General features: G+C 36.3%; 2 protein-coding genes, 1 long non-coding RNA gene and 1 pseudogene across 3 annotated transcripts; 2 read left to right on the top strand and 2 right to left on the bottom strand.

Annotated features, from left to right (window-relative positions):
• Window positions 1-11,952: 11,952 nt before the first annotated feature.
• On the top strand, window positions 11,953-18,432 carry LOC149837952 (T-complex protein 1 subunit epsilon-like; annotated as a pseudogene).
• A 14,396-nt stretch (window positions 18,433-32,828) lies between these two features.
• LOC149837951 (uncharacterized) lies at window positions 32,829-34,046 on the bottom strand. The gene is made up of 2 exons (XM_090007543.1): window positions 33,791-34,046; window positions 32,829-32,968 (listed from the first exon to the last, which is right to left on the bottom strand). The coding sequence occupies exons 1-2, from the start codon at window positions 34,010-34,012 to the stop codon at window positions 32,882-32,884; spliced, it is 309 nt and encodes a 102-aa protein (XP_089863669.1). The 5' UTR covers window positions 34,013-34,046; the 3' UTR covers window positions 32,829-32,881.
• A 14,589-nt stretch (window positions 34,047-48,635) lies between these two features.
• On the top strand, window positions 48,636-51,847 carry LOC149837950 (uncharacterized). Its single transcript, XR_016432143.1, has 2 exons — window positions 48,636-48,776; window positions 51,522-51,847. It is a non-coding gene; the product is annotated as an uncharacterized LOC149837950 (long non-coding RNA).
• A 9,371-nt stretch (window positions 51,848-61,218) lies between these two features.
• Window positions 61,219-62,118, bottom strand: LOC149837949 (uncharacterized). The gene has a single exon (XM_090008159.1). The coding sequence runs from the start codon at window positions 62,116-62,118 to the stop codon at window positions 61,531-61,533; it is 588 nt and encodes a 195-aa protein (XP_089864285.1). The 3' UTR covers window positions 61,219-61,530.
• Window positions 62,119-71,758: the final 9,640 nt, after the last annotated feature.

Raw genomic sequence — 71,758 nt, 5'->3', positions numbered from 1 at the left:
AAGCGGTACCAAATATGGCATATTTGTCATGAAGTATATCAAAGTAGATAGAACATATCTATCTTCGGTTATCAGGATCACCCCCCGTCTATCATGCACAGGTAGACAGAACAAAGAAGAAGAAGAAAAAAGATGAAGAAAAAAAAGAACGACATGAGAAGAAGAAGAATAAAGAAGAAGAAGAAGAGGTATATGTGCATAAAACCCTAATCTATGTAAAAACTTAATATAGATCTCTATACAACCCTATTCTATGTAAAACCCTAACCGACCCTACCCGACCCATTGTCCAGGTCTAAAACCCTAATCTATTTAACCTTTCTTCCTCTTTTTTGTAGCAACGCAACCTATTTTTCTTCTTCTTTCTCCTCCGCTTTCGTCTTCTTCTTTCTTGTATTTCTCTTTCTTCCTTTGTTCTTTTGTGTTCCTTCTACCTGTGCTTGATAAATGGGATTCAAAGCTTACGCAAAATATAACAACAATATTCATCCTCAATCTTTGCCGCCATACTGAAGCAAGCACAAATATTTTACCTAATTTGCCAAATCTTTGATATACTTCAAGACAAGTATGCTATAGTGGTGAGGGCTCCATACTTCTCTCTAAAGTAGTATGGAAATGTCCTCCCATAAATAGCTTTTCACACCTTGATTGCATTAGAAACACATCACTATTTAGACGTGATTTTCATACTGGTGATAATTGTCTTCTTTGATAATGATGGTCATGTATTGTATCTAAGCTAAACCATTGATCATGATGTATTGTAACTAAATTCTAATATTTTTTATAAATGAATGTGGTTGTAAATCATATGAATTTGTAGTTATGAAGTTACTGCGTCAACGATATGTCTTTGTTTGCCTTTGTGAATGAAATCAATTTGTATTTAAGAAGTTAACTAGATTTGTATCGTTAAAGTTATCTTGATTTATACTTTACTAATTCTAAATGGGACATCAATTTGTACCGTTGAATCAATCATTGCATAAATCGCTATAGAACATATAGTATAAATTGCTATAGCACATAGCCTTTATACATATAAATTGTTTCAACCTTTTATCAATTTTTATGAAAATCACAACTCGATGATTGCAAAAGCAAATCATAATTTCCACTGTACACAATGCTAATCACTTTTATGATTTTCATTTACAGAGGGTGAACATAATAACGATTTATTCACATAGACAAAGCTTATACAAAGAAATCACGATAGGACAAATACTGTTATTCGATGAAACTTAAAGAATATTGGTTGTAAGTTGATTTGTATTTATCAAGTTAGCTAGATTTGTAGTTCACCAATAAACATCGTGTCGATTAGTTTTCTTTTATCTTTTTCGCCTTTTATCAGTAATTGTGTAAATCGCGATAAGGCAAATCCTTGTACATATACTGTATTAGAATTGTTATACAAGACAATGTCCTATAGCGATTTATAAAATTACGTCTATGTCAGAGACAATGATTTGCCTTTGCTACAAATAGCAGTCCAACTTATTGGCGTGTTTAGTAAAATTAAAATTTTATTTCAACCTAGAGAGATTTACATAATTTGTATACACAATCTTATAAAATTTGTATAAAAAATTGTATATACAGTCTACAAAATCTGTTAGAAGTCTCTGTACATCATATTACTTATGGCGGGGTCGCGTTGTTCATTGCCTTCCTATTCTTGCCAGTTGAGTTTTTTTTCTTCCATAATTAGAAATTTCATCAATTTTTTATATAGTTTTGTGCAGAATCCAGGTATATCATCCTGCAAAAAAAAAGGTAATGTGACACCAATATATAACTTGAGTCTCTAATAATAGAGGATAATAAAACATGTTTAAGTGTAGAGTATACAACATCAAAATCAGGTTCCCATCCATTGTATATTGCTTTAATATACTTCATTAAAAATATGCCATAATCGACATTATTATTTTGTAAAGGAGCATTGTGTGCTCACCAATGTCGACACCCAAAATGTCTTTGACGAATCCCTCTTGTGGTTAATGCAGAAGCAAGTAAATTCTGGGCCACCGTATAAGATACTATACACTTATAGATGAAAACTTACCAATTGCATAATGTCACATTGTACACCAGTGTGAAAGTCCAATGAGTTGTATCGCCATAGTTGTTTTTTCCATAAATCCATCACGTATAAGACTCAATGATGAGAGGTTTGCCAGAGTGTAGGAATCAATATCTGCAAATCGATAAAATATCTTATAAATTGATAGTATAAATAGTGTTAAGACTGTTATGCCTAAACCTTGGACAAAAGGTTTCTTCACTTACCTTTTCATTTGAACAAAAGTCTCTACAATGATCATCGTTACCCCAACATGATAGTCCACCCTGAAATCCAATAAAGTATGGCATTCAACAGACGAAACTTTGTTGAACAAAATAATGATAATACTAAGGTTAAAACACGATGCAACAAGAGTAAATAAAAAAAAAACAAACATATAAGAGAACCGATATACCGTGAAATAAGGGGTGATGACACGTATAGTATTGATTGTTGCATTGCTTTGAATATACATGACAAAATCAGATATAGTCTATTTAAAACAAATATGCATGTGTTAACATACATACCCATGACATACGTAAATATACAACTGATAGTGGTTTCATATGTACAAAATTACTCATAGTGTTTCCTTCTGCAAATTCATCTTGCAGCCAGTTGATGTTATCTTGGAGCTCTTTGCTGAGTTTTGGGGTACCATTTTTTATGGATGTTCTACTGACATTAGCAGAATATTCAATAAATGATATTGAAATACCTTTCTACAGTACACAACACAAATCAAATATACGCCATAAAAAAGATAAATTTTGAAGAAACTCTTCATGAGGTTTAGAAAATATACGTCTGCTTCCCCATAGCTGGTCGTGTAGCTGTCGTTGTCTCCTTCCTCGCCATCGCTGGCCGTGTAGATATCGTTGTCTCCTTCCTCACCATCGCTAGTCGTGTAGTTGTCATCGTCACCTTTCTCAACATCGATACCCCCATGAAGCAGGTTATATGTTTGATTCACTAACACATCGTTTATAAAGAAAATGTTGGTGTGTCTGTTCTTTAATCACGAAGCAAAGTGAAGCGACACCCTCCTGAAGTTGTGTGATATGTCATTTATATATAAAGAAAATGTCATTTCACCTACTGTATGTTTTCAAAAACCGCATGCAAATAAATTGCATTGCACATTAATTAAATTAAAAAATGTTGTTTCATATGCCTTTTACAAAACAAGTCAATGCAATAGGACATATCAAGCAAATCATGATAGCACGTATCGTTACACTAAATCTCGATTTGTAGTTTACTAAGTTTAAACATTGTGTCAATTTGTTTATTGTTTTTCTATTTTTTATATTTTAGCAGTCATTGTGTAAAATCACGATAGGACAAATTGTTATAATAGACACATCTTGTCAACGCAAATTGTGATAGGACAAATCATTGCAGTGAAATCAATTTGCAACTTTTACTTAAATCAGAAGCAAGTTGTAAATCAATTTTTATTTATGAAGTTACCTTGATTTTTACTTTATCTAGTCTAAACATCGCCTCGATTTGTTTATTGTTTTTCATTTCTGCCTTTTATGAATCAGTCATTGTGTAAAATCAATCATTGTGTAAATCACGATAGGATATATCGTTCACATAGACAAAGCTCATCAACGTAAATCCTGATTGTATGAAGGGTTTAGGTGGAGGGTGATTGGATTGGGGTGGTTGTAAGACCCATTTGGCTCTCATGAAATCCAAACTCAATCTAAACCCTAAAACCCTAAACTATAAATCCTAAACCCCTAAATCCTAAACCCTAATTTTTAAACCCTAATCGTGATATGACATATCATTCACATAGACAAGGCTCAAATATGCAAATCGCAATAGGATATTCAAACAAATTTGGTGGGATGTGATGCATTCGATTGAATTGATGGATTTAGGTGGGGGTGTGATTGGATTGGGTTGGTTGTGAGACCCATTTAGCTCTCATCAAATCCAAACATAATCTAAACTACTATATATATATATAAAGTAGGATCCATTTGGAATTTAGATAGATCCAAAACTGAATCCCTAAACTCTGAACCCTAAACCAGACGCTTAAACTATAAACCCTAAACCCTTAACCGCAAACCCGAAACCCTGAACCTAAACCCTAAATCCTAAGCTATAAACCCTTAACCGCAAACCCCAAACCCTGAACCTAAACCCTAAATCCTAAACTATAAACCCTATACCCGAAACTCGAAACCCTAAACGATATGTCTTTGTTTGTCTTTGTGAACGATATCGATATGTAATATAGCGATTTACTCATCGATTTACAACTATTACTGTGACAATGATATATCTTTGTTTGTATTTATGAATGATATCGATATGTAATATTGCGATTTACTCATATCGATTTGCATCTATTACTAAAATAATGTGAACAAAATGGTGAAAACAAATTATAATTTTTACTTAAATAAGTCTCAAGTTGTAAATCGATTTGTATTTATGAAGTTACCTCGATTTGTATTTACTAAGTCTAAACATCGTGTCAGTTTGTGTACACGTGCATAAAACCCGAGTATATGTAAAACCCTAATATAGATATGTGTAAAATCCTATTCTTTGTAAAACCCTACCCGACCTGATCCGACCCGTGGTCCATGTATAAAATCTTAATCTATTAACAATTCTTCCTCTTTTCTACGGCAACACAACTTCTTCTTCTCCTTCTTTTTCTTCTTTTTTCTCTATCGCCTCCATCTTCCTTCTTCTTCTTCCTTGTATATTGGAGCAAACACATATATTCTGCATGATAAACAAGGAGTGATGCAGATGACCATCTATTTGATCTATTCCTACTATCGTACCCTTCATCGTTCATAAATCATCCTTCGCAGTTAAAAAAATATCTGCACAATCTTCGATATACTTCATGACAAATATGCTATAGTCGTGCAAGCTTCATCTTCTCTATTGGTTCACATAGAAAAGGAAGCTAACAATTGAAATTATCACTATGTGCTGAAAAAAAAACTTGCAAAGAGATAAAGACCTCCATTGGTAGATATATTTGTCTTCTATCATTCCCAGTGACTAGCGAAGGCCATTCAGTAAACTGATGGTGCTTTCCATACTTCTCTCTAAGGTGACTACCATTTTTCACAGTTGGAAAAATATCTACCTAATCTTCGATATACTTCATGACAAATATGCTAGTCATGCGAGTTGCATCTTCTCTACCTGTTGCAATTCATACCTTCGATATACTTCAGTTCTCCCTCGAAGTTTTTTGCACTAGCAAGTTGGATTTCATGCCCACCTAGATTGCAATCGAAGCACATCACTATTTGGACGTGGGGTTGATGTTGATGATGATGGTCATGTATTGTATCTAAACCAAACCATTAGTCATGATGTATTGTAACTAAATACTCATATATTTTGTAAATGAATATGATTGTAAATCATGTCGATTTGTAGTTATGAAGTTACTCTGACAACGATATGTCTTGGTTTGTCTTTATTAAAAGATGTCGATTTGTATTTATGAAGTTACATCGATTTGCATTTATGAAGTTACCTCAATTTATAGTTTACTAAGTCTAAACATCATGTCGATTTATTTATTGTTTTTCCTTTCTGCGTTTTATGAATCAGTCATTGTGTAAATCGTGATACGATATATCGTTCACATAGACAATGCTCATAAAAGAAAAATCATGATAGGACAACAAACCCTAAAATCTAAACCCTAAATCCTAAACCCTAATCACTACAACATAAAACCCTAAAACCTAAATCCTAAACCCTAAACCCCTAAAGCACTAAACCCTAAATTCTAAAACCCTAAACCCTATATTCTATAAAAAATGGGTTTATTGATCATGATAGAACACCTTCTATAAAAAATAAATTGAGTTCTCTTATAGAATTGGTTGCAAGCTAAACTATATCAAGCAAATCACGATAGCATGTAATCTTTATACGTACAGATTGTTTCAGCCTTTTATCAATGCTTGTGCAAATCGTTTGAACCATTTATCAATCAATGTGTAAATCGCGATAGGAACATAGCTCATAAAAGCAAATCATAATTTTCATAGTACAAAACGCTAAACGCTTGTTCAATTCTTATTTACAAAGGCCAATTATTACAATAATTTGTTCAGTGGCATTTGTGTGCTACACTTATTAAAATAAATTTATACACTTATAGATTGTCACGTTATAGAAAAGAATTATAGAATTACAATAAAGAATTATAGAATCCCAACAAATAATTATCAGGACGTCGATTTGTATTTATGAAGTTACTGCGACAATGGTATAACTTTTTTTGTCTTTGTGAACGATATCGATATGTTTATAAAACCCTGATATAGATCTGTGTAAAACCCTATTCTATGCAAAACCTTACCCGACTCGACCCATTGTCCAGGTCTAAAACCCTAATCTATTTAACCTATTTTTATTTTTTCTGTGGCAGCGCAACTTCTTCTTTTTCTTCTTTTTTCTCCTCCGCCTTCTTCTTCTTCCTTGTATTTTTCTTTCCTTTTTGTTCTTTTGTGTTCCTTCTACATGTGCTTGATGGATGGGGTTTGATGTTGATACCGTAGTTGTTTTACGATGTGAGAAAAGATATGTATAATCTTTGATGTTGATTATGGTGGTTATCTTCTGTGTATACATCGATATATTTATGACACATACGACTATGGCATATTTATCGTGATGTATATCGAAGCTTACACAGAATATAACGACCATAATCATCCTCAATCGTTGCCGCCATACCGGAGCAAGCATAAATATTCTACATGATAGACAGGGGGTGATGTTGATGACCATCTATTTGATCTATTTCTACTGCCGGACCCTCCATTGTTCGCAACCCATCCTTCGCAGTTGAAAAAATATATGCCTAATCTTCGATATATTTCAAGACAAATATGCTACAGTCGTGCAGGCTCCATCTTCTTTGTTTGTTGGAATCCATACCATATGCAACTTCGTCAGCTCTGCCACTACCAAGCTGAATTTCATGCACACCTGGATTGCATTTGAAGCACATCACTATTTGGACATGGGGGTGATGCTAATGATGATAATGGTCATGTATTATATCTAAGTCAAACCACTGGTCATGATATATCGTTGAAGTTACCTTAAATTGTACTTTATTAAGTCTAAACATCATGTCGATTTATTTATTATTTTTTATTTTCGCCTTTTATGAATCAGTCATTGTGTAAATCGCGAAAGAACATATTATTCACATAGACAAAGCTTATAAAAGTAATTCATGATAGGATATTCGGTATCAAGCAAATCGCGATAGCACGTATCGTTACTGTGAGATCAATTTGTAACTAAGTCTCGATTTGTAGTTTACTAAGTCTAAACATCGTGTCGATTTGTTTAATGTTTTTTTTCCCTTTTATGAATAAGTCATTGTGTAAATTGTGATAGGACATATCATTCACAAAGACATAGCTCGTAAAAGCAAATCATGTTAAAAAAATATAATTATATTATGAAACTTAAAGAATTATGGTTCTAAGTCGATTTGTATTTATCAAGTTAACTAGATTTGTACTTCACCAATAAACATCGTGTCGATTTATTTTTTCTTTCTACTTTTCGCCTTTTATCAGACATTGTGTAAATCACGATAAGATAAATTGTTGTACATATAATGTATCTGAATTGTTATACCAGATATTGTCCTTGAGCGATTTATATAATGATGTATGTATCATTGAAGTTAACTTGATTTATTCTTTACTAAGTCTAAACATCGTGTCAATTTGTTTATTTTTCTTTTTCGCCATTTATGAACCAGTCATTGTGTAAATCACGATAGAACATATCATTCACTTAGACAGAGCTCATAAAGGCAAATCACAATAGAATATTTAAATGAATTTGGTTCGATTATTTGATGGGTTTTGGTGGGATGGCTGTACAGATCGCGATGGAACACCTTCTATAAAAAATAAATCATGATCTCTTAAAGAACTGGTTGCAAGGCAATCGAAATCAAGCAAATTGGAATAGTACGTAGTCTTTATACGTACAAATCGTTAGCCACATTTTATCAATGTTTGTGTAAATTGCGATATGAAGACAACTCATAAAAGCAATTCATAATTTGTGCAATGCACAACGCTAAACACTTTTTTTTTATGAAGGCTGAATATTACAATGATTTGTTCGGTGACACTTGTGTGTTACACTTATTAAAAAAAGAATTATATATTTATAGAATATCGCATTACAAAAAAGAATTATAGAATTACAACAAAGAATTATAGAATTATAATAAATAAATATCGAGATAAAAAAATTATATAATGTTTATTCAGTGACACTTGATGATTCAGATGGACTATGACATGCAAATCGTCTCTTTCTTTTTCTTGGTGGACTGTCTTTCCTCAGTGGCCTCTTTGTTTTCTTGATCTTATTATAAACACTGGTCATCATCTCTACCAGTGTATCATATTGTCTCCCCAAATTCCTTACCTAGTTCCGTAACTCTTTATTCTCTCTCTCCAACATCTCCAACCTTGTGACAACGACTATCTTTTTTGTGAGCTGTGTTTGCTCCTCATCATTTACTGCAACTGAGGGAATCATTGTTGTAGCCAGAGGGACACGATGTATGTGTTTTCTATGCTGGGAGATGACATGATGAGGGACATGTGGAATGCATCGGTTACCAACATTTTCACGTTGCTTATTCTCAATTTCCAGATTTTGACGCATAGGTTCTTAATATTTTTTGAAATAGTTGGGGTCATATTGTCGTTCTTTATAATCATATGCTATGACACGAATACCTTTTTTGTTTCAGCTATCCAATTATTCTCTGAAGCGTTCGTGCCAATTCATGTTTCTGACCCTACCACTTTTCATCTTCCTTTTCACTTCCACAGGCTACTTTGGGGTAGATTGTCCCAAGCCAGCTTGTCGAAGAACTTGACTATCATGCTACAACTCAGCTTCATAATCGCTAAACAACCAATTATCACATCCAAATAGTCTTGCAGCCTCAACAACAACCTCTTAGTCCTCATCCTCCTCATCTCTATACGGTCTCCACACAACCTGTATATTGGAGATTATGGTTTAGGTATAGACATAATTATTCATGCTAATGAATGCTAAATATTAAAATGATTTATAATAACGAGTGCTAAATATATTACAACTATTGTTACTAATGAGAGCTTTGTATTAAAATGATTTACAATAATGAATGCTACATATTACAACGGTTTATAATAACGAATGTTGAATGCTAAATGCTAAAATGATAACACTTTGTGCTAACAAAGAAAAAATCTTGCAACAATCATTACTTAAGAATGCTAACAATTACAACGATTTAAACATGATAACGATTTGTACTAAGGAATACAAAACCCTGTAACGATCATTATTTAAGAATGTTAAACATTAGAACGATTTGTACTGACATAGATGCGATTTATACTAATGAATGATAAATGCTGAAACAATTTTAAATGATTTTAAACCATTTACCTCATTTAATTGCAGACCATCTAAAATGAGCTTAGGATTATCTTCCTTGACATTTATTTTAGCCCACCAACTGATCTTTGAAAAACCATAAATCGCAGAGCCACACTGAGGACGCAAGGCGACAATATACTCTCACAACTAGGCCTACAAAATCAATATATTAGTAAGACTATAACCTTCAACAATCTTAGTCTACAACTACAAAATATATAATAAATAATTACCTGAACAAATGTCCAAAACCCTGCGACAATTTTTGTATCATTACTCGCACGATAAAGTTGATTGTACAAGTGTGTGAGCATAGCAGCACCATATGTATAGTTGTCGACTTCATCTAAGTCTTCCAAGAATTGCAGCCACAGGTAACTTATCCTTGAACCAGACAAATCAGAAAATAAAGTAAGACCAAAAAAATAAAGAAGGAAGCCATACAACTGTTGGTCAGCTCTTTCAGATGCACATGTAGCGGACCAACCTTCCCATTTATTATGAAAAGAATAAACTTACATCGATGTAGAATTGCTTCCATCAGAAATACATTGTGTCCAGTCCTCCATCGATATTCTTAGAAAGGTCGTGCACTTATCCCTTGCAGTATAGTTTGAATCCTGTAATAGGACAACACTTTCATAATACTCAAGACCCGTAATCTGCGCCACATCTTCTAGGGTCATGGTGATATCAAAAGAATCAAATTAGAATGTGTTTGTCTTATTATTCCACTTATTCATTAGGTGGGTCATGGTGTTTCAACACGTTTCAAAAGAATGCTGGTCCAGAAGGCTGCCAAAGTGCATATTTCATAATCGATCCTTCTGATATTCACTCAATTGTTCATACCACGACAGAATTACAAGACACTGACACTGCCCTCTGAGCTTTTCACCTCGTGATCTACTTCTCTTGTGATCTTCCTGTAACACAAAATAGCATATTATTAGTATCAAATCAAAATTAGTCTCATTTGTACTTTTATATGTCGTTGTACACAATAATCACTATAAATAATAATCGTTGTATACTCACTATCACAGTAATCGCTATACATAGTAATCACTATCACAGTAATCGCTATACATAATCATACATATAACAATAAATCGTTCACAGTAATCGTTATCACAATAATCGCTATACAAAGTAATCACTATCACAGTAATCGCTATACATAGTAATCGCCATCACATTAATCGTTATACATGATAATCGCTATTAGAGTAATTGCTATACATAATAATACCTATCACAGTAAATTATGACATACAAGATCGCTTTACGTACCTTGATCACAGTTTTCTCCTCTTCATCCCCTCCCTCCATCCTTTGCATTTCTTCTTCCTTCCTTGGCTTCTTCGTCTTCCTTTGCTTTTCAATTTCTTCCTTCCTTTCCATTTTTTTCTCTTCCCCCTCTTGCTTTTTTCTTTCTATTTCTGTCTCTTCCTCCTCGTGTTTCTTCCTTTCCCTTTCCTTCCCTTCCTCCTATTTTTTTCTTTTCTTTTTCTTCTCTTTCTCCTCCTGCTTCTTCCTTTCTCTTTCTTTGTCATCCTCGTCATCCTTCTCTTTCCTTTGCCTTTCCTTCTCTTCCTTGTCCTCCTTCTCCTTCCTTCGCCTTTCTTTCTCTTCCTCATCTTGATACTTCTTTCTTTGCCTCTCCTCTTCCATCTTCATCATTTGTCTTTCCTTCTCTTCCTCCTCCTTCTTCATTAACTGCCTTTCCTTCTCTTCCTCCTCCTCCTTATTCTTTCTTTAACTTTCCCTCTCCTTCTCCACCTTCTTCCTTTGCTTTTCATTCTCCTCCTCTTTCTTCCTTTGCCTTTCCCTCTCCTCGTCCTCCTTTTCCTTTCCTTCTCTTCCTTGTTCTCCTTCTCCTTCATTCTTTTCCTCATTCTGATGTTTTTTCCTTTGCCTTTCCTCTTCCATCTTCATCATTTGCCTTTCCTTCTCTTCCTCTTCCTTCTTCTTCTTCAATTGTCTTTCCTTCTCTTCCTCCTCCTTATTCTTTCTTTTCCTTTCACTCTCCTCCTCCTCCTTCTTTCTTTGCTTTTCATTCTCCATCTTCGTCTTTATTTGCCTTTCCCCCTCCTTCGCCTTCTTCCTTTGCCTTTCCCTCTCCTCCTCCTCATTCTTCTTCTTCAATTGCCTTTCATTCTCTTCCTCATCCTCCTTATTCTTTCTTTGCCTTTCCCTCTCCTCCCCCTTCTTCCTTTGCTTTTTATTCTCCTCCTCCTGTTTCCTTTGCCTTTCCCTCTCCTCCTCCTCCTCCTTCTTCATTTGCCTTTTCTTCATTTGCTTTTTCTTCTCTTCATCATTTTTTTTCTTCTTCATCTTTAGTTCTTACTCATGTTTCCTTTGCTCTTCAGCCTCAATATCTGATGAATAAAGCTCTGCATTATACAATTTCAATGCTTTGTCCCTATCTTTATCATTTTTAATCTTCATTGTATTTTGGTACCTTTCATAAAGATCATATAGATGGGACTGATGGATAATTTCTGTAATAGTCATCCCATCAAACGACAGGGGATTTCTTGTCTGATAAGCTTTAGACATTGCTAACCTGCACAATACATAAATTTAATAGCATCATTATATGTTACAACTGCCTCCCCAAGTATATAACAATACAAATTATCTTATTCGTTAAACAATCACCAACATTACAAATCATCGTAATATTTGGCTTCATAAGTAAACATCATTGTAAGATTTAGCAAACTTAAGTACAAATTGAGGTAACTTCATAAATACACATTGTTACTGCTTTAAATGTATAAATCGTTGTTGTTTCAAACTTACAAATCGTTGTAAAAATTGTAAGCTTCATAAGTACATATCATTGTAACATTTAAGATTCATACGTAAACATTGACGTACGATTTATCAAACTTAAGTACAAATCGCGGTAATTTTATTAAATCGTTACTGCTTCAAACGTATAAATCATTGTTTCTTCACAAGAACAAATCGTGCTAACTATTTTTCGATGCCCAAAAGGTGGATAGGTATAAATCAATTTATTTCAGTATGAATATAGGAATTATTTAGCATGAATAGTACAACCAGTTGTAAGATTTAACATTCAGATTTACAGATCGTTTTGTTTGTATAACAAAACCTTATACGAAACTCACCAAAACGATACAAGTTTTGGTAATCCGACAGTGGAGGAAAAATACCCAGAAGGTAGACGCAGCCGATGGTGGCAACGATGCTACTACTGCACAAATGACAACAAAGAATGTTTCGACGGCAACAGACGGCGATAAAGGTTTCCCAAGGACAGTAGACGACGACAAAAGGTGCTTTGGCAGTAGCAGACCACGACAAAAGGGTGCGTTGTCAAAGGGAGCTCCTATTACAACAGATGGTGCAAAAGTTTACTGCTTAGGGTGAAAATGGAACTTTGGACTTTGAAGAGTTAACAACATCCTCAACTTTCTATAAGGAGAACATTTTTATCATTTTTTCGAACCGTTGTTTCCCTTTTTTGAATGAAGGACATTTTTGTCCTTTTCTCGAACCGTCGTTTCATGGCGAGAATGGCGGGAAGGGGTACTTAAGTCTTTGCAATCACACCAGACTCTGATGCTAAGTGATGCTGACACACGCGGAGATACGAGCCCCACGTGCTTATATATGTGGCGCTCATTCAGACCCCCAAACACACACTGTAGCAAACAATGCATCTTGGGGGGGGGGGGGTATAACATATAACCTGCTTCACCATTTCACCATGCCTTAAAAAAAAACAATCATCTCCACAATGTTTTTTTCATTATGTGTCACCACTATTCATCTTACCACTACCGCTACCATCCACCTCTCAAAAAATAACATTGAATAAACTCAACTGCCACCTATGATGATCTTTCAGCACCATTTATCACACCACCACCCACCTTCCCAAAAACCGCCCTCCCTACTATGAATCACCAACATCCATCATCACCCACATCTTAAAAAACAACATTGGAGAAGCACCACCTCACGATGATTTTCACCATCATCCACCTCCTCAAAAACCACACCAAAGAAGCTCGGTCACCACTCCCTCCTCTTCACTCATTTTTTAAGATTTTTATTTTATTTTTCTCATGCTATCCAAAGAAGTGAAAATTTTTCATTTTAGAAAAACTATTACTTCAAAATTTCTCTTAGGCATTTTTTTTTCTCATGAAAGTTTTTCTTGCTTTCAAACCTTCTTATGGGTCAACTAATCATAATAAAAAAAATCTAGTGCAATTGGATCTGGTTCCGTTGATTCAGCAACCATAATCCAGTGTTTTATTCTGGGATATGAATCCTAGTGTAAGATTCAAATGTATAATCAGAATTTGGATTTGAATATGAAAAAAAAGGAGAAAGGAACGATTTATATGAAGGCCAATGCAACTAGAAGAATGACCTACCTTTTACCCAATTTAGGCAAACACACGCTTAAGTACTGAATAAATGCATCTGGATTTTTTTTTAAAACTTGCCCCAAATATTTGAAAGCATTTACCATATGCAACTGAAACTGATATTTTGTATATTAAAATTGTAATGATAAAATCAATATTACTATAGTTTTCTGAAACGCTACAAGAAAATTGTTAATTAGCGATGAAAATTTATGACAGATTTTTTTCATCGCAAATTTGTGATGGATTAACTATAGAAAACTAGTCGTCGCAAAAATTGGAATTTGCAACTGAATTTTTTCATCGCAAAATCCATCGCTAATTAGCGACAGAAAAATTCTGACTCAAACTCCGTTGCAACTTCGTGATGAATAAGCAACAAAATTTGTTGGTCTCTGTTGCTAATTAACGATGAATTTTGAGATAAAAGGTTTCCGTCGCTAATCCTTACCTAATTTTCGATTTAAACCACAATTTTTTTCATCCCCTTCGCACTTTTCCCCCTTTCACTGCACGCAGCCGCCCCTCCGAGCCTTTCTTTTCTTCTGCTTTCTCCTTGGCTGAGCCCCATCCACTCTCTGATCCAGGCGACATAGGTGACCTTGGCGGAAGATGGGAACTTGGTCTTCCGCCGAACCTCAAGCTCGTTCTCGGCGACCGCCCGCCGGTCCGTGGCTTCCCAAGTCCTGTCGCAGTTCAATTTCCCCAAGAGGGGAAGCCCCACGACCACAGCTCCATGAGCGCCAGGAGCACGTCCCTGCCGCTTTATCTCTCCGAGAGACCCCTTGAGCGCGCCCTAGATACCCACCCTCTTCCACCCGTCACCGAAGTGTGGCTCCAGGCGGTCGAACCAAGAGCAGACCTCCTGCAAGAGCTTGGCGACGCCGGGCTGCCTGAACCTCGGTGCCCATTTGGCCCTCCCGATCTTGAGCTCGTCTTTGAGGAGCGGCATCGGCGTCAAAACCGTGCCTCCTCCTTCGAGCTCCGGCACGGTGGGCAGCAGCAGCTTGGCTTCGTCCTCTCGAACCTCAACCACCGCTTTGAGCTTCGCGTCGATGGCGGCCATGGTCGTGCTCACAGCCATCACGCACGAGTCCATCTTGGGCTTGGGCTCTGTGAGCGGGTGAGGGTTCGCCATTGCTCTTCTAAAATGCCTATTCAACTGGCAATTTCTTACGATCGATGCTTCTTGTTGGCAGCAAATGATGAGGCAACAATCTTGGAGCAGATGGATGTTGTCAATCAAATAGCTAAGCTAATGGTTGAACTGTCGAGGAGTCAAGATTATGAGATTGGTGATGGAACCACCGGTGTGGTTGTAATGGCAGGTGCACTTCTGGAGCAGGCTGAACGTTTATTAAATCGTGGTATTCATCCCATACGGATAACGGAGGGCTTTGAGATGGCTTCCAGAATTTCTGTAGAGCATTTGGAGCATATTTCTCACAAGTTTGACTTCAGATCCACCAACATTGAGCCACTGGTGCAGACTTGCATGACTACATTATCTTCAAAGATGTGAGTCATGTTATTCTTCTTTGACCTCAATGATGGTTCTTTAATGGACTTGTTAAAATGTCTACCTTTTATATCTCGAGATGAATTAGACACCTTCTGCTCCAAAATCTTTGGGTTTTGTCATTGAATAGTTTCTTGCATATATTTGCCTGTTTTTACTTTGTGTTTTTCCGGTGAATGTGGAAACTTTTCATCAAATATATCTAAACCATCTTCCTTTGTTCTTGGCAAATTTCTCACTTTTTATTACTTAATTTATATATGCTTTGTGGGTTCTTTTCTATGCCTCTCTCCTATGTGTGTGCGTGACTGTTTGCATCCGTCTATATCTGAAAAATGTGCGTCGCCTTTTGGCTTTCCATGAATCTGTCCTCTTTTCAATCATCCATATTCATTATCTTTCATGTGTTGCTTCTCTAAATTATGCTTGTATCTGTGATGTGACATTTTTAAAGCCAACATAGGATGAGGTGTTAACTTTTTGACATGTTTCCTTTGGCAGAGTTAATCGTTGCAAGCGTTCACTGGCTGAGATTGCTGTGAAAGCAGTATTTGCTGTTGTAGATTTAGAAATGATGTCAATTTGGATTTGATTAAAGTTGAGGGAAAAGTTGGAGGGAAATTAGAGGATACTGAGCTTATCAATGGAATAGTGGTTGACAAGGACATGAGCCATCCGCAGATGCCTAAGCGCATAGAAAATGCTAAAATTGCTATATTAACTTGCCCATTTGAGCCACCAAAGCCAAAAACTAAGCATAAGGTGGACATTGACACTGTTGATAAGTTCCAAGCCTTGCGGAAACAGGAGCAGCAATATTTTGATGAGATGGTTCAGAAATGCAAAGTGAGCTAGGTTATGTCTGCACTTGCATAATTACTTATGCTTATCTGATGCTTCAGCATTGCTTTATTGTGTCATGAGAGATTCCTGATTGAATGTCGATAGCTCTCCATATTATTGTTTTATTTTGCAAGAAATGCACGCATGCATGCACACAGACATATTATTTTGCAAAAGATGTGTTGCATCCATATATTATTGTTCCATGCCTGTTTATAATACTTAGTTTTGCAAACTATGGAATTGTTTTAAGATATTTGTTGTATATGTTATACACATGCTCCTTCTAAGTGTAACTGTATGGCAAGTGTTTGTGTAACAATTTTATCGTGGTATAATTTGGTGACTTTAGGACATAGGCTCTACGCTGGTTACTTGCCAGTGGGGATTTGATGATGAAGCAAATCACTTGTTGATGCATCATGGACTGCCTGCAGTTAGATGGGTTGGTGGTGTGGAATTGGAGTTGATTGCAATTGCTACAGGTTTATATTAGTTTCGTAGTTTAATTATCTTGACAATTAACTGCTTTTGCTACAAAAAGAATGGATTGTAATGGTGACAATATTGTCTTTTTAGGTGGAAGGATTGTGCCAAGATTTCAGGAATTGACACCAGAGAAGCTGGGGAAGGTACTTCTATGCCAGTTAGTCTTGTACAAGATTCACAATAACAGTGTGCAACTAGGTCAAATTTCTTTCTGATATTTTGGAGTCATCTGACTTTGTCAATCATGATAGGGTGATCTATCATGATCACATGTTTCATGAGAATAACCTCTTTTCACCGACACCATCTTGTAGAGGTTGTTTAGTGTATATATCGTGCATAAATTGGCTTACAAACCAATTGTGATAGAGTATTTACTTATTATATGGTCGATTTTTTTCCATCCTCTATATTATTAGCATTCATTTGTTGTTCATCTGCTATATATTACAAACCATTCTTGATTACATAATTTCCCTCTTATTTTTTCATTCTATGCAGCGAAACTTATTTGTTATTGAATTTTTCAGGTTGGATTAGTTCGAGAAAAATCATTCGGGACTACAAAAGATAGAATGCTTTATATTGAGCAGTGTGCAAACTCAAGGGCAGTCACAATCTTCATTCGTGGTGGTGGGTTATTTTGTCTCTTAGTAGGGGTCAAGATGCATGCTCAAAAACATTTGCAGTTAACGCTACATCTATGTAGATGACAATACAGTAACACACACATGCTTAGCTTTGAAGAGCTTATCAGAGTTTATCATGTGTTCATGCTTTTTTGGTTATACCTTATTCTGAGGTAAAGTCTACAGTGCTGCAGATGATATGAGGGTGTCATATGGACATGATTTACCCTGATAGTGGTACTGTTTAGATGATGATGGTAATCTGTAGTGTTATTGATGGTTTTGTCGACTCAAACGTATTTTCCACATTGTAGTTGCGCATTGTGAATTTGTGATTGTGTATAGTTTTAGGTTTTCACTGAAATATAAAAAGCTTTTTCACCTATCTTTGTTGCAAATAGGTTTGCCATCATTGTTCTGTGAGTATTCTTCTTTTGATTTGGTTCATTGGTTTGCAACAGGTGGCAACTCGAATCATTGCAGTCTGAAGGTAGGTCTGGATAATTTGATGATACATTGTTCACTCTATTGTGAAATTCAAATGTTGTGCTCAGTAATTGGCTACAACAGGTTCATTGGTTTGCAACAGGTGTTTCTTTTTTCTTTTTTATTCATATGTACAAAATATCTTAATTTGGCTACAACAAAAATCAAGTTGTTGTTTTATGTTCCCATAACTAATGAATATTGTGGAGAAATAATGGTTAGTATAATAATCTATCATTGACTTTTATAACCTTTCTTTGCTAGATACGTCAATGGAAACATTGGGAAGATTCAATTGCAAATGATAAGTACAATATGGAAGAGGGTTTGTGCCAGCATCTTCAAATTTTTGTTTCTTTACATGAAAGTTTTTTTTATGCAATTAAGAATCAAGGAATATCTGCCTACTCCAATTTCTTATATGTTGTTTAAGTGGAAGCTGATGAGTTCTGGAGCCTGATTCAGTGTTTTTGCCCTTACTAGAGTGGGGGTGGGGAGGGTGGGTCCAGGAGTTCCACTCGGCGCGGGTCCCGCTCCAGAAGATTTTTTTTTCGGGCTAATGTTTGGTACATATGAATAATATCTGGAAACTTCGTCTGCATTCAACATGAGCTCTGGTGCCCGTCAGGTATGAATGATTGAAACACTATGAATTTTTATTGCTAGCATTAGAACACATGTATGCATGATTGAATCACTATAAAAAAAATTTGACTGCCTTAAAAACACATATATGCATGATTGAATCACTATAAATTTTTATTGCTGGCATTAGAATACATGTATGCATGATTTCATCACTAAGAAAGTTTTTTGACTGTCTTATAACACATATGTGCATGATTGAATCACTATGAAAGTTTTTTTGACAACCTTAGAGTACATATATGCATGCTTGAATCACTATGACATTCTTTTGACAACCTTAGAACACATAACTGCATGATTGAATCACTATGAATTTTTTTGGTCAGCCTTCATTAGAACAAATATATAAATGATTGAATCAATATGAATTTTTTTGACTGCTTTATAACACATATATGCATTATTGAATAACTATGAAAGTCTTTTGACAACCTTAAAACACATATGAGCATGATTTCATTACTATGAAAGTTTTTTGAAATCACTATGAAAGTTTTTTGACAACCTTAGAACACATAACACATATAAGCATGATTTCATCACTTTGATTTTTTTTGACTGCCTTATAACACATATATGCATGATTGAATCACTATGAAAGGTTTTTGACAACCTTAGAATACATATAAACATGATTTTATCACTATGAAAGTTTTTTGACTGCTTTATAACAGATATATGCATGATTGAATAACTATGAAAGTTTTTTGACAACCTCAGAATACATATAAGCATGATTTCATCATTATGAAAGTTTTTTGACTGCCTTATAACACATATAGGCATAATTTCATCACTATGAATTTTTTTTGACTGCCTTATAACACATATATGCATGATTGAATAATTATGAAAGTTTTTTGACAACCTTAGAACACATATAAGCATGATTTCATCACTATGAAAGTTTTTTGACTGCCTTATAACACATATAAGCATGATTTCATCACTCTGAAAGTTTTTTGACAACCTTAGAACACATATATAAGCATGATTTCATCAGTATGAAAGTTTTTTGACAGCCTTATAAACCATATATGCATGATTGAATCACTATAAAAGTTTTTTGACAACCTTAAAACACATATAAGCATGATTTCATCACTATTAATATTTTTGACTTCCTTATAACACATATATGCATGATTGAATCACTATGAAAGTTTTTTGACAACCTTAGAACACATATACGCATGATTTCATCACTATAAATTTTTTTTGACTGCCTTATAACACATATATGCATGATTGAATCACTATGAAAGTTTTTTGACAACCTTAGAACACATATATAAGCATGATTTCATCACTATGAAAGTTTTTTCACTATTTTATAACACATGTATGCATGATTAAATCACTATGAAAGTTTTTTGACAACCTTAGAACACATATAAGCATAATTTTATCACTATGAAAGTTTTTTTATTGTCTTATAACACATATATGCATGATTGAATCAATATGATTTTTTTTTTGATTGCCTTATAACACATATATGCATGATTGAATCACTATGAAAGTTTTTTGACAACCTTAGAACACATATAAGCATGATTTCATCACTATGGAAGTTTTTTGACTGTCTTATAACACATATATGCATGATTGAATCACTATAAAAGTTTTTTGACAACCTTACAACACATATAAGAATTATTTCATCACTATGAATTTTATTTGACTGTCTTATAACACATATATGATGAATGAATCACTATAAAAGTTTTTTGACAACTTTAGAACACATATATAAGCATGATTTTATCACTATGAAAGTTTTTTGACCGCCTTATAACACATATATGCATGATTGAATCAATATGAAAGTTTTTTGACAATCTTAGAACACATATATAAGCATGATTTCATCACTATGAAAGTTTTTTTAATTGCCTTATAACACATATATACATGATTGAATCACTATGAAAGTTTTTTGACAACCTTAGAACACATATAAGCATGATTTCATCACTATGAAAGTTTTTTGACTGCCTTATAACACATATATGCTTGATTGAATCACCATGAAAGTTTTTTGACAACCTTAGAACACATATAAGCATGATTTTACCACTATGAAAGTTTTTTGACTGCCTTATAACACATATATGCATGATTGAATCACTATGAAAGTTTTTTGACAACCTTAAAACACATTTATAAGCATGATTTCATCACCATGAAAGTTTTTTGACAACCTTATAACACATATTTGCATGATTGAATCACTATGAAAGTTTTTTGGCAACCTTAGAACACATATTTAAGCATGATTTCGTCACTATGAAAGTTTTTTGACTGCCTTATAACACATATATGCATGATTGAATCACTACGTAAGTTTTTTGACAACCTTAGACGACATGTAAGCATGATTTCATCACTATGAAAGTTTTTTGACTGCCTTATAACACATATATGCACGATTGAATCACTATGAAAGTTTTTTGACAATCTTAGAACACAATAAACATGATTTCATCACTATGAAAGTTTTTTGACTGCCTTATAACACATATATGCACGATTGAATCAATATGAAAGTTTTTTGACAACCTTAGAACACATATAAGCATGATTTCATAACTCTGAAAGTCTTTTGATTGCCTTATAACACATATATGTATGATTGAATTACGATGAAAGTTTTTTGACAACCTTAGAACACATATATAAGCATGATTTTATCACTATGAAAGTTTTTTGACTGCCTTATAACACATATATGGATGATTGAATCACTATGAAAGTTTTTTGACAACCTTAGAACACATATTTAAGCATCATTTAATCACTATGAAAGTTTTTTGACTGCTTTATAACATATATATGCATGATTGAATCACTATGAAAGTTTTTTGGCAACCTTAGAACACATATTTACTCATGATTTTATCACTATGAAAGTTTTTTACTGTCTTATAATACATATATGCATGATATATGCATGATTGAATCACTATAAAAGTTTTTTGACAATCTTAGAACACATATAAGCATGATTTCATCACTATTAAAGTTTTTTGACTGCCTTATAACACATATATGCATGATTGAATCACTATGAAAGTTTTTTAACGACCTTAGAAGACATATAAGCATGATTTCATCACTATAAATTTTTTTTTGACTGCCTTATAACATATATATGTATGATTGAATCACTATGAAAGTTTTTTGACAACCTTAAAACACATATAAGCATGATTTCATCACTATGAATTTTTTTTGATTGCCTTATAACATATATATGCATGATTGAATCACTATGAAATTTTTTTGACTGCCTTATAATACATATATGCATGATTGAATCACTATGAAAGTTTTTTGACAACCTTAGAACACATATAAGCATGATTGTGATACATAACACATTTAATTATTTGACAACCTTATAAACCATATATGCATGCTTGAATGACTGACATTTTTTTGACAACCTTAGAACACATATCTGCATGATTGAATCACTATGATTTTTTTTTGTCAGCCTTAGAACACATCTTAATTCTGTTAATGTCCTTCACTTTATTGCTAGTCTATGTGTCATTCAGCCATGTTACTTTGATTGTCTTAGATTAGGTGCATTGCATATAATTTATTTCATTATATTTTGTTTATCAATACTAACATTTCGGTTCTCTTGTAGGATGCTGGAGATGATTAGCGTAGAGGAGCTGATGGAGGCATGGATGGAGGGGCAAATCGAGACAATGAAGATGATGATGATCTGAATCTTGGCGAGGATTAGCTTCATCTGTTGAATTTGTTTTAAACGAAACTCTTTGTATATGTTCACTTGTAACAAATTAGAACTTGACGAGGATTATACTGGGTTGTTAATTTTGTTTCACTTATAACTTGTGTTAAATTTGCTTCACCTACTTTGTATTTATATTTTTTATGTGTACTTTGTTTTTTATACACATGATTTATAAATTGTATAATGGAATTTTTTTCTCCATATTTATATGTCAAACAATTTTTTTTTAAATTTTGCGATGGATAATATCCGTCGCTAATTAGTGTAGGCCTCTAATTTAGCGACGGATTAGGGATGAATATTTATCCGTCGTGAAATTGAATCGGTCGAGGATTTGCGATGGATTGTAATCTGTCACAAATTCATCGCTACAATAGCGACAAATTATATTTCACCGCACAACTAAATTCGTGCTTATTTAGCAACGAATTTGCGATGGATCATGTCTGTCGCTAATCCATCACAAATTAGCGATGAAAGTAGCGACAAATCTGTTTTATCGCTACTTAGCGACGCAGATTATGTGACAGACGCTATCCGTCTCTAATCCATCGCTAAACAAATTAACGATGGATAATATCCATCGCTAATCCGCATTTTTCTTGTACTGAAAGTTAACTTGAGATTATGATTGTCTTCATTTTGTGGTTATAACAACAATATATAGATGCTAATAATTAAATAAAAAATGACCTTTCACTACTTAGGAAATATGAGTGTATACTTTAAAAGCTTGTTAATAATAAAATATTCTACGAGGTGCAGACAACTTTCCGTTTTGGATTTTTTCTAATGAATCAAACCTTTAAGTATGTGATTTATGTGTGTATATGTCATGCTACCACCGCGCTTGACCGATCAAGCCAAGTAGGAATTGACTTTTGGATTATCCGATTAAACAGGTTTTCAAATCACTTTAAAATCAATAGTGCAACAATGTACCCAACTTTAGCTACCCAAACAATCATGTTTGTGTATAACTTGTAATGGATCTAGCCATTCAGGTATATTTAGCATGACCCATTTACTGTGTAAATCAAAAGTGTACCTTCATAATTTATGGTGGCCCATAAACTCTCTCTCTCTCTATATCTCTTTCTTTTTGTTAGTATACATTTATATACATAAATCTACTATTCAAAAGGAAAATGTTACTTTCGATTATGCTTAGCATGTTCAATTTAATATTTTGATATCTTAAAGTGGACACCAATACGACAACCCTTTTCATGAATTGGGAACTATTGATTTATCACCATTTAAAAAATAAAAAAGTTCTAGTGTATTAAACGATAAAACCGCCTAAATCCTGACATAGTAAATCAACCATGTCAAATGCATCTTAATTAGGGGTGTCAACGGGTCTGGACTTGGGCCCAGTTTTCGAGTATGGCATTGGGTTTGGACCCGAGTCTAATCAGATCTACTATAAAAAAAAAACTATATCCACACCTGATAAGAACTACATAAACCATACTAGGTAAAACCATATTTTGTTATCATTTTTACATTGAAAATTTGTGGGTCTTAATGGGAACCTGATTCAGATTTAAAATTTCACAAACTATACCCAGGTACATGTATTAATCAAACCTTCGGGTCCGGACTCGGATTTTAATCGGGTCTTATTATTTATCACCATACCTAGAACCTATAGGGTTTAGTTTGGGTCGGGTCCGGGTAAACCAGGCCAGTTGACACCCCTAATATTAATTGTTAGACACACAATTTGGTAGCCATATACCAAACACTAGTCTGGACCCCATATGGAATAATGGTACAGAACCACTGTATATTCTCTCTCTCTCTCCATGCTTTTCATATTTTTTAAGTTTTATTTGTAGATTGAACCTTATAGACGTGATCTAGAAAGTTTGTTTAGTATAAAATGAGTTTTGAATGATGTGATTGTAACATGTACGCAAGTTTTTTAAAGGGTTAAAAAATCAACGGCTCACAATGCATCAAAATTTTATAATTTTAAACCACAATAACACTATTATTCTTAGCAAACAATCCATGTAAGCTTGAAAATCTATAGTTTTGTACCTCAATAGCACCAAATATTAACTATATATATATATATATATATATATATATATATATATATATATATATATATATATATATATATATATGGAGAGAGAGAGAGAGAGAGAGAGAGAGTTAAAAAACTCCATAAGAAAGACCTGAAATTAACAGCATTTGATTTTCAATGGGGAGGCCAATTCTCACCATTGGGCAAAATCCGGAAATTGTGTAGGTTAGAGGTGGGCCATGTAAGGCAAGGTGGTGGTGGTGGGTCCCCACCCGAGTTTTTTCTCACTTTTGTGAGGGTTCTTCCTCATCATCATAATAATAATTATGGTGGAGCCCATATAAGGCAATGTGGTTGGGGTTTGAACCAACAAAACACCATCTTATGGTTTAAACTTTAAATTAATGAGCCATGTATGTGTCTTTTTTCTCCCAGTAGCGGACGAGTGGTTAGGTTTGGTTCCATTTTGTGCCGGACTGATCATGGGTTGGCATGTCCTATCTGGGTCCGTCCAGGTGGGCTTGGGAAGTATACTGCTCAAACACAGTATGGTCTTACCCGGTTGGGCCAAAATGTAGGCTCGGGTCATTGTTTAACCCTCTAGTTTGCTCTTGCTTCTAGGGTGCGCCTACCCAATGTATCCATGGGTCACATCAATTCAACAGTTATTTTTTTTATCAGAGACTGTCTTTTTTTATGACGAAGGAACCATCACCAAGAACTGGGTTCACTAGTGAGCCCGCCTCCTGCAAGGTAAAACTCTGGATTGAGGACACAATACCTTACGTGCCTCAACCGTGTAAAAGCAACAGCAGCCGCATGTGACAGCAGGGTTCGATCCTGGGCCTTCAATTTGACAGAGGACCCGCTTACCACATGGGATACCACCTAGGTGGTTTCACAGAAATTGAACAGTGTATTGATGCAACGAAGAAACCAAATTATTTTTGTACAATAGCCGATCAGGTCAGAGGCACCTCAGATGGTAAGCTGTCAGTGGTGCCTCTGATACCGTTCATCCATGCAACGGTGTTCTGCTTTATTTTCAGCCGTCCGTTGTGTACACTCTGGATGCCCATCATCTACAGCGCCAATGACTCTGAAAATCTTTTGAGACCCATCAAGGTAGCAGATAATCGATCCATGGTGCTTCTGATGCCATTCATCTCATGGATGAACGGCATCAGAGGCACATCTGGCGGCTTACCATTGATTCTCTCTCTCTCTCTTTCTTTTTTAGCGAGAAAACCTGTTTAAAATGTCAGATTCTTTTAGATGGGTTTGAAACTCATGTGGACTGGCCTCTTAAATTAGGGTTTTCTATAGATCGGGTTTGTATGGGTACCCAATTCAACCCAAGCCAGAGTTCTCGGGTATGGACATAAAAAGTGCCACCCCGAGCAATATGCAGGTCAGGTTTGTGTTATGATTTTTGCTGAATACCTGACCCAACCAGAATGTGTAAACTTCTGAAATTATATATATATATATATATCTGGGTTTGGGATTTCATTTTTGTACTCAAAACCCAATACTTTTTTATTTGGGTGAGTTCGGATTAGGGGTGTTAACGGGTTGGGTTTGACCCGGACCTACCCATACTAAACCCTATAGGGTCAAGGTTTGGTGATAAATAAGACCCGATTAGAATCTGGATTGGACCCAAAGGGTCTGATTAATACGTGGAGCTGGGTATGGTTTGTGAAATTTTATACCAGGCCCGACCCGAGTTCCGATTAAGATCTGTAATTTTTCAATATAAAAATGATAAAAAAATATTATTTTACCGGGTCTTGTTCATGCAATCCTTATAGGATCTGGGTATGGTTTCTCTTATATTGGGTCTGATTAAACTCGAGTCCAGACCCGATACCGTGATCTTAAATCTGGTTTGAGTCTGGTTCCACCTGGGTTAGAACCAAACCCGACCTGTTGACACCCCTAGTTCGGATACATAATTGATGAGTCAGGTACCTGACCCGTCGACAGCTGTCTTAATTAGTAAAACTCTGGGATCACTTCCTTGTCCACTGTAGAAAATACTCTCTGCATTTTAACAAGGGTATGCACACAAAAAATCGATAATGGGATGTTTGGATAAGAATAATTAATCATGCATTCTTACATTTTCTACACTTATACCATAGTGACAAATATTGTGAGAAATTGCCTAAAAGTTTAAAACGGCAATTTCTTGTGAGATTTCCAAAATATCTCAAGATTTATGAAAAAACAAAAATACTATGATTTAAACGAGATATTTAAGTTTTAAACCGCTATTTATCATGAAAAAACCATGTATTTTATTTTTTAATAAATTTTATTAATATTTTCTTATAAAAAATATTTTTAGTTTTTTAATTTTTTTTATTACCACGATTTTCCCCCCAAAAATGTGAGATTTATGATTTTTTTCAAATTTCTCGCAAGTTTTTGAAAAATGATATTTTGCCCAAAAAAATGTTTAGCACTATGACTTATACTAGTAAAAAAAAGTATGAACGCACATTACTATGGGTTTCTTTTGGCAACCATGTGTACCCAACAATTTCATGTCAAATTATTGGTCATTTTTTATCCTAGTTGCTTTATACGAACAAGCTTTTGATATTTACACGGAGAAACATTTTCCGGATTCGAGACCTAGCCGCGCTAGCTTTGCCTGCCTTACGATCATTCTAGCAACGGAAAACTCCATGGTCATAACCTTTGCCCCCAAAGAGTCGTCATGCTTCTGCTTGCACAAGGAGTGACACCCATGCATTAACTTAATAAGCATAATTGCAAAGTCAATATTCATTAATAAGCTAGCTACAACCAGGTCCAAAAATTATGGGTCCTAAACATGTTTTGACTTGGCTTGCTTGATCAAAGTTGCTTTAGACCGACTAGCTTAGTTCAGTTTAGGCCAAAGATTGAGCGTCATAAACTTGATTTGTGTAGTTTCCCGAGCTTCCTAACTATTAACCCAAAATTGACCAAGATATTGGCTTAGCTTGAACCCCCTAAACTTATTCTTTAAATTTGTCATGTTGCATGTGCTTAAAACCTAATTTATACTAAGCAGTCAACGAGTCAGGCTACGCTAAGCTCACCCACGCTCAGATCTCGAAAACTCTACCTGGTTCTACCAACCCGTTGAACAACAATTCTTGGCAATGCTCACTGGATCAAGCTAGAGCTTTCCCTAGGCTCAAGTCAAAATGGGTCAGTGTGGGATTGACTCCTTGGTCAGTGGGTCTTAATGTAGTGGTTGGTTATACCTTTTGAGAGGATGTTGGATAGAATAGATTAAGGATTAAATCAGAATAATTTTATCTCACCAATGTTTTACCTCCCCTCAAAAAAAGTGGCAATCCATACATGCATGAACTGGCAAAAACTTACCAAGTTACAGACATGGTAAATTCTTTTTTCTGGATGAAACATGGTAAATTCTGTGTATGTTTTATCTAAAGTTCATTTCAGTGGTCCAACCAAACCGTCCCTAGTTTACTGAAGTGCACAAAGTAATAATGTAGCTTGGATGATTCATTTTGGGCACGTTCGGAAGAAAGAAAAATTCTCATAGAAAAAAATAATTGCTTACGAGAAGTTTTGATATGCTATATTTTTCTAAAATAAAAAAATGCAATTGTTTTGAGAGCATGACAAAAAATACAATGAAAAAACTTTAAAAAAAAATGAGAGTGAGGAAGAGGGGGGTGGCAGTGGAGCTTCTCTGACGTGGTTTTTTGGAAGGTGGGTGATGTGGTGGTGAAAAATCTTCATGAGGTGGTGTTGGAGCTTCTTTGGCATCATTTTTTGGGAGGTGATAGATTGTGGTGATGAAGGGTAGTTTTTCAGGAAATGGGTGATGATGAAAAATCATGGTGGTGGTGGTGGAGCTTTTTCAGTGCGGTTTTTTGGGAGGTGGGTGATGGTGAGTAGTAGTGAGATGAATGGTAGTGATGGATGAAAAAAAATATGAAGATGATGGTTTTTCATGAGGTGGGTGGTAGTGAGAATGATAGCAATGTGTACGTATTTTTTTAGCAAATGTTTTGAATAAATTTATAATACATTTTCAAATGAAAATAGCATATAAACTCGAAATGTGAATCAAATCGATTTCTATGAATCAGTTATACTTAAGATATTCGTATCTTCGCGAATATATGCTCAAATAGTCAGAGAGCCATAACTTTCTTTCTGAGTAAAATTAAGAGATTTATACGAGTCAACTTTCTTAGTTACGTCGATACGAAGAGAACGACATACTCAAATTTTGTTGAAAAAAAAAATCGTCGAAAGCCTAAAATTTTTGTGGAACACACAAAAATTTTGGTGAGACCCACGAAAATATTTTTCAAGAAATATCTAATGAGACCCACAAAATATCTCATGAAATATTTTATGTGGGCCCCACTTAAAAGAAACCTTCAATCCTAATCTGAAAAGCCAAGGGCAAATCGGAAAAAAGAAAACTTGGAGACCAAGTTTTCTTAGCTATAAATAGACCTCCTCTCTCTCTCTCTTTCCATAAATTTAAGCCCTCCTCTCTCCTCTTTCTCTCTCTAAAACCTCCCTTACCTAGCCTACTTGATCTGAGCCTACCTGACCTGGTTTAAGCTTGCCTAACCTAGTCCGAGCCTACCTAACCTAGTCTAAACCTACCTAACCTGGTTTAAACCTAGTTGACTTGACTTGAACCCAGTTGGGTCTAGTCAAAGTCAAAGTCCCTTTTGGTCTCAAACCCATGTTTGAATCACTTGACCCAAACCTAGCTTACTTGGGCTAAATCTGAACCTGCTTGACCTAGTTGACTTGGACTGAACCCAGTTTTGTCGAAACCACTTGGGTTTAGCAGCTTGACCTGCTCTTCCTCTTTCTCAACTAAGTCGAACTCATCTGACCTAGTTTGACCTCCCGAAAGAAGGTTCAAACCCAGTTCAAAATAGACAGAACGTTTAGGGATGGCAATGAACCAAGGTGGGGGTGGAGGACAGGGTCTCCGCCCACGCCCCGTCTCAAGATTAGAACCTCCATCTTCGCCTCCATCCCCGCACGAGGATGAATTTTAACCTCCACCCCCGTTTCATGTTCAAACAAGGATGAGGTGGGGGCGGGGGCCCGTTTCCTCGTAATCTATTGCTATTCTTTAGAAGAACTGGGGATGGGGCGTGGCAAGGCGAGGCGGGGCGGGGAAAAGTGTAAGTCCATCCCCGAACAGGGATGGATTTTAACCTTCGTCCCCACCTCTATCCCTGGTCCAAACGGGGTGAGGCGGGGCTCCGCTTTCCCCCGGTCCACTACCATCCCTAAGAGCATTCCAAAGTCATTCTTTATCAATCAGAATGTAAGTGCATTTCGCTGATCACTCACTCTCAAGTATTTGATGATTTGTGATGTGATATATATTGTATACGTTTTGAAGTAGTATCTAACCTTTGGTTTATGCCCTCTAGGATACTTCGGTATTCACGTGCATGCCTTGCGACTATCATCGAATATGTATGTTGAATACACAGTAGATGCGTTCTTAAAAGTAGTATCTTATCTTAGTCCTTAGTTTATACTCTCTACAACACTTCAGCGTTCACGTGCATGCTTTGCAACTATTATCGGATATGTATGTTGAATACACAATATATGCAATATTAAAAAATGGCATCTTGCCCTAGTCCTTGGTTTATGCTCTTTAGGTCACTTCGATGTTCACGCGCATGCCTTGAGGCTATCGTTGGATATTGGTTCCCATGTATATATGTATTTAAGATTATCGTCGCATTGAACAATGCCAATACCTCTGCTTTCTATAATTTAAATTACGTATTTATGATTGTTATTGCGTCGAACGATGCTAAAGTTCCTGCTTTCTGCAATTTACATTACGTGTTTAAGATTGTCATTTAAATTATGTATTTAAGATTGCCGTCGCATAGAATGATGCCAAGGCTCTTGCTTTCTGTAAATATACATGTATTTGCTTTTTGCAAGTTATTTAGTTCAGTTTCTCCCGTCGAACATTAAATATGCACTCATTTATGTCGCTGCATTATAAAGCACATACTTCTGCTTATATTCCATATAGCTGCACACAAATGAGCGTTCAAATGAAAATCAACTCCAAATCACCAATGTGATTCTCTTACCACACCTCGATCAAGATTCTGCTTGACGAAAAAAGCCCCTGTTAGAAAGGATTTGCTTTTGCGCAAAACCGTTTTTTCATAAAAACCTAAGTCACTTGCGCATGGCCTAGTTATGGCCCAAGGTTCCAATGAACCTCGATGGATGCAAAGTACACACAATAGTGTGTATCCATCATCGAGTTAAGCGTAACAATTTTCTCGTCAAAGAGAAGAAATGTTGTTGAATTTTTTGAAAAGATGTCCACCGAGCTTAAAAGAAACGCACGCTTTCTCTGTCAAATAAAGAAAGTGCTGCTGAAATTTTTGAAAAATCTCAACAAGCTCAGAAAGTGCGTAGCATGTTACTCTGTCATACAGAGGAGGTGCTGCCCAAATTCTGTCAAGTACTTTCTACAATGTAGAAATGGTCATCACACTTCTACCGTCAAATCAAGGGAAGTTCTGTTGAAATGGTTGGCAAAAGAATTACATAAACTAGTTGAATGCTACAAGAATGCCCTATTGTCGGAACGCTGCCAGAATAGGCCATTCCCATGTTTGCATGTAAAGGCACTTTACTCGTAAGGGCCAAATAGCCAAAGTAGTTGTTGCGCATTGACTAGGCTAGGTGTTCGTTGCGGTAATATACGCCGATCGTGTCATATGCTCATTGAGATAATGTTACACAACTAGACTCGTAAGGGACAGAGAGCCGAAGTACGCTGTCCACTAGAAAGATGTGAGGTGCTCGTGATGGCCATGAATGCCGAGAGTAGAGTTAAGCATGCATATGAATAAAACTTAAGCTCACAGACCCCACTATTTTGGCCGCACTGAGGAATACTAAATGAGGTTGGGTACATATCTCTCCAGTGTGGGAGACACTATGTAAGACCCATAATTTTTTAGATAATTTCTGAAGACATTCACGAGACATTTACCGGTAAAAATAACATTTTTTCTCAGAATGCAAAATGAACTGATTCCTGCGAGCCAGATATACTTAGGAGATTCGTATCTTTGCGAATATATGCTCAAACACTTTGGAGGTCATAACTTCCTACCTGGACGAAATCAAGAGATTTTTATGAGCCAACTTTCTTAGTTACGTCAATACGAAAGGAATGGTGTACTCAAAATTTTTCAAAAAAAAATCACCGAAAACTCAATTTTTTTGCTGGACCCGCGAAAATATTTGTGGGACTCAAAAAAATATTTCTCAGAAAATATTCTAGAATATTCCAGAGCCTTCCAGGACCTTTCAGCACCTTTTAGGGAATATTCCATAGAATATTCCTTCTGAATAAGATCAATCAGTCAGATGGATAATATCAAACTAGATTTCTGAAAAAGTCAAAGGACATTTTGGTCAAATAGGTTGCTTAGCCCTTAAGCAATCTTGGCTATAAATAGAGAAAGACCCCCCTTTGAAAAAATTGTCCCCCCCTCTTTCTCTCCTCCTTTTCCAAACCTCTCCTACCTAGCCTAGCTTACCTGAGCCTACCTGACCTGGTCCTAGCTCACCTGACCTGGTCTGAACCCACTTGACCTGATCCAAACCTAGTTGACTTGACTTGAACCTAGTTGAGTTTGAAGTCAAAGTTAAAGTCCTTTTTCGTCCCAGATTCTGGTTTGGATTTTTCTGAACCCAGATCTAGTCGGACCTCTCGAAGGAAGGATCGAACCTCGTTCGAAGCATTGGAGCATTCCGAAGTTGTTTCTTCCACAATTTGAAGTAAGTTCGCTTCGTTAATCCATCTCTCTTAAGTATTTGCTTGTTTGTATATATGTATATCACTACAACAGAGCAGTAGATTAGCGACGACCACCTTTCGTCGCTAATCCGTCGCTAATCCGTCGCTAACCATGTTAGCGACGGATTAGCGACAACGCGGCGACAGTATGCTTACGTCGCGAATATTTCGACGCTAACTGGCGACGGAATTATTCCGTCGCCAAGTCCGTCGCTAATTGCGACGGAATAACGAGCGCTATATTCCGTCGCCAATCCGCCGGTACTAAACGGCGACCACGGCGTGGCGACGGATTTAATTCCGTCGCTAAGCCGTCGCTAGATTAATATGAATAGCGACGGAATCATCCGTCGCTAATCCGTCGCAAAAACGAAAAAAAATCAAAAAAAATTTATTTAAAAATTAATTACGGAGAACTGTACAATTTATATTTCCTGTACAATTTATATTTCCTGTAAATAAAAAACAAACCACACAAAAAAATTCATATAACAAGTATCTATAATAATTAATCGTTCCACCTTAAAACTAAAAAGTTTAATTATTTATAATTCAACAATTACAATTAGGAAAAATAAAAAAAATAGAACTTCTTCAACACAGTCCTCTAATCATCGCCAAGATTTTGTGCGTCTTCTTGTTCATTGTCTTTATCTGTCCCTTCAGCTCCACTACCCTGATTATCGCTAGCAGCCTACACAAGAAAAGAACAGTCAGTATTGATAAACAAAATATAATGAAATAAATTACACACTATATGTGATTCTATCATGTGCTCATGTGTGATCTAAGGCAATAAAAAAACTCTATATGTGATTCTATCATGCTCATATGTGTGCTAAGGCAGTCAAAAAATTGAATATGTGATTATAGCATGTTCATATGTGTTCTAAGGCATATAAAAAAACTCTATATGTGATTCTACCATGCTCAGATGTGCTTTAAGGCAAGCAAAAAACTATATATGTGATTCGATCATGCTCGTATGTGTGCTAAGGCAGTAAAAAAATTGAATATGTGAATATAGCATGCTCATATGTGCTCTAAGGCAGGCAAAGCCAAAAATTTTATATGTGATTCTATCATAAATGATATATAACATGTTCATATGTGTTCTAAGGCAGTTAAAAAACTCTATATGTTATTATAGCATGTTCATATGTGTGCTAAGGCAGTCAAAAAACAGAATATGTGATTATAATATGCTCATATGTGTTCTTAGGCAGTAAAAAAACTGAATATGTGATTATAGCATGCTTATGTGTTCTAATGCAATCAAAAAAACTTTATATGTGATTCTATCATGCTCATATGTGCTCTAAGACAGACAAAAAGTTAAATATATATATATGTGATTCTATCATGCTCATATGTGTGCTAAGGCAGTAAAAAAATTGAATATGTGATTATAGCATGTTCATATGTGTTCTAAGGCATCTAGAAAAACTCTATATGTGATTCTACCATGCTCAGATGTGCTTTAAGATAGTCAAAAAAACTATATATGTGATTATACCTGAGAGGGACCTGGAATCGAAGATCCCCTATCCTGAACAGCGGCCTTGATCTCATTTCGGAGAAAGGGGGCGACGGTGTATTGGAAGTAGTTATTCAGTGATTCATTAATGATCTCGCGTACATCATCACCGGAAAGAATAGTCGGCTGCTTGGAGCTTATGTCGGCGCAAGAAGTTGGTGAGCCGTAACTGGAAGAACCAATAACTGGTGAAGTGTTCATATTACTCCCAAACCCGAACACGCGACCTTTTTTGGGTTCACCTGCTGCAGTCACCCATGCTGTAGGATCAAATGATGGATGCTGAGTAGCGTCTTCACCATATCGCTCTACCATTTGTTGCTCATATGCCTCCTACAAAATAATGTTTAAAGTATTCATTAATAATTAATGATAACATTATGATGACTTGCATATATATTGCAATGATTATTAATAGAATTAATACATACCGTTGTCGTTCTCGCCTTCTCTGATACGAAGACTCCCGTGGTCTTCCGTTTATGTGTTTCTACAAACACATCCTTATATGGTACACTGCCTCCTTTTTCTGCTTCCTGCGAAGTTAAATGACAAAAGATTTAGTACACAAATTTGCAACTATACTTATAAAATTAATATTATATATTGATGAGTTACCATTTTCTTTAGGTGGCTCCCAAATGTCTTAGATCCACCTGTGTGTAGATGGGCTTCGGGCATCTTCGATCGATTTTGTGAAGCCTTCGCAGAGCGATTTTTAAATGCATCTCCCGCCCACATATCGCACATTTCATCCCAGTAATCTCTCCTGATAGTAATAGGACCATGGCCCTTCCACAGTAATGGATCATCTACTACGCCAGATGCTTTTTTTGCTGCAGTCTTCATAGTGTGCAGCATGTCTGCAAATCGATTGACAGCCACCTTCTGCCACACCTTCCTTGCATCATTTTCTTCCACCGTAGTTGCAAAGCGATTCGAAGCCTACAAATATTTTCAGAAAGTTAGTAGACATTGCTTAAATAAATTAAATATGAAACACATTAACTATGAGGAACAACTGTATACCATGAATGAGGACCACAATCTGTCTAATACCTCCTTTGGGTACTCTTTCCATTGAGCAACTGGTCCTGGTAGATGTTGAAGAAGTGAATTCCTAATCTCCCGTACTACTTCTTGTGGCTCAAACCTCGTGCTGCACATGAATTGTTACACAGTAAATATCAATATAAAATATTTAAAAGATATGCAATAATTGAAAACAAAATACTTACGGTCGATTATCGATATACACTATTCGAATGAGTCTTCTTATGCCAGCCTGTGAAGACCCTGTTTCCTGTGTTGGCTGTTGACTTGTGCGATCAACTGGTGTAGGTGGGTCGTATACAGGCGCAACATCATCTGTAAAAAAATACACACCAAGTTCTCAGAATGTGCATTTGAACTAATCAAGCATCTAATTAGTTATATGATATACCTATCACAGGAGCCCGTGAAGATGAAGGTTGAGCCTGGCTACTACTGGATGAGCGACCACTATAACCTCCACGAACCATATTCTAACAAATAACATATGTCATACAATACATTCAAATAATTCACATCAAGTATTACAATGCATTCAAGTCATTCACATCAAGCATTGCAATGCATTCAAATAATTCAAATCATTGACATCAAGTATTGCACTAATTCAAATCATTCGTTAATTGCATAAATTATAATACATTCAGATAAATTACAATGCATTCGAATCATTCGTATCAAGTATTACAATACATTGAAATAAAATTTTTAATCATTCACACCAAGTATTGCAATACAACTCACATCAAGTATTACAATGCATTTAAATAGAGGTTTGTAGTATAAGATTTTTTTCACTAGCTTGAGAATTCTTCCTCGTCACTAGTTTGACTTTCTTCTTCTTCTTCTTCTTCTTCTTCTTCTTCATTGTTTGCCCATCCACTTGGTACATCATTTGGATCACATTCCTCTATGAATGTTTCATCAGCCAATGGAGATATGACATGCATATCATGCGCAACATCGTGACCATAAGCGAAGTCACAGACATCATCTGATTGATAGTAATCACTGTCTTCAGCTAACTCATCTTCTTGTAACTGATCATACTCGGGGTATAGTTTGGATTTCACCTTGCAATTGCAACTCCAGATCAAATCGTCTGCAAACCACAAATACTTATATTACCGAGCCATGTATCCACATATAGAACATAAAAGGATTTATAATTGAGTTGCATATACATATACTTACTCGATGTATGGGTCGATCGCTGAACAATTAAAAAGAATATAGATGTGTGCTGCATCTTGCTCTCGATCTGTCAATAGCCTTGATCGGCAACTACCAAATGCATGCCCAAGTCGTTGAAATATCGACAGCTTGTCAGCTACAGTTACTTGTTCTCCATCATCGTTACGGGGCGGGCATGTGTAACGTGTTGAAATATGAGGTTCGAAGTACATAGATGAGAAATTTGAAATCTCTTCTAAAGTGTACGCCTCACAAATAGAGCCTTCTACTCTTGCTTTATTACGAACCTTTTTTTTTAGGTCGAACATGCATCTGACAAGAATATACATTTCAAATTTTAAATATCTGTCATTAAAGAGACAAATATAAAAAAACATATACCTTTCAAATGGGTACATCCATCGATATTGCACAGGGCCACCAACCCTTAGTTCATATGGCAGATGTATGATCAAATGTTCCATAACATCGAAAAATGCTGGCGTAAATATCTTTTCTAACAGACAAACAGTGGTGATGACAGAGTCCTCGAGATTCTTTACATCTGATACAATGACCTCCGATGCGCACAATGTTCTGAAAAATCCGCTCAACTCAGACAATACCCCCCATATAGGTTTGTCTAACATATCATGGAATGCTAGGGGTATCAATCGTTGCATAAAGATATGACAATCATGGCTCTTCAACCCATATAACTGTCCATCGTCAATCTTCACAGCCCGAGCAATGTTAGAGACATATCCATCTGGAAATCTCAGTTGTCTCAACCATTGACATACATGTTTTATTTGATCAGGTCCGAGCACGTACTTCGCCTTTGGTTTCAGTACTTTGCCATTATACTCTTTGAGTTCCAATTCTGGTCTTTTACATATTAATTTTAAATCCATACGGGCCTTCGGATTATCCTTTGTTTTTCCTTTAATATTCATTACTGTATTGAACACATTATCAAACACATTTTTCTCTACATGCATCACATCCAAATTATGTCGTATCAATAGGGTCGGCCAATACGGTAGTTCCCAAAAAATAGATTTTTTCGTCCAATTGTGTTCCTTCCCAAATCCACGGAAGGGTGTAGGACTGCGGGCATCTGTTAATACATCTGGAAAGTATCGCAATCTTCTTAAAATCTCTATGCCAGACAATCTTGAGGATGGACCTTCCATTTCAGTTGTGCCTGCTGTAAATGCATTCTTTTGACGTCGGAACGGATGATCGCTGGGTAGAAATCGACGATGGCAATCAAACCAGCAAGGCTTCCTTCCATGCCTCAATCTAAAAGCTTTGGAATCCTCCATGCAGTACGGACAAGCCAACCTCCCATGTGTGCTCCAACCAGATAACATACCATATGCAGGGAAGTCACTGATTGTCCATAGAACAACGGCCTTCATGTTGAAATTTTGTTTTTTGTGGGCATCATACGTGGTAACACCGTCATCCCACAGTACTTTTAATTCATCAATCAATGGCCTTAGATATACATCAAGATTTTGGCCAGGTGAGGTCGGACCAGGGATCAACAGAGACAAGAAAAGATTTGGACGTTTCATACACAAGCTTGGTGGAAGGTTGTATGGAGTTACAAATACTGGCCAGCATGAGTATGGAGTTGATCTACCCCCAAATGGATTAAATCCATCTGTACATAGACCGAGTCTAACATTTCGCACTTCCATTGCGAAGTTCTGATGAGTACGATCAAAGTGCTTCCAAGCTTCAGCGTCAACAGGATGCGTGATCTTGTTTTCATCGTGTCGAACTTTATTTGCATGCCATCTCATGTGTTTAGCTGTCTTTGAAGACATATACAATCGCTGCAATCTAGGAGTGATAGGAAAGTAGCGGAGCGACTTGTATGAAACTTCCTTTGATCTCGTGCTACCATTGCCTCTTGTCTTTGGCTTGAACCGAGGATGCCCACATGACGGGCATGATATGTCGTTTTCCTGCTCCTTGAAATACAACATGCAGTGATTTGGACAAGCATCAATCTTTTTGTAACCCATACCTAGAGCGTTGACCATAACTTTCGCACGATAGAAATTTTGTGGCAATTTCTCATCTTTAGGCAACATACTCTTCACAATCATGCACAAACGGTCAAAACATGATTGACTCAAATTATACTCGGACTTCAAATTCATTAGTTGAAGAACTGCAGACAAGATAGTGTGACTCTCACAACCGTTCCAAAGTGGCTCATCAGCATCTCTAAGTAAATCATAAAATCTACTAGCTGCATCGTTTGGTGATTCTTCATCTACGACAGTTCTTACATCACTAGAACTCATAGCAGAACCCAGTTCTGTTCCTGCAGCATCAAATATCAAATTCGTATATGGATTATCGTGCACCACATTCACCCGTGCATCAAAATCGTTTCTAAATTCTTCTCCATGAAACGTCCAGTTCTGATAATCACTCACAAAACCCTTCCTGTATAGGTGATGTCTAACGCCATGAGGTTCTACAAATCGATTATTCTTACAAATCTTGCAGGGACACCTAATCCGACCTGTGGGATCTACCGTACTGACACTTGCCGTTGCAAATTCAATAAAACTGTCGACACCATCCATATATTCATGCGATAACTCATTGTCTACTATCCTACGGTACATCCATTCACGGTTTGCAGTCATTCTGTCGTATGATGTTACGAATAGTATCCTAACCAGTTAAAAGAGAATCATCAGAATACTATGATGAAGAAAATATCAAATTTATCATGCAATATATGATGTCATACAATCACAAGAATTATGATGCATGCATTGATAACTTAATATTTTCATGTGCAAACTATTCATGACACGATACATTCATTTGAAGCATGCTTTCAGTATACAATTTCACATGGAAGACATAATCAAATTGAAAGTAACTACATGTAAGCATGGATACAATCACATCAAACATTGCAATACATCGAAATAATTCATATCAAACAAATATCAAACATGTACCTACAGCAAACACACTTCAATATCCCACTAACTACTACCATGCATAGCATGGACTCCGTACTCCAAAAATAAGAACACTTCCATATTCATACATTAAAATCATGCTCAGCATGATCTCCGAACTCCAACAAAGTAGTCATAGATATCAACAACTAAGTGAGTGTGTGAACAATAAAGTGTTATATTCAATAAATTAAATAACATGTGATGCGCTTGCATCACTTACTCACCACGGGTATTTACCCGATTTGCATTGTTTTTGTCACTTACTTACCACGGGTGGCGGGGCACAAGCAAGTTCTGTTGAGAAATCTGCAAAAAAAAATGATGTTTTAAAATGAAGTCACCATGAAATTATTCGACCATATTAAATCATAAAACCTTAAAATACAAGAAAATAAATTATAAATAAACCAAAACATCATAAACTATAAGAAAAATAAACCATAAAATTAAATAAAAAAGCCACAATTTAAACCTTAATCAAACAAGGAAAAAACCTGCCAAAATCAAATACAAAAAAATCCTTCATCAAATTAACTAAAAAGTATTAATTAAAAAAATGTGATTTAAATCCCTAATTATAGAAAATAAAAATAAAAACTCTAAATAAATAAAAAAAACCTAATCAAATTAACTATAAAAGCCTTAATTAAAAAATTTTGATTTAAAGTCCTAACCAAATTAACTAAAAATCCTTAATTAAAAAAATTATGATTCAAATCCCTAATCATAGAAAATAAAAATAAAAGCTCTAATCAAATCCAAGAAAACCCTAATCAAATTAACTATAAAATGCCCTAATTTTTAAATTTTGATTCAAAGCCCTAATAAAACAAAATCAAATAAAAAACCCTAATTAAATTAACTACAAATAGCCTTAATTTAAGAAATTTGATTCAATTGCTTAATAAATGAAAATCAAAATAAAAAATCCTAATCAATGAAAATCAAAGAAAACTAAACAATAAAAATAAAATAAAAACCCTAATTTCTGAAAAAAGAAAAAAAAGAGCAAGAAACCAGGGGGTCGACCCCCGGCCGGACACGGCAGGGGGTCGACCCCCGGCCGGACATCAAAAGGGGTTGACCCCCTGCCGGACAAGGCAGGGGGTTGACCCCTGGCCGGAGACGGCAAGGGGGTCGACCCCGGCCGGACAAGGCAGGGGGTTGACCCCCTGCCGGACATCAAAAGGGGTTGACCCCCTGCCGGGGTTGACCCCCTGCCGGACACGGCGGGGGGTCGACCCCCGGCCGGACATGGCCCCCCCCCCGGCCGGACACGGCAGGGGGTCGACCCCCTACCAGGGTTGACCCCCGGCCGGACACGGCAGAGGGTCGACCACCTACCGGGGTCGACCGCCTGGCAGAGTCGACCCCCTGCCGAAAAACGCAGGGGGTCGACCGCCTGGCAGAGTCGACCCCCTGCCGGAAAACGCAGGGGGTCGACCGCCTGGCAGAGTCGACCCCCTGCCGGAAAAAGCAGGGGGTCGACCTCCAATCCATTTACGTACCTGCGGTTGCTCCGGGCAGCGACGGCGGCAGCGGAAGGTTGACGGAAGGAAGAGGGCGGCAGGAGGGAGAGGGCGGCGGGCGGGAGCAGCGAAAGGAGAAAGGAAAAAGAGGGCTGGGATTAGGGGTAATGCGACATATAGCGACGGCTTAGCGACGGATTAATTCCGTCGCTAAGCCATCGTAATTCAAAAAACAAAAAAGGCGACAGAAAATATTTCGTCGCCTAGGCCGTCGCTATGTTGCGACGGAATCTTAGCCGTCGCAATTCCGTCGCTAACTGTCGTATTTATTGCGACAAAACATTCTCTCGCAAAATCCGTCGCTACTTAGCGACGGATTTTGCGAGGGAATGTTTTCTGTCGCTAGTTTCGTAAAATTCTACAAATATAGCGATGGATTCATTTCTCTCGTTAATCTGTCGCTAAGTAGCGACGATATAACTCCGTCGCTAAATTCCGTCGCTAATCAACTATTTTTTTGTAGTGTATCTTCTGAAGTAGTATCTTGCTTTAGTTCTTGATTGAGCCCTCTAAGAAACTTTGGTGTTCACCCGCTCATCTCGTAACTATCGTCAGATATATATGTTCGAGTGCGCAGTATATGTGTTCTTCAAAATAGTATCTCGCCTTAGTTCTTGGTTGAGTCCTCTAGGACACTTCGGTGTTCACTCGCTCGCCTCGTAACTTTCGTTGGATACAGATCTAGGTGTATATCTGTTGATACTGTTGGTGCATCTTATATCACATAGGCTATGTAATTTACCTTTGTCGTCGCGTCGTATGATGCCAAAACTCCCTGCTTTCTGTAATTTTCGATTAATGCACTTCCGATTATGCATTTACTTATGCCGTTGCATTTAAAGATGCCAAGGCTTCTGCTTTCTGCAAATATATATGTAGAATATTTTATTCAATTACACACCCTGAACAGTAGTATATGCATTTTCTTTATGCCACCACTGTATAAAGCACATACTTCTGCTTATACTACATATAGGATGCATAAATGAGCATTCAAATGAAAATCAACTCCAAATCGCCAATGTGATTCCTTTACCGCTCCTTGTTCAAGATTCTGCTTGACGAATGAAGCCCATATTGGAAAGGCTTCACTTTTTGGTAAAATGCTATTTTCGTAAAGACTAAGTCAATTACGTATGACTTGGCTATGACCAAGGGTTTCCAACAACCTTGATGGATGTAAGGTACGTACAACGGTGCACATTCATTTCCTGAGTTAAGCGTAGCGATTTTCCGCCAAAGAGGGAAGATGCCGCTGAAATGGATAAAAGAAACACAAATTTTTCCGTTAAAGAGATGAAGTGCTGTTAAAATTTCTGAAGAAGTTAAGAATAACTCAGAAAGAACGTAGCAGGATACTCTATCATATAGCGGAGTGCTATTCAGTTCATGGAATGCCTTCTACGATGTAGAAAGGTTCGTCGCACCACTGTCGATAGAGCAGAAGAGGTACTGACAAAATGGTTGGTAGGAGAGCTGTCGGAACCAGTTAAGTGGCACAACGATGCCGTTTGTTGGAACGATGTTAGAATGACTCATCTTTCTGATTTTTGTAAGGACACCGTACTTGTAAGAGTCGTTGCGCCGAAGTAGTAGTAGCGCCTTGACGAGGTCCTTAGCTCGTTGCATAAAAATACGCCGAGTAGCCGATTTATAGAGATAGAGTCATGTGCATGCTCATTGAGAATTCGTACACAACTAAGACTCGTAAGAGTCACTGAGCCAGAGTGTGTTGTTTTTCACCTAAAAGAGGTGAGGTGCTCGACAGGGCCGAAGTGTCGAGAACAGAGTTAAGTATGCATATGAATAAAATCTTTGTTCCACGGTGAAAGCCGTGTGGGTGATTGGGTCGGGTACATACTTCTCAAAGGCTGCCCTATAGGCACACAATGTTCGTCAAGTAATTGTAAGACTGGCATACCCCTTCAAAATTTCTCACCGAGGAAGATGGTGATGACGCAACCTTGAGTGCCATATATTTCACCCGAACCTGATAGAGTTCATTGATGACCTCCGTCACTCAGAGGTATGGAGGTCATGGTTATCGTTAAATATCTAAGGATTGAACCCAACTACTGCAGTAGCAGGATGCATCCGACTATCTAGTAAGGATCTCTTCTGGTATGTTGTACCATCTTACTAGTAGGATGGGGTCAACATGCCTCTGGGGTATCTAAAATATATAGAATAATCAACCCCCAGATCATCGCGTTGTCGCCCAGATATGAGTCCCCTAAGCCCAGAGGGAGGTGAAATTATCGAAACAAAGCATTAGCTTAGGTACAATGATATTTTGAATATATGAGTGAATGAACGTTGTTGAATCAGTCCTGCATAACCTTTGAGAATGTGTCATAATCGATATACGACTGGACCGACTGGGCAAAGACTCGTGTTGTATCCGCACGACTAAGCGAAGCTCGATGAGCTGTCCTTAGATACGTGGGATACAGATGTGCCAAGTATGGAGACTTGAGCTAGACATCCCTTTGAGACTTAGAAGAGGTCAAGGCTAAGTCATGGAGACTTGAGCTGATGTTCAACTCATAGCCCTGAGGAGACCCTTGCGATATACGCTAAGTCGTGGAGACTTGAGCGTCGTTATTGCGAACTGCGACCCTGAGCGGTCAACGCACTTACTTGAGTTGAATGGATGTATGACTGCTTGCTTACTAGACCATCAGTGGTTCTGACCTCGTTTTATGGGGATTTCAGGTGTTGAACCTACGTTGCGATATGCGGAGCAAGGCGACATCAAGATCCAGGGTTTCTCTAGACAGAGTTGTAATGCTTCCTTTTATTGAACCTATACTGCTTTTCTCAAGCAGTGATGTTGTAATAAACAAGTGGTTTTGATAGATGAAACACTTTGGTGGTCAATGAGTTTCTTGACTACATACCTGCAATGTGCTCAGAGTTTTCTAAAACTGACGACTCATTATCGTCTGATTCCGCTGCTAAAAGCTTTTCTAAGTTCCGCTGCAAAGAGAAAAAAAAATCATTAAAATTTTAACTTAGATTTGTTTTGGAAATCCGAGGCGTTATACACTAGCTTGCACGAATGACATGCGAATATCCGACAAGTAACAGTTAGAGCGACAGACTCCTTCAGAACTATTGTTCATGTGGTATACGGTGATGGTACAACTGCGAGTGACATGTATTGATGATAAACCTGATAGAGTTCAAGGGACATCCCATCACTCATAAGGTATGGATGTAGTGGTTATCCTTAAATATCTAAGGATTGAACCTGACTACTGCAAAAGAGGATGCATCTGAACCAGCCTGATAGGGTTATCTCAGTATGAGTTCTACTGCCCTATCATGGATGGGATCAACAAGCCTCTGAGGTATTTAAAATACATGGAATAATCAACCCACAGAACGCCGCGTTGATGTCTGGACAAGACTTCTCCCATGTACCAGAGGGTAAACCGCTAATATCAAAACAATGCATTAGCTTTAGGTTCAACGATGTATGAGTGAATGAACGTTGTTCTGTCAAGTCCTACATAACCTTAAGAAATGTGTCATGATCGTTATACTACTAAACCGATAAAGCAATGACCCATGTTGTATCTGCATGTTTAAGCAAAGATCGAGGAGCTCACGCTTGGATTCGTGGGATACAGATGTGTTAAGTATTGGAGACTTGAGTTTGACATCCTAAATGAGGTCCTGAAGAAGACTACGCTAAGTCATGAAGACTTGAGCGAGAAGTTCAATCATAGCCCTGATGAAGCTCTCACGATATACACTAAGTCATGGAGACTTAAGTGTCGTTGTTGCGAACTGTGACCCTGAGTGGTCTGTGCGTTTACATATGATTGTTTGAATGTGTAAATGAATGCTTGCTTACCAGACCAACAATGGTTCTGACCCCATTTAATGGAGATTTCAGGTGTTGAACTTGCAATGCAATATACGGATCAAGGCGGCATCGAGTTCCAGAGTTTTTTTATACAGTGTTATACTGCTTTCTTTTATAAAACTAAATACTGCTTTTCCAAGCAGTGATGTTTGTAATAAACAAGTAGTCTTTATAAATGAAACACCTTGGTGGTCAATGAGTACTTGGCCACATATCTGTGACTTGTCTGGAGTAATCTAAAATCGACGACTCATTATCATTCATTTTCGCTGCTAAAACCTTTTCTAAGTACCGCTGCAAAGAAAAAAAAATTCATGAAATTTCTAACTTAGCCTTGTTTTGAAAATTCGGGGCATTACACAATGAGTGGTGGAAAGAGGACCCACAAAATTTTCTTGTAAACATTCCTCCATTCTCTGATAGAATAATGTTTTTTATCAAAAAATATAATTTTTTAGAAAAAGTCTCTCTCGTTTGGAAGAGTTGAAAAATCTATATGATTTTTCTGACATTTTCAAACGAGAGAAATTTTTTCTAAAAAAGTTTTTCTAAAAAATATACTTTTTTATAAGAAGCATTTCTATGGAAGGAAGGTGGAAAAATATTTTCTCCCAAGATAAAATGGTGAGGTCCATTCCCCACCACTTATCTCACCATATCTCTCATGCGCCTAATGGGTGGGCCGAGGATTTTTTTAATGAACTTGTAAAACCTACAAATTTTAAATATTATTAATAAATAAATAAATCATCTTAATTTTTTAGTTAAAAATATGTTTCTATCATTTAAATTTCATTTATTATTGTTTAAATGCTCAATTACTCATTTCAGGCTAAAGGGTGTAACTGGTAAATTTAAAATTATTTTAGATATTTAACAATCAATTATATTACTTCTGATCAAAAATATGTTTTTAAGAGTTTTATAAAATATTGGTGTGATATCATTGAATTTTGAAATTTACTAGATGAATTTAACAAATTTAAAATCTTAATTTTTAATCAAAGGACATTTTAGTTATTTTAATAAAAAATACTATTTAAAACATTTAATATATATTTTACAGTAACTAAATTTGGTGAGATGAAGATATTGATGTATGCAACATTTTCTGCTCAGTAGTTTATATTGATTGGTGGTTTACCATATTATTCTAAATTTTTAGAGATTTCATATTTTTAGAGCTTTTGGCATTTTCAAGCGTGCACCAAGAGTTCAGTGTATCATTGCTTGAGTGATCTTTGCGAATTTTAAAACCTATTAGTCTTTTGAGTTTCGATTTATTGTTCTTCACATTATTAAAGTAAGTTTCTTTAACTGAGAGCATATTTAGGCACTAATTGCGTAAGCATGATATTGTGCTAAACACTTCACTGAATTGCCAATACAAGTTATGCGTATACACCGTACGTAGTTATGGATATCTAGGAGTTTTATGGTTGTCTATATATTTTACTGATTTGAGTGCATGATATACTTAAAATGTGATACTTATGCTAAGTATCAAAACAAATATAACTCAATGTGCATTGAATGCAATGCAAAATTCAATTCGGGTAAATGTCCATGGTAAGTACGTGGTGCAAATCTATCACCAAATAAATTTATTTTTATTATATGCAACACTTTTCTGCTCACACACGTTACTTAGTTGTGGATATCTATGATTGTTGTGATTGTAGTTCGAAGATCATGCTGAGCATGATTTGAATGTATGAGAATAGAAGTGATTTTTCTATCGTAGTTCAGAGATCATATTCGTCATGATTTTAGATAGTAGAATATGAAGTGTGTTTGTTGCAGGTACATGTTTGAGCATGTATTTGTGTGAATGAATGTTGCATAAATTGATGTGTTTGACATGACCATATTGAATGCTAGTGTGAAATAATAATTGTGTAATCATGCACGAAAACATGAACGATAGAATCATGTTCATGATATGAATATGCAAATATTGTTATGCATGGACTGATACATCTTGTGCTCTCATGAACGAAATATGATTGGTGTGAATGCTATATATATATACTATGTGTGAAATATATTATGCATGAAATGCTTGCTTTGCATATTGATTCATGTAGTGAAACAATGCACATATGACTTGAATCTTGTTTGCATAACTCGAATTACGCAGGAGTTACGTATGTTGAGGTTTAGTTACTTCATATTCTGAAATGTACATATTTACGCATGCATGCATAAAACTCATGTTTTGTTTACACATGATTCGAGATTTAATTTACAAAATGCATTCTTCCTTGGGGTGATGATATGATGCGTAGGATAATCTGCTTCTGTATGATATGATTTAAATGCTACGTGATATGAAATTATGAATGCATGCGATAAATGTTTAAGTTCAATAGTGAATTATGGTTCATGAAACCATATTGTTTAAATGTGTGATTTTATTATTTAAGTATCATATGAAGTGATGTATGATGTGATGCATATTGATTGTATACATGCTTGTGCATGTATTGGTGGCTATCGACACTGAGAATGGTCAATTGTATTGATGCATGCATCACAATAGTTTTCACTAGATATAGTACATGTTGAGGAGTTGTTTCCAATGGATTCTCTGTGAATGTGTGCATGACCAGATTTGGTAATCCAGATAGAGTGATAAGTCTCTGTGATAAAGTACATTGTCCAAGAGCGAACAGCCCGCGAAGATGGTATATTCATGTGAGAAAGTGCATTATCTAAGACCAAGCAGACCATCCATCTACAACGGTAACTCCTTGTGAGATTATACATTTTTCAGACCAGGCGATCCGACGTGAATCTTGTGAATATTTATATGATTAAATGAAATGTTATTATGAATTGTGATAATTTTCTGAGTTGATTGAGATAGTCAGTTATGAATATATAGATTTGACTTTTCTGTTGTAGCATGATTATATACTGAATTTAGATATAAGAATCAGTTTTTTATTGATTTTTGAACTTGATAGGAGGTTATAATTGTGACGCTTATGTTAGCATATAGGTGAATGACACATCACACCTATAAATGGCTAGTTTTGACTTATTAGGTGAATGATACATCACGCCTACATAGTTTCATTGTAAATGATTGCAATATAATTGTCTGAATGAATATATCACACTTATGTATCATGATTGATATGTATCATGAATATCTAACAAAATTACTTAGAAAGTATGTGCATGTATTTTATGCTAGATGGTCAAATATGATTTGATGTGTTGTTTATAAAAATTATGAATGCATATAAAAATGATACAATGACATGAATGTCTTAGATGCATATATATATATATATTCAAGCGATGACTTGTATGTTTTGAATGCATATGAATTATGCTCTATGAGGTGAGTTCATGTTGAATGAAATATTAAGTGATATAATTGTTTTAAATGCCTTATGTTTGAATGCTTGAATGAATGATTTATGTGATGTTGTTCTCTTGTCTCTCATTTGATGATTGATTAATAATAGATTATATTTTTATCTTTGGATGCTTGACATATTTTCTTTAAGTTTGAGTTTGGATTGCTTTACTAGACTTTAGCTAGTCTGACTTCGTTTTATGAGAGACAAGTAATGCAGGTAAAATATGATGAGTTGTTGGAGCGAATGATTGGTTGAGCTGTATCTTCGACGATCCATTCTTACCTTTTGATCTTGGTAGACATGATATTTTCATTTTAAGTACTTAATCATATAGAGATTGAACTATTATTTTTATATTTAGATTTGAAATAAAATTAAAACTCTTTATATTTCAGTCTTATATTGTACCTGGTTTGAAATGTATATATCTTGTGCATTTTGATTTGATTGTAATCTTTAGTGTAACATTGCTCAAAATTTTGACAGTTTTTTAAAATCACTTTTGCATTATAAAATCTGATTTACTTATATTTATAAAAAAAATTAATCTCAAAATTTTAATATTTGAATAATAATAAAAGTTAAAATTTTGAAGGCATTAATAGCCCTTGTCCAACCTATCGGTTGACAGGCCAGGCTTTAAAGCCATGTTTGATGTCTCGGCGTGTGCGTCCCATGAAACGAAAACTGCGTTCAGAACGTTTTTTTTAACGAACATTGGACACTTGCGTTCGCCCCGTTCAATATGCTTTGTAATTGTCGATGAAGTAGAAAATGAATAAGAACTGAGGGGACGAAAAAAAAAATTGTGTGTCTACGGGCGCACCAAAAAAGTACTCTCTCTCCTCCGAGCGCTCAAACTCAAAAAATTGTGCATCGACGGGCGCGCTATTCACCCTCTGTGAACGATCGTTCTTCTCTTCGGTTTCCGATCCCATTCATCTCGTTCTTACCGAGGTACTCTCTCTGTCTCTCGTGGTTTGTTCTTTGCTTTTTTTTCCTTTTGTAATTTTTAGTTTTCGCGATCGGTTGTTTTCTCGAAGCCCTAGTCTGTACTTTTGTTGTTGGTGAATATTTAGGGTTTTCTATTCCTTATCATGGGGCTACTTCTTTTTCAAAATCAATGCAAACAAATCTCTTTTTCAAAAGTCGGCAACCTTTATCTGCGCGGTCGGTTGTTCTCGAAACCCTAAAAGCAATGAATCTGCAAGCTAATGACACCAGATAACAACCAACACGATAGTTTGAAAATTTTATAATTAGTCAAGTTAAGCCGAAAATTGGAACTTACAAATTTTCATGTTTAGCCAAAAGTAAACTATGTAGACAAAATAAGTTCAAGGATATTGTCAATTTGATGGAACCATGGTATTTCACAAACCTCTCGTTCATTCTTAGGCTTCACAGTCACACACTTTGATGCACTGATGCTGGCACTCTTCAACAAGTTCCTTGTGCTGTAGTTTACTTTTATCGAGCCACTTGCTACTGCCATTCCTGCACCTTCACCTTCATGGGGACCTGGAGGGCTTCCAAGGGTTGTGCGAGCAACAGATTCAGTGGTTCGCTTTTCATTTTCATTGTTGTCATTGGAACTACTATCTCTGGAGGGCTTCCAAAAACCATGTTAAAGTCGCAATTTTTGCAGCATAAACGCAATCTTATTCAAACTCATGATAGAGTCGCAATTTTTGCATTGCAAGTGAAAGTCTACCGCATCATGGGGCTACTTCTTTTCAAAATCAAATAATAATAGTTTCTGCTCTTTTTCTACTTAAAATTATCTGAACTATACAATATACAGGCAGAATGTGTAAAAATCAAAGGCGTATTTCTGACTAATATATCAAGGAGATAAAGGTTGCCGACTTTTCTTTAGTGAGTAGTGCTTGCCTAGTCGTCTTAAGTAGAAGCATGCATAGTCCAACTTCCTTGCTGTATACAAAAAAAGATGAAATAAAGATATCTCTTTTTACAGAAAATAAGTTTGAAAACTAACTATAGGGAGTCAATAAAGTCAATAAGGGAAACTTATTCTTTTCTTACGCCTTCTTTTTTGGTAGGACAGATGGGATTAGACAGATCTCCAGCAGCCCAATAACACTGACAAGTTATTCAATGTATAGTTCAATAAAAAACCAATGTATGACAATCTAGTCTTCTGCATAATGGCATTCATATGTTATTGTTATGTGATCAATATAATATACCTCACCATGTATAGAAGTGAAGAAAAAGCAATGATTTTGGCATGATCATCTCTGCCACAGACGCATTAGATTTCAAGTATCGACAATCTATTGGCTCTTAGAATGTTGAAGTTGGGAAAATTACGGGTATTGAAGAGCTGTTCGGTGCAGAGATTGTAGGCTCCAGTATGCATGATCACTAATGATGTCTATCAACCATGCATTTTGCATACTATAATCTCTGTTACATGACAAATGCATACTATGGCAAATCTCTTCCTTGCTAATTAAATCACACTGAAATTGATTAAAGTCCACATGATCATTTCTGAAAGCATCTTGCTTGTCATTCCTCTGCAATTGACTAAGACCCATTTGGAAGATAAGGTCATTGTCACATTGTCAACAAGTGGGCCCAAGAAAGCCTTGTCAACAGGCCCCTCAAAAGAAGAAGATGATAGAGCATCATTCTCAACAGGATTCTTGTTATGCCACTTGTTTATGCACCTGTTAGTCTGCATTGGTCTCATACCCAGATCTAATCTGAATCTGGTCCAAGATGGTTCAAACTTAAATCATTCCCCTTCGTTATTCTTGTGACCTGCCAAAGTATGCAAAACCTTGCAGTGTTGTTTTTTCCTTCATGTGCAAGAAGCACTGTTCCTTGTGCATGCATGTTTGATAGCTAAGATGAGCCAATTGTAGGGACCTTTGTGCTTGACGTGGCCCTGTAATCTTGGTCAGGAACTATACAGCTCAAAGTTCCTATGGTGCAAATTGATCATGCATACAATTTTTATACTGGTTGCTGCCTTGCCAAGAAGGTACTATATGCATTCTGTTACTCAAGTTGGCACTTGGTGCATTGGAGAGCCACGTTAAGCATGACCAAAGCTTCTTCTTTTGAATTAGGAAAATTTGAATAATCCCGGTCACTGATCAAGTGAAAAAATTCTTGTTCATTTGATGACTTGCAAGGCAGGGTTATTATACATGCTTGTTCGTTAGGGATAATCACTGTTGCTTGAAGCATGAATTTATGAGCCTCCATGTGGCATTTCTTGTTCATTGTGAATTTGTGTTGAATCACCTTGAATTCATTACGACTTTACTAATGAATTCTTCCTCGGAATTAAGATGCTGAAATTGAACAATGAAAGGTTTATGATGGCCTTCATTGTATAATTGATGCTGTTATCTTGTAAACCTTTGGATGAAAGATGCTAATTTTCTGCAAGAAGGTTCATGACTTCACTACTGCTGCACAGAAATCCAACCTGCAATTGTCCTCTTTGAAAAGTGTAAGGTGACAGAATGAATCAGAGACTTCTAAAGGAGGACTTGGTTATTTTTTTTCTTCTAGTGTTTCATTGTGGTGTCATAGTAAAAAAGCTGGTAGGAAACCAACAAAAATTGTAATGGAATGCTTGCTTTTTTTCTCCTGCTTTTATGGTAGCATTGACCTTTTAAATTTATTTATTCTCAAATAAGTTACATATATCTTCATTTGCAGATTGGCTGGCGCTTGTGAATTATATTGTTTATGGGCAGGCTGAGGCACCCTTTGGTAGTTAGAACGTTGGTAGAAGCCTGGAGTGTGCACTGGTTTTCTCTATACATCAAATCTGTTTGCATCAATATCACAAGAAACTTTATTGATATATATTTATCAATCTGATTGATAGGAAAGAGATTCTACTCTTGCAATGTTCATGAACTTTGCAAATTCTACATGGTCATGTTAAGTACAATGTAAACCAGTGATTTTGCAGAGTACATGTTTCATATCCTTTGAACTGTTAAATTATATATTTACAAACCTGCTCTAGATATTGGGTCTGTGACTAATCAGTAACTAAATGCATATTACTTTTAAATAACCAGAAAAGCTCATACTGAAAGAGGGATACATGAATGCTTAGCGACAATGTCTATTGGAAATGCAAAGATAGGTTTAGCATCGGGGGATGCCTTCCTCAGCCTTGACAAACATTCTTTAAAACTCAGCTTCTTACTGCAACTGGTATTTTTATGATAAATAATCAGCATTAGTGGCAGTACGAGAGTGTTCATGAGTGTGAATCTTGCAAAAGCCAGGTCAAATGCATTCCTAAAGTTTAACATCTTCACAGATGATAGGTTATGAACTAGACTATAAAATGGTTTCTGTGATTCCCAATAGTTTTTCTTAACTGTGCGTCCTGAGAAGCCGTGAATGGCCGTTCCTGTGAAAAAAAAAACAGAGAAATTCATGAAGCAGGTAAGTGATCCATTCTAAAAGACCAAATTGTTTTCCTTTTTTTTTAGAAAGAAAAGCATGAATAATTACCCTAATAATTAGCTCTACTAAATTCAGAGAGTTTGCTAGCAAACAAGTGAACAGGGCATTCTCAGATGCTTGTTCCAAGCATGCTTCTGTATACAACCTTTTCACTCTGAGAAAAGTAACATTTACAGTCTACATTGTAATGCATGCAGGTGAGCAACCATACACAACAAGTAGTGAAATCAAATTCATGCCCAAGAGGCACCAGGGGACATAGAACATTATGGAATCGATTGTTATGTATAAAACTAAAGAAGTAATGCCAACCTGAATAAGGAATCCAGAGAAACTATGGTTCTCTACATTAACCAAAGCACTAAGCATCCCAATCAAGCTGTAGTCATCTATTTTATGACATTTAAATTTCATGTTGCCGGATAATTCCACCAGTTTTGGTTCTTGCATCAAATCAATGACAAAGACCTGCAGATTTGGGGAGTTAACAGTATAAATCAGAGCCTGATAATTTCTTTATGCTCTATGGCTCTGTTTGTGAACCTTGAATTGGATACGTTATAGTTGCCCCAGCACCTTATGCAGTGTGTTGCAGTTGCCCCAACACACTGTTTTTTGGGAACAGTGGTGTTGCCAAAACATTATATTCAGGATGGAGTTGGCAACCCAAATACCACATTCCGTTCACAAGATGTTTTTGGCAACTCCATCCCAAGTCCCAAGATGCCATGGCACCATCACATTTTAGGCTCTATTTGGGAGTAGGTGTTGCAGAGGAGATGAGAGGGGTGATGGGAGTAAAGAAAGAATGGGTGATGAATCTGAAGTTATCAAGTACATCCTTGTGAGGCGTAGTTGAAATGGGGTCATCTCTACTCCCACATTTGGAGGAAGCTACGACCGTAAGGCGTGCTTTGACAATCAGACATAAAGTGTAGTATTTTTAGTTAAAAAAAAACTACGACTGTAAAAAGGTTGCAACAAGAACTATGGTAACTAACCCGACTTCAGAGTATGCGTTAAATGTTGTTGATAACCATCATCCCGAGCACCACTCTCATAGTCAGAATCATCGCCCTTCCATTTGTTATCGCATAGGTATCAACTTTTTGAAGCTCTGATTCTTCTTCCACCACTCGCCTGAAGATTAAATGTTGTTGATAACAATCTTGTGTTGCTATAAACTAATTTGAAAATCATATTCGGGGCAAAACCCAATTTGATATCCATATTCGGGTAAAAAATTCATATTCGAGGTAAAATCCAATTAGAGATCCATATTTGGGGCAAAAATCCAATTTGAGATTCATATTTGGGGCAAAAATCCTATTTGAAATCCATATTCGAGGCAAAAATACATATTCAAGGCAAATATCCAATTTGAGATTCATATTCAAGGAAAAAATTCATATTTGAGTAACAAATTCAATTCAAGATTCATATTTGGGGCAAATATCCAATTTAAGATCCTTATTTGGAGCAAAAATTCATATTCGCGGCAAAAATGCCATTCAAGATCCATATTCGGAGCAAAAATCCATATTTGGGGCAAAAATCCAATTCCAAATCTATATTCATGGCAAAAAATCATGATTTTAAATATAATTTGATAATTGGATTCATATCTGAGCAAAAAACCATAATAAACTAGTTAAAATATGTAAAATGGTGGACAGATCGGTTCATACGATCCAAAACTAAGTAATTCGACCTATTATCCATGACTGTCCAAGTTGTTCTCACATCGTCCTCAAACAACAAACATTTGAAACATAGCATTTGAGTACGGTTCAAACAAAAAGGAACAAAAAAGAACCAATGTTTTATTTGATTTTTTTTTTGTTCATTTCGTTCAACCCTGAACGATCAAACATACTCTAAGGGTATGTTTGATGGCTTGTCCAGGGTTGAACGAAATGAACAAAAAGAACAGAACAGAGCATTGGTTCTGTTCATTCTGTAACAACTGTTCTAAGTCCAACATTTGTTTGAACCGTACTCAAATGCTATGTTCCAATTGTTTGTTGTTTGATGACAATATGCGAACAACTTGGACAATCAAGAATAATGGGTCAAATTACTTCATTTTGGATCGTATGACCCGATCCGTCTACCATTTTACATGTTCTAACAAATTTATTATGGTTTTTTGCCCAAATATGGATCCAATTATGAATTTATATCTAAAATCATGATTTTTTGCTATGAATATAGATTTTTGCTCCAAATATAATTTTTTGCCTCGAATATAGACTTTGAATGACATTTTTTCCCTAAATATGAATTTTGCTCCAAATAAGGATCAAATTGTATTTTTGTAAATTATGTGAATTAGGCACCATATAGAGACAAACCCACAAACTTCCTTACACTTTGATCATCAATAACCATGGGATGCAAAATTCAGCACCAGAAAAGAAAAAAAAAAGAAAAAAAGAAAAAAGAGCAAAGAGCAACAACACAATGGCCTTTCAAAAATATCAGATTGTTTCAAAGAAGAGAATAACAAATCCTGGAGATATCATGAACCGTGCAAGTTTAAAATGAAGGATTATGAAATGAATAATTTTCATTAATCAGATGAAGGATAAAATCTATACAATTGACCATGATCAACTTCTCAATAACTTGGGAGCAGATAAGTTGGTATGTATAACTTCTCAATAAGGATAAACAACATGCAGGATGGGCACCTCAGAATCTAAAATTCCCCTAGTAGCACCAATGGCTAAATCAAAGATCTTGAATCTCCTCTCACAACAACCTTCCCTTGGCCACTTGAGTGCATCTGCACCGCCTTCACATGGGCAAAAACTACCACCAGACACCACAATATAGGCCTTCTCTCCAATTGTTGACCTAAATTTCTCCAGAAGAGGTGCCAATGCTCTCACTTCATTGACAGAATGAGCATAGAACTGGGCATCTATTTTTTGAGGATACATAGCAGCCCACTGGGTTATGTAACCAGTTGAGAGAGCACGCCATACCACTAATAGGGATAGCTCCTGCCTCTTTTGACTCAACCAAGAGACGAGTATCTATAGGGGTGTAAATTGCATCAAACATCAGTGTGTAATGCTTTAGAGCATGCTGCAATAGACACAAATATATTACCTTGTAAGTTTTTTACTACATCAACGAACAAGTATCATCTAAAGAAACAAAACAACAAGAGTTGGTAAACTTAGATGTAGAGTCAACATCTTATGGCCAATGCCAAAAGTTTCAGTTCATGCAATGGTTGAAGAGAATCCATACCATAATTGAGATTGGCAACAACCACTCTGGCTCCCTTTTCCTTCGCACTATGAGCAAGTGATTTTCCAGCTCCAATGACAACAAATAGGTTTGCTTCTAGAAAAACTAGATTAGATATTTGCTTCTTTAAGCATTGGAGCTTGAATTTGATCTCAAATAGATATTGATTGCAATTGATAATTGAACAAAGAAATGGCAGTTGGTACTTGGTAAACATGAACATCAATGAAATTCTGCACCAAGTGAAGGTTAGTTTCGAACATCATTATTGATGAGAAAATGGGGGAGGTTGTAGCTGATTGGAGTAACATCTCTGTTCAACTTTTTGCGGCAATCATCAACCCATCTTTTTCATTGGAAAGCTTTATCAGCATGCCTAAAAATCTCTTGTTAATCATCAATACAACAAACAAGAGTGGTGGTGACAATGATGACATTAATGGTGTTCACAAAAAAACAGTTTTGAAGATACACAACTATGAATGAAGGCAATAAATTGCTCTAATAAAAAATGATTTAGGAGAATGAAATCCACAAATGAAACCCCCAAAAAATCAATCAGTTTCAAAAGCAAAGAAGGGAAGGTCTAACAATACATACATTCTCATCGAGGGTGACACGAAGACCAACATATATTTCTGAGTCTTTGTCTTGGAGCTCGTAAATCAGTCGGTCCTTCTCGGAGATCTTCTGCTTCAGCCTCCTGATCTCCGATTGAATCTTCGAATTAAAGATTAGGTCAAAAGTTAAAGAGCAAAATCCCAATTTCCATGAAGGAGAGAGTCGGACAAGAGAAGAGCGCGCCATCGCTGCACAGAGCAAGAGAGGGGCTCTCCTTTGCTGCATAGGAGAGAGGGAGAGAGTCGAGCAAGAGAGGGGCGCACCCATCGCTGCACAGGGCAAGAGAGGGGCTCCCCTTCGCTGCACAAAAGAGAGAGGGAGGGAGTCGGGCAAGAGAGGGGCGCGCCCGTTGAGGCAAAACTTTTTTTAAACTTCGTTACCCTCGTCCTGTTCTTTTCGTAATAGGGGAGGGGGTGAAACGAAAATAACGATGTTTAAAGGACGCAGCAGACGGCGTTCCGCACGCTCACCGCGTCTAACGTTTGTTAAAAATAATGTCTTTTTTGTGATTTTTGTCCCGTATGACGCACGGGACGCTCCATCAAACGTGCCCTAACCGACCGGTTGCCCACTCATGGACCAACATGTTTCATACGGAAAGCTACCTAGCTTATCAATTTATAGAAGGTACCTAACATTGCAATTATTGCATAAAGCCACTTGCTTATATATTTTTTGTATCAAGTGCACAGTCGGCCCTAAAATTATTCAGTCTGTTCTGTAAAATAGGGTGAATAAAATACCCTTCAAGAAAAGAATACTCGTTTACATAAGATGGGTCGCCTTCGTAAACAGAAAAAAAGCCATTTTACACCTCAATCAGATTCTTAAAATGCATTACGGTGGAAAGAGGATCAGGTCCAAGGAACCTTAGATGAAGTTCATGGCCAAGATGAATGGCACCCTTGAACCCATCAAATGAAAGGTCTCTATGTGAATCGGCCCATAAGCCTTTGCAATGTTGTCCATGTTTCAGATAAATAGTGTTCGAAATACCCTTCATTTGTCCTGTTCATGGGTGTCATTTATCTTAGTAATGAACGACATCCAAGACACATTGACCTGACTCTATCTCAAGGTAAAGTAGGCAGCTGAATACAATAAGTGTTGGAATGTTTTTTGTGAATAACTGATAGGTGACGTGTTTTTTTTTGTAAATTGCTCTTTACATCTTACAATCAATATGTGTGAATGGACCAATGTCCCTTTTGGGCTTGTTTGATGCTGCGTGACAGTAGTCATTTGGGACAACATGATCACAAATCACATCTATCAAAACAAATTTTGGATGCGGCAGATGCGTGTTCGCTGCATCTTAAGAACAAGATTTTACCGTTTCACCCCCCTTGTTATGAAAAAAACAGGACGGGAGACCACAAGTTAAAAAAAAAGAGTCAAAACATCCTACCTTGACATTTCTCTCTCGCTACCTTTCTCTCCTGAGCTGGAACTCCCCTCATCTCTCTCTCGCAACCTCCTGATCTCGGAACTCCCCTCACTCTCTCTTGCTATTACGAGCGATGCTTCCCGACGTGCAACGTCCCTCTGGTGAGCCTCTCTTCAACGTTGTTACCCCATCGTCCTTCCGGCGATCCTTTGCCCTAGGTTGCAAGCATCCTTCCAGTGATCCTTTGCCCTCTCTCTCTCTCTCTGTTGTTGTAGGAAACCCATATAATAAAGACCCTTTTGTTGGTTGGCTTGCACAAGAACATCAATCATTTGTCCTGAGTATATCAGGACTAATTTTCTGTCGAAAGGCTTAAGATAGGATCCATCACTACCAACAACCGTAAGTGTATGAGTTGCGATTGTGAAGAAGTGCCCACTGGTCATTGCTCCATTGACAATGCGAAGAAGGTATGTTTTTCCATACTCAAATAGAAACCGACTTGTTCCTGAAATGAAGGAAAGGATTAGGGAGCATGTTATGTTAGTTAAGTTAGAAACAAATTCTACGACGACTCTTTGATCTATTTATTATTTGATGGGGGAAAATGCTTTCAAAAACTCAATAACAAGAAGAAAATCAATAATTTTAAATGAATAAATTCAATCAATCCATTTGCATTTAACTTATAAAAGAGGCTTATCTTGTGCTTTGGATTACATTTGATTAGCTCCCTCTTCCTCTCTCTCTCTCTCTCTCTCTCATGGATAGAGTTAACTCTAATCCCATTGTTGGGGATGATTTTTTTGTTAATAGGGCTTTTTGCATTTGAAACCTTATTTTTATAATCTATTAAGTGAATGCATGCTAAATCCAATATCGTATTTTTAGGCATGCTTAAATTTTAGGAATTTTGCATCTTAAACTCTGTTTTTGCATTTTTTTAGTGAATGCATTCTAAAGATGGTTATTTTGTTTGGATATGCTTAAATGTTTGTTTTTGTATTTTAATCTGTACTTTTGCAAATTTTGAGTGAATTCATGCTAAATTCATTTTTTTATTGAGATATGCTTAGATGTTAAGGGTTTTATATTTTAATCCTTATTTTTGTAGTTTTTTTAGTGAATGCACGATAAATCTGTTTATTTTACTTAAATGTTAAGGATTTTGTATTTAAATCCCTATTTTAGCAAATTTTTGAGTGAATGCATTAGTTGTTAAGGGTTTTATTTTGTTTTTGATATAGCTAGACAAGTGGCCAACAACGTATCTTAGTTCAAACTGAATTGGAGGGTAATAATGTATTATTTTGTTGTTGCATCACAAACAAACAATGTTTGGGTAGCATTGTTTTATTATTCCATCACAAACAAGTAGTGTATGAGTACAAATACTACTTGTGATATCTGAATATTTGTTTTCATTCTATTGTGCTTCCATTAGGAAGATGCTTGAAGATTTTCATATCGATCAGCTACATGAAATGGTAGAGATATGTGGTTTGGTCTTTCAATCAATTTCAGAAATTCCCTTATGAAAATGAAATTGATACAACTACAAAAAAAAAATTTTCTCACTAAAATACAAACGATGCAAAATTTGTTATATAATTCTCAAATGGTTTTACATCCAAACTGCTTTGGAAAAACAAGATTTAGAGTTAAAAATTGACCTATCAATAATGAGGGTTGCATAATGAAATTTTTGTGATCCAATAACTTAATGAATGAATGTTTGTAATTGGATTATGACCGTTTTCTTTGTTATTTCTATGACAATTTACAATCATGCTTCAATCAAGATTTCATTGTCTTTGTTAATGTTATGACAAAAATATACTTGTGAATGCAAATTGTTAAGTATGACAGATGTTGTAATGAGTGAAGTACAAGTAGTGAAAGCTAGTCAGATTAAAAAAATGCAATAAAGAATACCCTAAGTGGGCTACTTATTTGATTATATGTTAGATCGGTCTCTGAAATGAAATATTTAGGGGGTTTAAAAGACAAGGCCACGAAGCTGGTGAAAAGTCAAATGAAAGAGAAGTTTGAAGATGAATTCACCTTAAAAAAAATCAAGAACAAGTTGAAGTTTGTCAAGCCCAAATTAACACTAATGAACCAAATATTGAATACTTCAGGGTTTAGATGAGACTAAAAAATGAAGATATGTGTGGCTTATACTGAAATATAGATTGAATATGTAAGAAAAAACCCAACATGAAAAAATTATTGAAAACTAGAAAATGAAGATATTATAAGCATGTGAAAATTTATGGGAATCAATTGCTACATGCACTTATAGGATCGTCTAATGGAAAGTACTATCACTACCTCTCATCGAACATAGTATAGAGGAACTAAACTCATCATCACAAGCTTCAGGTGATAAGACACCCATGAGTAGCCCACCACCTAGCATGCCCCCATCTTTCAACAATCTTTCAATTCAAGAAAGCTGCAAACTTCAAATTGTGGATTTGCTAAACAATATTTCTATGCATGTAAAGACCATGATTGATGAATCCTCCTACAAAATGGCAACACAATGTAATGTTAAAAAAAATATTGAATAATGGTCGGATTATTGGTCTCACATGAATGAGGGCATTAGACTTACCGATAGCCCATGAGAACACAACACTTTTCTTCAGCATTGATCCTGGATTGTAAATTGTCTCACAATGTTTATGTATGCATTTGCATAAGTCATCACTTAAATATAAGTCTTCTTGATTGTGCTTGATTCATGTTTATATTTATTGTTTAATGTTATCATTGTATTTTCAAGAGAAACACTTAGGGCTGGAAAATGAAATGAGACACTTACGGCTCATGTTAAAGCACTCATTCCAACTTGTGAAATAATCTCAACAAGCTCGAGCAAGAACAACCAATGCTCGTGTATTAATAATCAATATGTTTTACATATATTTTAAATTATAAAATGAAGATGGTAGAAGTGTTTGGCTAAAAAGCTATAAGTTTAGAGTCCAAATCCTAATGCTTATAAGTATGAAACAGTTATTTATTTTGTAAATGAGCTAGTTTGAACTTGGCTGAGTAGGTTTAAGGTCCAAGTTTTACTGTTTTCAATTTTTAAAAAATATATCTTTTTTGTAAATTAGCTTGTTCGTGCTTGGCTAGTTTAGCTCAGTCTTTTCATGAGCTCAAGCACGGTTCTGCTGGATATAAGAAATGAGCCAAACTTGAACACCCTCTGTTTGGTTCATTACCGGCCCTAGAAACATGGAAGAAAAGTGGGAAATGCTGGAGTCCACTTGAGCCAAAATGATTTTTTTTCATAGTAACCTTTTGGGTGTTGTTTCACCCATAGTGGGAAAGAAGTGGCAGCGTGAAAGCTTAGTTGGGCGAAACCAGGCCTTGAACAAAGAAATGCTTCCCCATTTTCTTTTTAACATAGAATTAGTACTGCATCGCACATCCACACGTTTGGCCTTTCGTAAAACGATGGATGTATAGATAAGATTGAAATCAAATTTCTGAGAGAAAAAGTAGAATAACTAAAGCTTATACACATTGCTAATGAAAATGATCAAGCAAATGAGTGACTGAATTTGAAGAAAAACGCAGAAAAGAAAAATCAATTGTTTAATTTTTTTTTTTTGCCTATAAAAAAAAACAAAACAGAGAGAGCCTTTCTCAGCCTCATCATCTACCCCTTTCTCTTTCTACAACCCAGCCTTTTCACTCTGTAAACTCGAGAGAGAGAGAGAGACCTCCCTTTCTGAGCCTCATCATCTACGAGTCCTTTTTTCTTTCTACAACCCAGCCTTTTCACTCTTTAGAGAGACAGAGCATCTACATCCCAGCATTTTCACTCTTTAGAGAGAGAGAGAGAGAGAGAGAGCATCTATATCCCAGCCTTCCTTCCCTTCCCCCTCTCTCTATCTGTCCACCTCGAAGTCTCTATCTATAGACTGCTACTAGTAAGATACAAGGCTACTCCTACTACTCGAAGCACACCAAACTGACGGTGGCAGAGACCATGAAGCCATACATGAAGACCAGCAGCCCAAAGTAGAGTGCCCAGTTCCTCTTGAACTTGGCCATGTAGCTATCGGGCGGCTCCTGGTAATGAACGGCCACCTCCTCCTCACACTCCTCCCTCACATCAGCCCTCCTCTGCAGCCTCCTCAGCTTATGGGTGGCGACGCCGAGGGTGAGCTTGTGGCACCTGCGCTGGTACTTGAAGCCGTTGATGCATCGGAGGGTCTGGGCGACGGAGACGTAGAAGAGGAGGTGGCAGAGGGAGAGGAGGCCGACGGGCACCCAGACGTGGCGGCAGCGGAGGCGGGACGACTGGGCGACGCCCGAGAGGAGGACGGCGAGGAAGATGAAGAAGAGCTGGAAGAGTCTCCACAGCTGCTTCTTCTGCAGGTCCACCGCCCGCTTCTTCTCCAGGGTCTTGTCGAAGTGGAGCTGGATGATGGCGTTGAGCGCCTGCAGGGCTGACTCCTTCGAGGCGGAAGCCCTGGAGAGGGGGGCCCTGTGCGATGTGGGACAGTACTCCTCCAGCTCTATGTCCCCCACGGCCATGTTCATGTGCTATAGAGAGAGAGAGAGGCTCTCTTTTGGGGAAGGAGAGATCACTCTTGTTTTCAGAGAGAGAGAGAGAGAGAGGTCTGTCGTTTTTAGCAGAGGGTCTTTGGTGCGTATCAGGTGAGAGCGACCTCTGAAGATAACCCGTCAAAAGGTCACGCTTTTGCCATTTATCACTTCGATGAACGGCATCCAAAAATACCATGACTGAACTATGTTTTCAGCCGTTCATTTTCCAAACTCTAGATGCCGTTCATCTAAGGCATCAACGGTTTTGAAAAAAAACGTGGGGGCCTATCTAAGAGTTATTGAATGCAAGGGATGCCACCCATGGGTTTTGAACTTGTGATGTCCCGTGACAGTCACAAGTAGCCCTTACCATATGAGCAGAGCCTTTGTGGGAGCTTTACCTGCTATACTTATGGTTATTGTCTTGGCAGTATAAAATTCCATAGACTTATCTCTTCCCCAAAGACTCGTCTTTATGTTAATACTAGAAAAAAAACAGAAAGAGAGCTGGTCAAGGGAATACCTTGAGATATTTTGTAATTTTAACTTTCTCTTGAAAAAGTATTGGCAGATATTGAATCGTATTTTTTGACATAAAAATATGTTTTTTTTGAAAATTAAAAATTCAATATACAGTAGGCTCTCAGACATACCCATCTAGAAAACATGATCCAAAAATCAATTTCTAATGGAACAAACTTGAAGATAACAAATATCCAAAGAATAAAAAAAAAAAAATCTACACGAGGTTTGAAATCCACAAAGGTAGCCAACATTTTCCCACAAAATGCAAAAATATAATAAAATAAAAATTACCAGAAAACTGCTTTTAAATAACCCATATTTGCGATATACTTGGAACAAGTGTATATTTAAGAGAGAGAGAGAGAGAGAGAGAGAGAGAGAGAGAGTTCTGGTTTTGTGAGGTGTGACTGGAAGACAGGGTCAGACTGACGGTGGCAGCCGTCTGGGATGTTGGGCCCAGCTAATCTAGGATTCTACGTTGAATCCATGGTGTAATATGCCTTTAGGAACTGTGGATCTGGTGCGGACATCTGCACCGCACATTTATTCGTTTGTTTATTTGTTTCTTTACAGATTTAAGAGCCATTTGAATTTTGAATCTGATAAAACGATGAGATCAGGAGATGTACGGCTCCACGAATACCATGTGAAGATAGGGACAAGATTGGCCGACTCAGTCCAGTCCATGGAAGACTAGGCTCTGATTGTGATAGGTCCAAGTCAAACCAGTCCAAATGGGTCGAATCCAGGAAGGAGGTTTTGCAATTTTTAGCTGTTCTGGATCCAAGAGTTTGGATCCTAAATTGGACCATGAGAAACCCTTGGATGTCTATACAGCTAGGATCTAGGCATTACCAAGTCAGACCCAATTGCATCTAGCCTAATCAGATCCGGGTTTAGACTTTGAACAGCTTAAAATCTGACATCTACATGTATTTGGATATGCTTTTCTATGAGAGTAAAATACCAAACTACATTTTAGCTTCATATTTCATCATGACTATTGAACCATAATAGCAAATGACCACACTGTACTGTACGACAAAAGTGAAGCATTTTAAAAAATACCTACAATTTAGTAAATCCTCTTGGACAATTATGCACATTCCCAAAATTTTTAGGACATTTTTCCCGGTCTCATATGCGAACCTCACAAATTTCTCAACCCTCATTAAAATTTTCTAAAAAATCTAGAGAATCATATCTATATCTGAGTCATCAGACATTAAAAATCCAAATTTTTATAGCTGTTGAAAGATACACAGATCTCAACCTTTCTTGTTTTGAATCAGAACAAAAAACCTCTCTAGGATATTTGTTTTAGAGATCCAAAACCGAAACAAAAAATTGTTTTGTATTCTAGAAGGTGTCTCTTTTCAACCGTTCATTAGATCGATGTGATCTTGATGGCATTGAAAAGTTAACGTCTTGAGTTTCCTCTGTTATTTTTTTTGTTTTCTCGAATTATTAGCACAGGTGAACAAAAAATAACATATAATCATTGGGATAGGCACAATTGTGCTGGCTCATCTCATGTTTAAGGAACGTTCTTAGGGTTGTATCTAAGTGTCCATTAATAATTTTTTAATGAATAAAATATCATTGAAAATATATTTTTGTCTAAAATCTCTATTCTTTTTTGTGTTCTTTTGGATTTCATCATTTTTTGGGTAAAAAATCAGCGATAAGATGAAGTACAACTAATGAAGTGTCGTCGATGTCTGTTTTGCCAAAAATAATGGTAAAAAATGAAACATCGTATTTAATGTGGCAGTAATTTCGTACATTGAAAAGAGATTTTGTATCACCACATGCAAAACTTAGTAAATTCTGCAAACATTTCAGGAGTTCTGCAAACTTTTCAGGAATTTCTAAACCAATTGCATTCATTCCATTTTTTAATAAAATGAAATTGCACATAGATTGCTTTCATACCATTCTTTCATAAAATGAAATCGCTCATACATTACGTTCATTTCATTCAATCACAAAATAAAATCGCTTATATATTGCATTTATTCCATTCTTTCACAAAAACATTATTTTTTATTGCCTCTTTGATGGAGAGAAAACATAGTATGTGTAAAGGTACTTCCAGCTCTTGGGCTTCAAGAATGCTGTATATTACATCTTTGATAGAGAGAAAACACAATATACCATTGTGGATTCAACATTTTGTGATCTCTTGATTTTTTCTATCCCACACATACCATGTGATCGAACGAACTTTAACTGAAATACATCGACTTCACATCATCATCATCTAATAAATCTTTTCGACTATAATAGTTCGTTAGAGTAGATGCCTTCTGCATCATTATCCATCATGTTCTCTATGATGAAAATATAGTTCTCACGAACCACCCACAGACTTTTGGTTTTCTATTTCACCCATACCATAAGATCTGATTGTTGATGCTTTTATAAAAAAAACTCACCATTGATAAAGTGTCGTTGATTTTTTCACCGTCGATGAAGTGTCGCCTAAGTTTTTGGGTTTAACACCGCTGGTGAACCGCTATCAATGAATCACTATCGATGAAAAGTGTCTGCAAAGACTGAATGTCATCTAATTGTTGCCACAATGTCATCGAAAGATCACCAGAATGATTTAGGACCATCGGTTGGGGACCAAAAGAACCCTAAGGTTGTGAAACTAGGGTATCGAATGCAAATAAGGGTTTGAAAAACAAAACATCGTTTATATAAAACAAAATTTTGCAAGAAAAAAGAATTTTACTATAACCCTACGATACTCATTTGAAATTTCACAAGGTACGAACTTCCACAACAGTTAAAAGATTATCACAACGTGCCTTGCGATAGTTGTCACATTTTTCGCAAGTATTTTAAATTTTTGCAATCTTTTTTAGAATATTGCAACCTCGTATGCAAATCTTCACTCACAACTGTTTTGCATTTCCTGTTTCATGGTGTTTTCGTATTTTCTGTTTTATAGCATCACCTTCACTCACAACAGTTTTGCATTTTCTGTTTCGTGGTATTCTCGTATTTCATGTTTCACAGCATAATCTTCACTCACTTTGTCACCTGCGTCTCATGGCCTCCCATTCTCACAGTTCTTCACTCATTGCATTATTCCCTTACTCATTACATCAACTGACATCACACAACATCTATATCACATTTCTTTTATATTTCAATCATACTCTGATCATCACCTGCAAGTTTCATCCTTCCTATCTGAAGGGATGTTAAGATTTGATTAAACCTTTTCAACCATCAGCTGAAATCTGCTGTGAATTTCGTAAGCTTGAGAATATAAGGATTAAAATCCCAAATCCCAACAGAAGGAATAGCAACTTTTCTTGTCTGTCGGTGTGAACACCCCAAATTTTTCAAAAGTTTATAAAAATGACCTTTTTGCCCCTGATTCTGTTTTCTGAGAAAATCAAAACTAAATTTCGGTTGTTATTCAAATTTTCTGGATTGAATTCCATTCAAACTCAATTTCGGAGCCGAACCTAGTGTTTAAGGTCCAAATTTGAGCCTCGTTACTCAATTTACAAATCGAAATTATAAAATACCAAAAACATTTTCTGAATGGCTCAAATAGCTCATTCGGCACCCATTCAAATCCACTATTTTATATTTTCTCGATTCAAGGTCCAAACCTCGAATATCACCTCAAATTCTGGGTCCAAATTCACTTTCTGAAGATTTTTTCAGAGAAATAGCTTTGAATCCTCAGAAAAACTCTCTTTTGTAAATATTTTGCAAAAATACAAAAAAAATCATTTTTAAATCTTTATTTCCTTGCAAATCTTAGGATTTTATTATAAAAATATAAAAAAATGGAAAAATAACACAAAAACAAAAAATTTGGAAAAATTACGAGAAAAACAAATGGTTTTGTAACATTTAAATTTGATTTTTCTGAAAACCTCACTTTTTAACCATTTTACAAAATTTTTTTAAAAAAGGAAACCTCCTTTTTGGAAAAAAGGAAAGTTTCCAACGGACTCCCTCCTGCGTATTTTCTTCTGGAAACCTCCATCGCAGGAAGACCTCTCTCCATCATTGATCTCAAAACAACCTATCTTCTTCAGACCATTGATCTTCAACTATCGAACCTCTCATTCTCTTTAAAAAGAGACACCCAAGCCTCCTGGAGGCATCAGTTTTTTCTTCAGAAGGAAGGATTTCAATTTGCCTTCTTCTTCCCCCTTTCTCTCTACTCTCTTTGGAGGCTATTAAAGAAATCTCGTTTCCCCCCCGAGCTCTATTCTTCAGAACCACTGCAGAGCAACAACGCCGGTCGTTCCCGCATCTACCATCCAGTGTTTTCTCTTCCCCTTCTGATCCCCTCTGCTTCAATAGTGGAGAATCCCCACCAGAAGACGAAGAGAAGGTTTCTTTCTCTTCTTCTTTAAGGTCGCCTGCAGCAATCTGGTAAGCAGCCTATTCCCTTCTTCTGTGTTAGTTTTCTTCGATCCTTCATGGTTTTTCCCCTTTCACTTCTGCCTTCCATCAAAAGCAAACTTGTATCATCGATCTACCCATTGTAGCCTCGATGATACACATTGCTACATTAACGCCACCCCTATACTCACAGCGTTTGAGGCTACAATAGGCTGTATATGTTCTTTATCTCCTTTTTTTTTCCATTTATGCATCTGTTCATTGAGTTTTCCTTTCTGCAAAATTTCTTTTCAGCATGATTTTATTTTATTTCATTTTATTATTGTTATTTTTTGTTTTATCATCATCCTGTGCGTCGTAGCTCATTAATATTCTGTTTTGTTTTAATTTTTTTCATTCAGTCATTTATAAATTTCTATTTATTTCGTAAACCCTTTTTTTAATCCCTCGTTAATTCTGTTACATTTCATTACAGCCGTGTTACTCTGTTACCTACTTCATTTTCTGATAATTCTCATCGGATCTCCCTTCTCATTCATATATATTTTCAAGATAGGTATTCCTACATGGCTATAGCATGGGTACGTATGATCATTTCCATAGTTTTAAATGCGAGCACACGTTTATGCTCTGCCATAGCATGATCGCGTGACTCCACCCCTTTTGAATTTTGTTGTAACATACATTCATGCGTTGCTACAACACGAAAGGCCATTTTCCATTCCCCTAGATCCCACCTTGGCGTGCGTCTGTGCTCTAAGGTTGCATAAATAGATGTTCATAGCTACCCTGCCATACGTCTGCAGCTCTAACTTTATTACCATATGGTTTTCTTCTCATCTCATTTACATCGATTGACCTCCCCTGAAGAAGGCTCGTGATCAAAAGCTTTTGGACCTCATTTGCTGAGCCTCTGCTGATCCCGTAGTGTGACTAGTCACATGACTGAATGACACTCAAACTCCATTCGTTGAATATCATGCATATCCACACACATATCAGAAGGCTATAGACTTGTTTGCTTCATCAATGACATTTTTTTTTGAAAAGATGCCATTGCTAAATAAATAATATGGTTCATAATGATGGGGAATTGAAAATCGCAAGTCGGGTGTGTCATTCTGGAGATATTTGGGCAACCGTTGCAAAAGGGTGGTTCACGCTGTGAAGCATTCTTTTGACAGATGAGACTGGCACTGGGAAGATAATACCTGTGTGGGGTCTCGCTATACAATTGAGAAAACCGTTGACTGTCTCAAACTTGAGCCAACAAACTAATGATACCGATCTGGTAAGAAACCACAACGTGTACCCAACAGGTGAAGTGGAGAATCCGGGAGTTCCAAGATATGGAGGAGTGCCCGGTCTGTGACAGTATTGTGCGCATATTTGCAAGGCAAGCAGATCCAAGTTTCACTCAGTAGGCTTCTACAAATAACTCTCTACATCCCACAAATCCATATGCCTGCTGTGTCAAAATTCGCTCTAATAATCATCTTTCGTCGGTATCTTTTGCATTGACATAAAAAAAGTTCAATCTATTTGAATTTGCTGAAATTACAGGAAGAGACTTTTATCCAAGGCTGATATTTCTGAGACAATCCCTGTGCACAATATATTTATTGCGTTTGTGGAAAGGTTTTTTTTTTTTCCAACTCTTGGAGTCAGTAGATTCCGGTTTAGAGGTGTTTTAGTTTCAGATGGCTTAAGCATGTTAGGTTATCTTGCATTTGTATATACAGTTAGTCCTTTAATTTCTGCATAAGTACAATACCTGCATAAGTATAGCATCTCCATTCTAGCATTTGGTTAGTAATGGTTTTTGTTGAGCATTGTTACATTGATGTTATTGCATTATCATATTTTTCATATGTTAACATTGTCTCGTTGAATATTATGTAATTACATCATGATATATTACACTTTCCAATCTTCTCATTAGAATTACCTCCTCCATCACGTTACACTTCCACACTCTCACAAGCAAGCCATGGATAACCATCATATGGAGATTCATACAATGCTTATTCCCAGCTATCTATTTATGCTGAAGAGAACAAATCAAGTGGGAAGGCACATGATGGTTATGATGCACCTCCAGGAGCACCACTACCTTTTCTTTTTACTGTTGCACATTTCTTTTCATCAGTAAGTACTTACTTCATCTTCATCTGTGCTACCAAACTTTCATCTTCGTTATGGCATTTCAATAGTATTAATCTGTGTACACCCCATTATCACCTTGCACTTAGGTGTAATATATCACTGTTCATTTCTACTGCACATTTCCTGCTATTCTTGTGCACCCACTGTTCAGCCACCAACACCACTCCACCTGCCAGTGCACAGCAGCATCACTGTTTCCACCATGTCACCACCATTCGCCGCATTGCTGTCACCATAGCATCTCCTCTTTCTTCATCCAACACTTGCACTCTATTTCCAGCATACAGGAATTACATTGGTTATATTTATGTTATCTTTCACTTTGATTTTTGGCACCTTCTCTTCATAACATTTTGTCTTTTTGTCATATGGCATTAGGGGTCATAATATCCTATCACTACTATGCTTACAGTATGTCGTCTTCATCATTTGAAGCACATTTAACATAGGCCATGCAACCCTTTACCTCACTGATACAGTGCTGCTTGCTGTAGCATTGAAGGCATTCTGTCAACGACACTTTACTTCCACCTTCACTGCCGTATCATACAACAGCATGATCCTTTCCTTCACTGCCACTTCACAGCATCCAGCTCATCTACATTGTTCACACCATTTGAATCCCCATGTCCATGTGAGCCCAACAGCCTAATGGCTGCTGTAACTTACCAACAGTAACACCACATCCTGTACATTGCCACACCTCCCTGCTTCTAGCCTGTGCACAATCTTCATTCATTCCTTCCCTTCTTTCAAAAATATACTTGCAATCATCACCATATGCACCTCCTGTCATCTTTCATAACATTACCATATGGGTATTCAAAGATGTTTTTTTTTATGAATGTTGTGTTCATTACGTGTCATATATTGCTTTCCCCATCATCATACATTTGTTGAGATATTTTCAAAATAATATGCCTATTTTGAATGTAGATGCATCATGCTCATATGAGCCTCTTTCCCTTGCATAAGGCACTACACTTTAGACAAATGTATAACAGATTCATATTTTATCTAAAAGCCTTGCATGTTTCTCTTTCTCATATAAATGCTCAGGTACATTTTTGAAACTCTCATCTTGTTAATATTTTAATGAGCATAAAACATATTCCAACTCATGTTTTCTCATTAGTTTAAGGCTTTTCACATGCATCTTAACAATCATTTCTTGGTTGACTTAGGATATCATACATACTCTCCCATATATATATTTTATACATCTGTTAGGAGTTTTATATAACATCCTTCACATGCCTTTTATTGTATTTTTGGTTGTCTATTAACCATGTTTTGCAGGAATATATGAGAGATGTTGCTTTTCCTCCTTAGTTTAAAAGAATTTTGACTTCAATTCCCCGTACAATTATGTAATAGCTAGATATCAATGAGAATATTTACTTTCAAGCACTAGATTAGAATGGATGAGCATGTAAATACCATTTGTTTCATTATTTTCTTATTATTTTCTAAAATCTCACAAATGGTGAAACATGAATGGCACGTGCACCATTTCGTAAGAGGTAATTAATCCTAAGTTGATGATTTACATCAATGGCCATAGTCAGGATGTAAACAAAACTTAACATTTTTATCTTTTATAAAATAATACTGGATCAACACTGGATCCTTTTTTAAAATTCATCATGTTTTCTTTAAATATTTTCTCTTTTATCAGAGTTTAGTTTAAAATTGATTCAATACGTATACCAATGGCCATAGTCAGGGTATACTGAGAGTTAATTTCTTTCTAAACTCTATAAAAGCACCAAAATATGTTTGATTCTTCATTTGAATTTAGATATGATTATTATATAATACATTCAATGACCATAGTCAGGAGTATATTATATCATTAATCTTATCTACATTTATTTTAAGAATGAAATATGATTTTTAAAATCCAAAACTTTTAAGTTCATTCATCATTTAGGGTAGAATTGCATCATATTTTCAAAATTCCATTTTCAAGATTCTAAGTGATTTTTTTTCTTCATTTCTCAGATCAAATCTCATTTATAGATTCAAACTCAATTCTATCTCATTTTAAAATTCAAAAATTCAATTCAAAAGTCCAATTTGACTTTGAAAATACAAAATCATTTTGTATTCAAAATTCCAATTTCCAAATCAAAATCCAAAATTCAAAGTTCAATTTAACTTTGAAGTCATCTTCTGTTTCAAAACCAAGTTTTTCTCATCTCCAAAATTTAGAATCAAAGTTTGAGATTGATTCTGAATCTCAAAAACTTAACCTTTCTTAAATTTTAGATTCAACCTGGGTTTTCAAAACCCAGATCCATCTTTAAAAGTCCCATTTGACTTTTCAGAATCCAAACTCAAAGTTAGATCCTGATCTCCACTTGAATCCAGATTTCCAAGTACAAACTCCACTTTTTCAGATCCAAATTTCATTTAGGATCCAGAAATCCAATTCCACCTTGGATCTTAGACTTCAGGTCCAAAATCCATTTTAGGATCCAGAATCCAAATTCCTTCTTGGACCTCAGATTTTAGACCCAACATCTATTCCAGGATCCAGAACCCACTTCCT

This window comes from Nuphar pumila, chromosome 5 (genome assembly GCF_984573655.1).
Source record: "Nuphar pumila chromosome 5, dmNupPumi1.hap1.1, whole genome shotgun sequence".
NCBI classification, from domain to species: Eukaryota; Viridiplantae; Streptophyta; class Magnoliopsida; order Nymphaeales; family Nymphaeaceae; genus Nuphar; species Nuphar pumila.
The sequence above is the reverse complement of the archived record's forward strand: the minus strand, read 5'-3'. Positions and strand labels throughout refer to the sequence as shown.

Excerpts from the sequence above, each read along its gene's own strand:
- LOC149837951 (XM_090007543.1), bottom strand. The coding sequence starts at position 34,012 with ATGAACACTTCACCAGTTATTGGTTCTTCCAGTTACGGCTCACCAACT. Across the intron at positions 32,969-33,790 it reads CGATTCCAGGTCCCTCTCAG|GCTGCTAGCGATAATCAGGG; the intron begins GTATAATCACAT and ends TTTCTTGTGTAG.
- LOC149837949 (XM_090008159.1), bottom strand. The coding sequence starts at position 62,118 with ATGGCCGTGGGGGACATAGAGCTGGAGGAGTACTGTCCCACATCGCAC.